At 42.8% G+C, this 72089-nt stretch overlaps 1 protein-coding gene across 1 annotated transcript; it reads right to left on the reverse strand.

The window, feature by feature from the left end:
- Positions 1–5562: 5562 nt before the first annotated feature.
- On the reverse strand, positions 5563–37672 carry LOC311233885 (deoxycytidine kinase 2). Its single transcript, XM_084320955.1, has 8 exons — positions 37462–37672; positions 36146–36261; positions 31128–31211; positions 29607–29716; positions 29027–29174; positions 9465–9580; positions 8860–8959; positions 5563–7878 (listed from the first exon to the last, which is right to left on the reverse strand). Exons 1-8 carry the CDS (start codon positions 37553–37555, stop codon positions 7852–7854), a joined length of 795 nt encoding a protein of 264 aa, XP_084177081.1. The 5' UTR covers positions 37556–37672; the 3' UTR covers positions 5563–7851.
- Positions 37673–72089: the final 34417 nt, after the last annotated feature.

The following is a 72089-nucleotide window of genomic DNA, read 5'->3' on the forward strand; positions in this document are numbered from 1 at the left end:
CAATACAACGAAAATACGTTTGGCATCTAACCTAAAGGCTTACATGTGTAAAGGCCTTATTCAGTATTACAAACATGACAGACCAGTAGGAAAATGATATATTATACAGTATTTGTTTGCCTAATTGGCAGATCGCTGCCATCTCAAATGAATCTTCTGACATCCCTGCAAGAAAGCCATTGAGAATATTTCATAGTGTTATTTAATTTCTTTAATCCATATGTGTTGTTGTCTGGAAACACTTTGCTCTCGTGCCGCAAATCACAGCGTGGCAATTATTAATCACATCGCACGGCTCCCTCGTGTATTATTGCTTAAGTGTATTCTATTATTATAATATTTTTTTGTTTGTTTGCGTTGTATGTTACATGTATGTCTGGTGGCAATCAATTTCCCCCTTTGGGGATTAATAAAGTATATTCTCTCAAATCATTTTCAATTCTCTGAATGTTTTCTATCGACAAATCTCGCATATCCTTGTCAGACAGATTGCCATATATCTCCTAATACGTTCTAACATAACTTCAGCCATTTCTCTACTCTACTAATCTTGAGACGAAAATATGCTTCGATATTTGAACGGAACTGCAAACATGAACCACGGCCCCAAACCCTGTCCGCCCCGCCCCCAGACTTCAGAATGACCCAATAAAATGTGCCCTATCATTGACATGCAAATACCAGCAGCTGCGTCATGTACCACGCCCCTAGACGTCCGCCCCCAGACACCTGCAGGTGTCAGCTACTCGTAAGTGTCTCAGCTAGCTCAGACACTTGCAAGTAGAACTAGCTGGTTAACAAACTAGCTCATTCACAAAATGTGTCCTTGCGAATGAGCTAGCTCGTTAACGAACTAGCTCATTCACAAATGTGTCCTTGCAAATGAGCTAGCTAGCTACCCAGCTAGCTGATTCGCAAAAACAAGCTAGCTAGTTGGGTACCCAGCTAGCTAATGTGTCTTTGCGAATTAACTAGCTGGGTACCTAGCTAGCTCATTCACAAGGAGTATTTTGTGAATGAGCTAGCTAGGTACCCAGCTAGCTAATGTGTCTTTGCGAATGAACTAGCTGGGTACCTAGCTAGCTCATTCACAAGGACTATTTTGTGAATGAGCTAGCTGGGTACCCAGCTAGCTAATGTGTTTTTGCAAATGAACTAGCTGGTTAACCCAACTAGCTCATTCCCAAAATGGTCCTTGCGAATGAGCTAGCTAGGTACCCAGCTAGTTCATTTGCAAAAACACATTAGCTAGCTGGGTACCCAACTAGCTCATTCGCAAAATGGTCCTTGCGAATGAGCTACCCAGCCAGCTAATGTGTCAGCTAGCTGGGTACCTTGCTCATTCACAAGGACCATTTTGCGAATGAGCTAGCTACTAGCTGAGGCAAAATTTGGTGTAAAGCCTATGGGACAAAGCCGGCTAGTTAACTAGCTAAGACACGTGCTACCTAGCTAGCTGGGTACCCAGCTAGCTGACACATTTGCAAACTAGGTAGTGAGCTAGCTCATTCGCAAATGTGTCTTTGTGAATGAACTAGCTGGGTACCCAGCTAGCTAGGTCATCTTTGCGAATGAGCTAGTTGGGTACCCAGCTAGTTCATTCACAAAATTGTCCTTGTGAATGAGCTAGCTAGGTCCCCAGCTAGCTAGAAAATGGGAATAAATGTTAAAACGGCTTGCCATAGAATAAATGTTAAAAAGGCTTGCCATAGTAGTAGTAGTAGTAGTAGTAGTAGTAGTAGTAGTAGCAGTAGCAGTAGCAGTAGCAGCAGTAGTAGTAGTAGTAGTAGTAGTAGTAGTAGTAGTAGCAGTAGCAGTAGTAGTAGTAGTAGTAGTAATAGTAGTTATGACCACTAGGAGGCGCTAACACTCCTGCTACTTCATGTACTTTGTTAGGTTAGTTGCCCCTGAGGTAAGTGTTCATGTTTAAATGAACAAACAGAACTTTTTAAATACAAAATACAAAACTATATGTATGTCTAGAGGAAGGCATACATATAGCTAGCTATAGCTCAGAGGGAGGGAGAATTACTGCACTTATAATTGTTTAAGGGCTAAGAGCCATACAAAATAGTCGGAAAATCACAACAAACAAGTCAGTTCAAATGGGCTAAGAGCCACACACTCTGTATTAAGAAAAGCACATCAACCACCGACAATCAAACAATGGACCAAGAGACTGAGACAGATGTATACAATGGAAGAAATGACTGCACAATTGCAACTGAAAAAAAATATGTTTATGCAGAGATGGTCACTTGTAACCTTGTACCTGGAGATACACTAGCATGAGTCTGACCCTCCTGACTCCCTCTCTTTTTTTTTCGTTAAATTTTTTTTCTTCCTTTTGCTAAATAAATTTTTTCGTTTCTTATCCTACTGTATGTCCTTAAAAAATGACCCCCCCCCCCCCCCCCCCCTGGGTTGTTTATGAGGCATACTCGGATTATACAGCTTATTTTGATTATGCTGAATACTTTGAAAACAAATTGAATAAGATGGAAGAGCCTGAGTAACAAATGTCATTGACTATGTGAATCAAGTATATTATACTGTATGATTAATGCAATGTGATGTTCATTATGACACAAAATAAAAGAAAGTTAAAAAAAAAGAAAAGCACAGCACACTAAGAGCCACACACTCCATATTAAGAAAAGCACAGCACACTAAGAGCCACACACTCCATATTAAGAAAAGCACAGAACACTAAGAGCCACACACTCCATATTAAGAACAACACAGCACACTAAGAGCCACACACTCCGTATTAAGAAAAGCACAGTACACTAGCCACTTCAAATGGCTAAGAGCCACACTCTGTATACACACAATAAGGCACAGCAAGTCAATCTGTGAATCTATCCAGTATATTACTGCCTTAAGTCAAGGGACCTAACCTGGTGTCAAGTGGGGGTAAAACACTTGGCATAACCAGCTCACATGAAGGTGGGCCACAGGGGAAGGTTCAGTTCAGTTGACAGCCCCCCCCCCCCCCCACCATATAAACTCTCTGAACTCTGACTCCATTGCCAACAGCCTAGGCTCTGCTACCCATACTGTACAACTCTGAACTGTTGCCTATATAAAATGTATCTATCTACTGCTTTCACTGTCTACAACTGCCATACACTCTAATCATAGCAATCATAATAATCATAACTACCCACCTCATACTATAGGTATAGTCTACCCATATACTCTGTATGCTAGCATGTACAACAGTGCTGTATACCACATATTTGCATTTATATTCTTATATTTAGTGCATATATATATATGTGTTGTCTGAATACACCTGCATATAACCCCTCTATATACTTACTTATGTATACACCTGCATACAACACATGGTTCTGTATGATAGCTTGTACAAATGCTGTATATACCATATATATTTCATCTCACCGCATATATATCTATCCACACCTGTCTGTATTTACCTGCACATAGTCGCAGTAGTACATATTGCAGTAGTACATATTGTAGTAGTAGTAATAGTAGTATTAGTAGCAGTAGTACATATTGTAGTAGTAGTAGTAGTAGCAGACAGTAGTACATATTGTAGTAGCAGTACAGTAGTAGTATCAGGAGGAGTTGTACTATATATTTGTTTATGACTGAAAACACCACAAAAACAAACAACAGTGAAATACAGAAGTAGATGACTATTAAAGAACAATAAAATACATACATAGCTTGTACATGTAGGTGATTTTTACCTCAAGGGCCAATTGTGACTCTGTGCGCATCATATCATCAACCAACTGCTGACTGCCAGTGCCTGATAGACTCTGGCCTGAATCATATAGCAGCCTGATAGTGTGTGTGTGTGTGTGTGTGTGTGTGTGCTGCTGAGTGTGTGCACTACTCATAGTTTCCTTGTGTGTGTGTGTGCTCAAGGACACACTGTGTTTTTTAATCTTGAACTCATATTAATCTCTTCCACGTGGCCACAGCAGCACTGATTTACAGACAGATGAAAATGACTGCATACATAGATGTTATCTCTATCATGAGGAATATTAGTTATTTTCTTCATTGTGTATACAGCTGGCTGATGTATGTTTTTATCACATTGTAGTAGATGATATTTCGTTTTCCCAGGACATCTTACAGTGTGGCATCTTGTATCTGCTGTTTTAAAGGAACTCACCAATATTATGGGAAATGTGCTTTTCTCCAGTCAGACAAGAAGACAGATAACACTTTACTCTGTGTGCGTTCAGTAGAAAGCTATCCGGCTGCAAGCTAGCACAAATTAAGCTGAATACATACATAAATGTGATGAGATGCACTGATGCAGTCATATGTGATGTTATGAGATCATTAAGGAGGAAGATCAGGTTAATGATCTGCACACCTAACCACAAACCAGACCTTTACCCTCAGAGAGCGAGACAGAGAAATAGAGAGATCATGGTAGACTAGGGTGTAGAGAGAAAGAGATAAAGAAAGAGGGAGGGAGAGAGACAGATACCAGGGTAGAGAAAAAGAAGAGGAAGAGAAGTTGTAAGCAGTTAGACACAGCCGTAACCTGATAAAACACTGATTTAGGTTCAATTAAATTAAAGTCACGTATCAGCATAAAAAAGGCATTCATCCAGTCGACTTCATGCTCATCATGGGTGTTGCTGAGGAGCCAGGGGAGGATACTAACAGATTTAGTGCCATATGGTGGCGTTAGAACAACTACGTTTTGGGGCTAAAAAGTCTCAGAACAGGCACTGCACTAGTGGATTTTATTTAGTCTTTCCTGCTAACAAAGCAAAGACCAACCTTGTGCGAACCCTGTGTTCTGTACTGTGCTCCATCAGAATGTTGTTCAGTCCCAGAGGGTTCAACTTTTTTGTTTATAATTCAAGAGATTTATTCATCATACATACGCAAGACATGTAGTGAAATGAAGGTGACCATGCCCGCCTTGATTGTGCAAACAAATATACAAATAATAATAGAATAAAATAGAATAGATAATATACATGATAAAAGGTACTAAGATAATACTATACAACGCTAAGCTTACGAATTTAAGGTAATGAGTCCTATATACACTACTATACAATACCTAAAGTGACCTGTGTGAGTGCAGGATGTGCGTTCATGTGTGGTTGTGTGGGGGGTCATTGTTCAGTGATCAGATAATTATTGCCTATATTTATTGTAACATATACTCTGAACGATAGGGGATACAGGAACCTCATCTGCACCTTTGATTATACCGTTTAATTTTCTCGTACCCCCCCCCCCCTGCAGCTATGATGCCTGGATTTCCTGGGATCAATAAAGGAATATCTTAAACCGTATTAACACTGCTGCTATAATAGGACCATCTCAAATGTTTTTGCAAGGACTTAATGTTCTAAACAAGGACTTAATGTTTTAAAACAAGGACAAATGGTCTAAAACAAGGACAAATGGTCTACTCTAAAACAAGGACAAATGGTCTAAAACAAGGACAGGTGGTCTAAAACAAGGACAAATGGTCTCTAAAACAAGGACAAAAGATTTAACATTTTCTGCATGAAGCAAATCAAGTCAGTCAAAAAGTAGTTTTGACCATTTTATTTGAGGTGTCAAAAAATGCAGTTGTCTGTATTTCACATGATCTGAAATGATTTCACCATTAACATTTACAAGTACCACTCGGGTATCTCCTAACAAATATCTGCAAGCAAGTGATTAGCTTGGTGAAACAATATGTACACTGTCTATAATATGATTTTGGGAAGGTAAGGAATAGAAAACAAGCTAGGGATGACAGACAGAAGACTGTCCAATAGAAAACATGCAAGGGATGAAAGACAGGAGGCTGTCCAATAGAAAACAAGCTAGGGTTGAAAGACAGAAAGGAGGCTGTCCAATAGAAAACAAGCTAGGGATGACAGACACGAAGCTACTGATATAGAAACACCTTCAGATAGGAATGAAAAACGTTTTGTAGGTGGCAAAGACAAAAGTCACTGTATCTAAAAAATATAATCTCAAATTAGTTTTCCAGTATTTTAAATAAGTAAAAAAAACTTTCAGATCCCAATGAGGCAGTAATCAACCTGTAGCCACAGAAGCATCCATGTCTCAGTTACTGAATACATTAAAATAATATTTACACATTGAGTAGTATTCAGCTGTGGTAGAAATACAAGCAGAAACACATTGAGTAGTATTCAGCTGTGGTAGAAACACAAGCAGAAACACATCGAGTAGTATTCAGCTGTGGTAGAAACACATTGAGTAGTATTCAGCTGTGGTAGAAACACATTGAGTAGTATTCAGCTGTGGTAGAAACACATTGAGTAGTATTCCGCTGTGGTAGAAACACATCGAGTAGTATTCAGCTGTGGTAGAAACACATTGAGTAATATTCAGCTGTGGTAGAAACACAAGCAGAAACACATTGGGTAGTATTCAGCTGTGGTAGAAACACATTGAGTAGTATTCAGCTGTGGTAGAAACACAAGCAGAAACACATTGGGTAGTATTCAGCTGTGGTAGAAACAAGGAGAAACAAACAATTCTAAACCTCTCTTTTCAGACACACAGCTAATTCTCACTTAAAAACAAGTATCCCATCATATTATTGAACCACATGGGCTACTAGACTACTAAAGTAAAAATACACAGTAACAAAAATGTACAGAAAGATTAAATGGAAACGCATGATCTGAAAACATGCAACAACCACGTCAGTGGAAACACATCACAACTTTACAAAAAAATAATTCTCCAATAAAATATAAATAATGTACAGAACCTCAAATTCCACAAGGCAGGACCCTCTGAAAACTAAGATACATAAAGATGAGTCTAGTACCGCGGTTCCCAAACTTTTTTGGCCGTGCACCCCCTGTCACCTCCCGACCTAGCTGACGCACCCCCCCAATGGGTTTCTGTTAGAAAAATGTTTTGCTGGTCTCCGTGCACAGATTTTATTTTATCTCTTCCCATGGCGACTATGGATAGGGAATTTCTTTATTTAATTAAAATGTTCACGACAACATGGATGCATGTACTCTGCCAGCATGTTTAATATCCATAATACTAAAGGGTTGACTAAGATTTTTATGACATTTTATTGTAATTTTTTTATTTATTTTTTTGTAATTGACCACCATTAGCCTTTTCATGTCACACACCACCTAGAGGGCGCTCGCGCACCACAGGGGGTGCGCGCACCACAGTTTGGGAACCACTGGTCTAGTACTACTGGAATAACCAGAGTCTACTCTTCACACCTAGACAGTTGTCTCTAGTATAAACAAGTTGCCTGTAGTAGAAATAACCACAAACCAACAACATATTGAGCTCAGTCCACAAGATTTGCTATATTTAGGAGGCTTTTCAGGTTGTTACCTTCATTACCTATAGATAACTATAATATATTATGAACATATATATAACATTAGTGTTAAAAGGGCACTTCAACAAAAAACAATGCCGATTTATTTTGAACATAATCTCACACATCCAAAAAAAAAACTCACATTAATTTAGTTTGACATTTACAGCTCCATGAAATGATGTAGATGAAAACATGTCAATACCTTGTCTCATAGAGACTGCTAACCTTATAATTTTATTGAGCTGTAATTAATACAACGCAAGGATTTCAATGTCCCAGATGACATCACTGGTGGCCATATTCAAACTAATTTACTCTCAATAACTAAATGTATGTAAACATTGAGTTTTTGAATGTGTGTGAGATTATGTGCAAAGTAAATCAACATTGTTTTTTGGTGAAGTCCCCCTTTAACCAACATTAACCTGCAGAAATGACCTGAGCTGGTAACCTCAACTCAAGAAGGGTGCCGGGCCTGTTGGACACCACCAGGGAGCAGCAGAGCTGTTCTACAATGTGCTGAGGAACTCCTTTACCTGACAGACAAGAGAATACACATTAAAGACTTGTTTTAAAAAATCTTGTTCAAATGTTCAAATTGCAAAGACAAATCCCTGCACTCCTAACCAGGTGTTCGTGTTCGATACTTAACCCCCAGAACTCATTCATCTCATAGAAAATACACACAAGATATTGACTTACTTGACAGCACAAAATTTTATTAAAAATTGTTATGACAAAATGGGAATACCGGTAACTGACTGATCCCAAGCTCTGCAGACCTTAGCAACACCTTGACAACCAAGTGCTTCTTGTCTGTCAAACTGTCTGATCTTGTCTAGAAGTGCTTCTTGTCTGTCAAACTAACTGTCTGATCTTGTCTAGAAGTGCTTCTTGTCTGTCAAACTAACTGTCTGATCTTGTCTAGAAGTGCTTCTTGTCTGTCAAACAAACTGTCTGATCTTGTCTAGAAGTGCTTCTTGTCTGTCAAACTAACTGTCTGATCTTGTCTAGAAGGGCTTCTTGTCTGTCAAACTAACTGTCTGATCTTGTCTAGAAGTGCTTCTTGTCTGTCAAACTAACTGTCTGATCTTGTCTAGAAGTGCTTCTTGTCTGTCAAACTAACTGTCTGATCTTGTCTAGAAGTGCTTCTTGTCTGTCAAACTAACTGTCTGACCGTGTCTAGAAGTGCTTCTTGTCTGTCAAACAAACTGTCTGATCTTGTCTAGAAGTGCTTCTTGTCTGTCAAACTAACTGTCTGATCTTGTCTAGAAGTGCTTCTTGTCTGTCAAACTAACTGTCTGATCTTGTCTAGAAGTGCTTCTTGTCTGTCAAACTAACTGTCTGATCTTGTCTAGAAGTGCTTCTTGTCTGTCAAACTAACTGTCTGATCTTGTCTAGAAGTGCTTCTTGTCTGTCAAACTAACTGCCTGACCGTGTCTAGAAGTGCTTCTTGTCTGTCAAACTAACTGTCTGACCTTGTCTAGAAGTGCTTCTTGTCTGTCAAACTGTCTGACCTTGTCTAGAAGTGCTTCTTGTCTGATGCGGTCATTCTTAAAGTCATCGTTCACATCCAGTACCAGGATAGGCAGGTCCTTCAAGTACTCAAAGTCCAGCCTATAGATACACAGGAAACAGCACATTTTCATATCAATATACATACAACAATAGGGGTGTAACGATGCGACCTCACAACAATTAATTTCTATTATGATTATTCAGGCAACGATTCAATGCATCATGAAATCTCTTCATTTGACCACGATTCAATTCGATGAGTTTTCTATCAGTTAATTCCCCAAACGTTTTTGAATACACAAATATGGCTGGGGGAACTGATTCACTCAGCATGAAAGGACTATAGGTCAATAAAAACAATACAAAAAAAAGAAAAAAAAATTATTTCGATGCATTTCTATTATAATCGATTCTAACATTTTCAAATCGATGCAGTTGAATCGTCACATTAGAATCGATGCATTTCGATTACCGTAATCAATGCATCGTTACACCCCTATACAACATACATAGAAACATATATACATTATGTAACAATTTAGTCACATGTTGAGATAGTGGTCCTAAAGATTACAACTAGATAAATAAATTATATTATTCTTACTTGGTGGTTCTGTTGTAGAGCCAGCACTCGTGTTTGTGGTGGAGCTGCTCCAGATACTCCAGAGGGATCCCTTGCTCTTCCTCTCGTCCTCGAAGGCGCAACCTCTGCATACAGCACTGGAAAAACAATCAAACATTTAAAAACGATTTCCCCCTTACTCAGAGTGCTATTTGTCCATCCAGATCATTTCGGTGTGATTTGCCTAGTTTCTGAGATATTGATGAGAAGTGATTGCGGTCACTTAACCTCTTAAGTAGGGATGCCCCGATCACGTTTTTTGCCACCGATACCGATCACCGATCGTCGTGAGCCATATCGACCGATACCGATCGTTTTTGATTAAAATAAATTAAATTTTATTTTATATAAAACCCCCCCCCCTTTTTTTTTTATTATAAAATATATATATTATATAATTAGACTTGTACTTGTATTATCTGCGAGACATCGCCACCACGCAACAAGCTCCACTGTCTGTGTGTACTCTAGTAGCCTCCAGCTACAGCCAGGATTCTCCGGAGCTGCAGCTGGACCTATACTCGAGTAGCCTCAAGCTACGGCCAGGATTCTCCGGCGCTGCACCTGGACCCTATTGGTATAACGTTACTTAACTGTGCTCAGCAAGCCCTCAGCTCGAATACGCATCGAATCAGTGTTATAAGACATTGATATCAGGAGCTATCTGTAGCTACTGCTAGCCGGATATATAACGTTAATACAACGCCTCAGTGAATTATTTAGTTCAATGGGACATTTCGTTTTTAACAGTGAACTAACTTGCGCTAACAGCTAACAGGTATCATACCTACCTACTATACTTGCTAGAGCCGGCGTTTGTTGATGTCAGGAGCTATCGGTAGCTGGCCGGCTAGATACCGTTCGGTTAGACAATGCCTCATCATGTATTAAACTAAAAGTGAATAGTTGACTGGGTCATTTTGTAACGGTAGCTAAGCTAACGTTAGCTCAGGGAGACGACGACACGACACGCCGTCCTCCCGTGTCTCACTAGACTAGACCCGTGTTTACATGCGTGCGGGAGGGGCTGGACTCGAGAGCAGACGCCGCACCACCGGTGTCTGAGACAGAACTCAGCGACAGCGAGTGATCGGGTTTGACGATCGGTGAAAATAAAACATTATCACCGTTCACCGATGGCATATTTATACTGAATATCGGCCGATAACGATCGGTGGCCGATCGATCGGGGCATCCCTACTCTTAAGCCCTAGAGAATTTGGCAAAAAATTTAACCCCAAATAAATGGAAGATTGCTCCACTTCTACAAGGGCCATTTGCATGTTCTTGGTATCTAGGGACATCTATGGATCTCAGGGCATGTATTCCCAGTGTCAGAAATATTGCATCTGTTACTAGGCTTGAGTAAATTGTAATGAACCAAAGGAGAATATAAATTATTATTTAAAATATTTCTTTCCATCTTTGACGGTGAATACCATCAACTAACATTGACCAGATGTATAAAAAAAAAAAAAAAAAAAAAAAAATTATGAATGAAGGGCACATGATTTACAGGGGGTTTTGTAGATAGTTACAGTACTGAATTCTGCCATCCGGACATATGAAATATGATTATAGAATATCAGGCCTATAAATGATCTTATTATGGTCATGTCACACATCTATGGATCGGTCCAAATCTCCTCTTTTCAATGGCAGAGTTCAATCTGGATTTAGTTCCCACCAGGCGCCCCTGACAGGGCAGCAAAAACCGTGAATGAAATCTACTGTAAGTACAGTTAATTTTTTATAATGTAAATTGCTCCGCCATTTTTCGTCAGATTGCAACGCAGTTTTTTGGTAGATGTTCACAGAAAGGTAGAGAAACTAACTGCATTATATTTTATGGCAATAACGTTCAGGTTTGTTCCACCCGTGAGATATGATCCCGGGGGGAAAAAAAGAGAAAAAATGCTTGATTTTGATTGACAGGGGCTGGCGTGAGCTGGGAAGTGTATTTTCTTTATTTTCTTTTGAAAGCCCCGGGTCTCTTCTCTCAAAAGACTACTCAAGTTAGGTTGCGCCAAAACCTCTCGTCAAATGGTAAATGGACTGCATTTATATAGCGCTTTTATCCAAAGTGCTTTACAATTTGTTCCTCACAATTTACCCATTCACACACCGACAGCGGAGGCAACCATGCAAGGTGCCAACCTGCTCATCGGGAGTAATTAAGTGTCTTGCTCAAGGACACTTCAACATGCTGCCTGGGAGGAGCGGGAATCGAACCGGGAACCTCTGGATTACAAGACTGCTCTACCTACAGATCCACTGTCGCCCCTCAATAAGCATCAATAAGCACATTTTTCTCAATACGCTGAGATTTCTATAAACCCATATTTCACTAATAGCATTAAACTCTTAACTGGCACCGACCCGGCCCGTTTTTCCCACTGGCGCGACACGCCACTTTGGCAACCTCTAGCAGCTTGGGTGTGGATATTTTTTAATACAATATATAATATATATAGAATTACAGCCCTACTTGTTGCCTGTTGATTGCCATTTCAGGCTACAAAATCCGTTCAGCAGTTACATATGCGCCAAAGTACACGGCAGACTTTTCTTTTTTTCTAATACCACCCACGACTCCCGAGGCTCTAGCTCCGTCAAATCATTTGGCGATCTCGAAAACTATTGGACAGGGTTGTAACCAATGAGTGTGGCTTTCCAATAGGGCTGACCTTCGAAGCTTTTTTGGCTTTGGATTTTATTTCGAAGCTTCGGAGAAAAAAAATATATATATACTTTTTTTTTTTTTTTTTTTATCTTATGTTGTGGGACTTGTACAGCACTTTGGTAAACTTTGTTGTTTTTAAATGTGCTCTATAAATAAAGTGGATTGGATTAATGAATTAAGTAGCCCCTTTCGTGACTGTGACGCAGCCAACAAGGTTTCACTCGGCTGTGTGATTTAATTCAAGGTGGATCGCTGTTGTCGTTTGAACAACTTCAGATTTCATGGGAACTACCAATCCCCCAAATCAAGAATGTTTAAGATGAATGAAGTAAGATTTTGATTATTTGAAATATGGCCTGTGTAGACTAAACTATGCACAGAATTATGTCAGTCTACAAGGTCCGGATTCTACATGGTCCGGCAATGTAGACCTTGTAGACTCCACTACAGACCAATTATCAGTGAATGTTCATGCATTTTTAAGAAGGGCTACTACAAAAAAAACTCACCAAAACATCTCAGTAGCACCTTATCTAAATGTTCTATTTCATATATGGAGATTCATATTTATTTATGTATTGCATGCATTTCTAAATTTTATTTCCTATTTTTTTTATTCATCCCAGTATCTTTCTTTCTTATGTGTGGAATTCTACAAGGCATGTAGGTGTATATGTGTTTGAGGATGATATCCTTCAAACAGGCAATAGTGATGATATAATTTGGGCAGTGCTGAGCTGGGTTACTTTCCTCCAGTGTATTTGTCCCCCGGCCCCACCCAATGGCCCCACGCGCACGCGTGCACACACACACAAATCGAAATAAAAAAATTTTACGATTCCTTTTTGAAAAAAAATGTATTTGTGCCATCGAACGAAGCTTCGAAGTATTTAAGACAGCCCTACTTTCCAATGATACCCCACGTGGGGATGAGCAAATCAGGGATCTAGGTGAAAAGTCACGAGTGAAAAAAGGAAGAGAAAAAACCACGGAATGCATTGGAGTCTATGAGAAAACTAAAACCGGCAGAGCTTTTTTTCTTCTCCCAGTTTACCAAAATCGCTCCTAATCACTCATTTCTGAACACATTTTTATGAAAGTTGGACATGTACTATACAAGACTTCATGGCTATGGACCCAGGGTATTTTATCAGCCGTACCAATTTCTTTTGGATATTGCAACTACTACAGAAAAACATGAGTACACAAGTTCAAGTTCAATTCAGTTCAGACCTATGCAGGGATTAAAGCAAAAAAGAAATCTCCTGAGTGAACTTTTTTCCGGCCAAGTCATATTCTTATTTGAACCTCCACTGTATATATATTTTTTAATAGCGTTAGCGTTTTAAGGGAACTAGATTATTTTGAACATCTTTTCTATTGCCAGTTTGCTTTTACGTAATATCAATGCTGACCCAGTAGGGTCCACCGTGACACAGGTGTCACATGTACTTTACATGTTCTGGAAATGTCCATATAAAGCGTTTTCCTTGATTTTACCTCATGAAGTCCCAAAGGGACACCAGTGGAACATCCTGGTGGGGTCATGTGACAGATCATGTGATGTTGTGCTCCCATAAACCACCTTTCCACAATGATGACTGATGGTGGTGACTAAATGACAGAAGTAGCTAGCATTCAAAAGCTAGATTCTTGTTGCTAAAAGGTAAGATTAGCCCATTTAAGAATTATAATGCTTACATAACATGGTCTTTATGATATATAACCTGTTGTGAACACATTTCTTGAATAAAATGATAAAGAAACCAATTGATAAAAATTTGCTGTGACATATATGTCACAATACGAACAATTATTATGATCTGCTCAGTTAATTTGTCTGATTCAATGATATTTAGTTAATATATTTTATATTGTTCAATTGTTCAAAGCATATTAAAACAAATATCAGTCATATTTCAATGTAGTACCGTGTAGTGCCATGTAGTAGTACCCTGTAGTGCCATGTAGTACCATGTAATACCCTGTAATGCAGGGAGGGGCAACTGGCGGCCCGCGGGCCGCATGCGGCCCTCACCGACGCTCCATACGGCCCCAGGCCAATATATATATATTATAATAAAAAATAATAATATTTTTTAATTTTTTGCATTCGACTAAGAGGTTGGCAGTCGACTATGGGTCCTTTCGATCGATTAGTCGACTATTCAACTAATAGGGGTCAGCCCTAGTGTGGACATATTCAACGCTGTTGAAAGTGCCGTGCAGCAATATGGGTGGTTTGATAAACTGTCCGCTGTTGTTACCGATGGAGCACCCGCAATGAAAGGAAAACACAGGATTCACCGGGCTTCTAAGGCAGAGTGGCGTTGAGTGTCCAATGCTGCACTGCATTATACATCAGGTAAGTTCGCTAACATAATTTCCATCTATTGTGGGTCACTAATAATCAGGGGTGCAGTGGTCATGCCACGTGGTACCACACCGTCCCAGCACTTTTCTGAGCAGAAGTACATGCATGGATGTGCACGCGCGTGCACGCAACAATTAAACGTTATTTCATCTGATGCAGATCGCATGCACAAACATTGAAGCTGACATTCCTTCTATTGTGCGCCAACAGGAGAAACCACAAGTGTCTCATTAAAGACAGAACCATTATTGACCCACTGTGGGGGAGGGTGAATGTCATGCCAGTTTGATAAAGGGTCAATGGGAGGCATGTAGAATTGCACAAAAAGGAATTAATTATTCTGATGAGTATTGCACTTGGCTACTTGTTTACTTTTGTAGTGTTCAGATAACACTGAAATGCATGTTATGGATATGAAGCACTCAGGAATATTTTGTTTAGTAGCAGGATACAAGTTTATACATTTAACAAAATCATTTATTATTGCACTTTTGATTTAATGTTGTAGTGAAATGCAGCAGGAATGCTGCTTTGTGTTTGTTGAGCAGTGGGCTTTAAGTTCATACATTTATTTTAATAGAAGCCTTAATTATAATTTGTCATTTTTGTATATATTTGGGTTACACAGCAATACTTTCAAATTCAGCTGTATTTATAAATTCATAAAGTTGAAATTAAGCATTACTAAATGCGTTTGAAATGGAATAAAAACAAAGTTACAACAAATTATAATAGTTTATATGCCTTATTTATCACATCTGTGACTATTATGGGCTATTTGAGTGATGGGGTACTACTGGCGGGACCGCCAATAAACAATGCGGCCCCCCAGATTGAGTGTGGAAATTTAGTGGCTCTCACCATATACAAAGTTGCCCACCCCTGCTGTAGTACCCTGTAGTACCATGTAGTACCCTGTAGTGCCATGTAGTACCCCCCCCCATGTAGGACCCCCCCCTCCGGTCAACCGCGCATGATGAGTCATAACGTCTGGGATCATGTACAGTTGAAATTTTTAATCTGGCGACAATCGGTATCAAACTGCATTTGATGATCTAATATATGCATTTATGGCTATAACTCACGTTCTATGAAATACTGCAGAAAACGATAAAAAACATATACTCTAGACCGTATTTTTGTATGAATGTGTGAATGAAAAAGTAAAACGTTCCTACATCCTGAACGATAGATAATTGATGTTGAATGGGCCATAGTAATGTCAATTTAGCAATACAATTTAAAAAGTTATAGCCCTGCAAATAAGGTGAACATCTCCATAGACAAATAGTGCTGGCAGAGAGGCTACAAGGATGAGAATAAGCTCCGGCAGATAAAGGGTTAATAATACATAATGCAATTTTACAACAACAAAAAAGTGCAGCTTACATACAGAAAACTCCTAATTCTGGGTTTTATGCATGCATAACATAAAATATAGATTTCAAATGTATGTGTCTTGTACAAGTCTTCTGCATCCAGAGGTTCCTCTAGTCTTTGGACTATAGACCACTGTGGTGTAGAGCCTACTGTCCTGACTGTGACTACAGACCAGTGTTGTAGCCTACTGTCCTGACTGTGACTAGTATAGACCACTGTGTTGTAGAGCCTACTGTCCTGACTGTGACTATAGACCACTGTGTTGTAGAGCCTACTGTCCTGACTGTGACTATAGACCACTGTGTTGTAGCGCCTACTGTCCTGACTGTGACTATAGACCCTACTGTTGTGGTTGTCACGCCAGGCAGGGAGGCTGTGTGCTGGAGATCGCAAATGAGAGTATTGTGGCTAGCTTCTGATTGATGGCGAGCTAGCACCCTTTTCCTATTACTGCCATACTGTAATATCCTGTGGGATACATTGCAAAAACACACACCTGGGCACTCATTTATCAATGGTGCGTACACACAGATATGTGCGTAACCCGTGCGTACGATCATTTCTAAGCTAAGTGTGGGACTTATCAATTTGAACGTGTGCTTGACATTGTGCGTATATATACGCACAGCTCAGACTGTGCGTTAGGGATGGGTACCTTTCACATTTGAACCGGTACCGGTACCTGTGAATCGATACCGGTACCCAACGGTACCTTTTTTCGGTACTTTAGTCTCAAGAAATTAAATTTACCTACCTCAGTCGTAAAAAAAAAATCCAAACTTCAAATAACTACAATTTCGACAGTTTTAGGCTTGTCATTGCTCCGACTGCTTTGTTGTTGAATCAAGTCAAATCCTAGGTAAGCATATATTGTGCGTGTGAACGTTGACACGAAAAGAAAAAAGTAAAAAATAAAAATAAAAAATGTTTTGGTATCTCACTTGATTCGATACTCGGTAGTACCGACGTGTTTCGGTTCGGTACCTCAAAAGTACCGAATTCGGTACCCATCCCTACTGTGCGTACCTGGCGCCCAGCGGTAGAATATGAAGACTGCAGACGGACGGCATTATGCTTTCATCAGTTTCATGCATTAGTTTCAACAATGACGTGTTCTGTATGACCCATAATTCACTATAGTTCATTGTAAAATAGTGACATTAGTGTAATTATTGTCAAACCCTAAATAGCATTTGGAATAGGTATTTCTGAATGAATTCAGCCTGGTTCATAGCGTTATTATAGGAATACTTCTCGCGGTGTGCCCTCAGATGTTTTCAGAGATATAGGGCAGGGCGGCTAAGTGGTGCAGTGGGCAAGGTGCTCGCCACTAACACAGGAGATGCTGGGTTCGAGGCCAGCTCTCTGCGTTGCTTCCGGCTTGGCTGGTCATTCATACTAATACAATTGGCAGTATTAGGGGGTGGGAAAGTCGGTGGGTGGGGATCGGACGTTGTGGACAGTGACTCCTACAGGTCGGTTGGTATCTGTAGCTACTGCTAGCCGGATATATAACGTTAATACAACGCCTCAGTGAATTATTTAGTTCAATGGGACATTTCGTTTTGAACGGTGAACTAACTTGCGCTAACGTGAGCTAACAGGTAGCATACACGTCTCTAACCCTAACCCTCTACTAGACTTTGTGGAGCGTTTGTTGATGTCAGGAGCTATCGGTAGCTGGCCGACTAGATACCGTTCGGTTAGACAATGCCTCATCATGTATTAAACTAAAAGTGAATAGTTGACTGGGTCATTTTGTAACGGTAGCTAAGCTAACGTTAGCTCAGGGAGACGCCACCGTCCTCCCACTAGACTACTAGACCCGTGTTTACATGCGTGCGGTAGGGGCTGGCACGCCCACTGCGCGAAGCCTCCTAAATAACTTTTTCCAGTTCGCACATATCTATTATCTATGACTAATTCTATCTATTTTTAGGGGCAAATGCGAGTGAAATAGTCGCGCTGTGGTTACATGACGTCGTGGGGCGGCGTGGCTCAGGGGTAGAGCGGGTCGTCCAATGATCGAAGGGTTGGTGGTTCGAATCCCGCTCAAGCCCATGTCCATCCCACTGCCGTTGTGTCCTTGGGCAAGACACTTAACCTACTTGCCTCGTATGAATGTGTATGCATGTGAATGAATGTTGGTGGTGGTCGGAGGGGCCGTAGGCGTTGATTATTCGCCACGCTTCCGTGAGTCTGCCTCAGGGCAGCTCTGGCTGCAATTGTAGCTTACCACCACCGGTATGACTGTGTATGAACGAATAATGGACTCTGTAAGCGCTCTGGGGTCTCTGGGGTGTCACGAAGAGCGCTATATAAATCCAATCCATTATTATTATTATTATTGCTATTTTAGAGCTGCCCTACCGGTTACACGGTATAGTCAAAATCCATACCGTAGAGCAAATTCATACCGTTTATACCGTATACCGTTTATACCGTCCACCCCACTAGCTAAACGGAAATCAAGATTCCATGCTCATATGGGCAGAGGTAGATCAACGCGTGAGAAATAAGTTGTTTGTTTGTGTAAAAAAAAAAATGCCCTTTTTCATCATATTTGACGCCTCTGATTGGCTCAATTTAGTTTCAATCTGTATGCATCTACAAATCATATTATACCAGGTAGCAAATTGACAGAAATCCATCTCAAGACGGAGCGCTTTAATGCCTGAGCCTATGTTACTCTATTTCATTAGCACTAAAGTGAATTTTCTTTATTGTATCGGAAACTTCAGAATGTTGTCTTTCAAAAGAGACCAGGGCCCTCATGCATCAACGTGTTCTACGCACAGATCTGTGCGTAACCCGTGCGTACGATCATTTCTAAGCAAAGAGTGGGATTCATCAACTTCAACTTGAACTTGACTTCGTGCTTACATCTACGCACATTTCGGACCTGGCGTACCTCGCGCCCAGTGGTAGAATATATTATTACAACAAGGAAATGAGCTTCTGTGCATAATAACACTGGATGTTCTATGAACCGTAGTTCATTATAGTTCATTGTAAATAGCAACAGTAGTGTAATTATGGTCAAAACCCTATAAATAGCATTTGGAATAATAGATCTTTCTCTCAGAATGAATGCAGCATGTCATATATGTTACGATTAATTGAAAATGGGGGACCCTGATGTAAACAAGACGAAAGTCTTTCTCTGGTCTGCATCCCCTTAACAATTGTATGTATTGAGCTGTACTGTACTGTACCCATTCTGCAATCTGTTAATAAAGTTCTCATTCATTCATTCATTCATGGTTTATATAGCGTTATCGGAATATACGGGGTGTAGGCTACTGACTGACTGCGCTCCGCGTAGCTTGATTGATTGATTGATTGAAAAGTTTATTAACAGATTGCAGAATGGGTACAGTACAGTACAGCTCAGTACATACAATTGTTAATTGGGGATGCAGACCAACTTTCGTCCTGTTTACATCAGGGTCCCCCATTTTCAATTCATCATAAATCATAAAGCTCAACTCGTTATTATTTTGCGCACAGACCGCCGAAACACGGGAACGTTTTGATTATATTTAAAAGGCTTTACGTTAAACGAAACAAGTGGAATTTCGAAGCTGTAAGCAGAATAAGTCATATGAATATAGTGTTCTTCCCCCTTTTTACTGTACAAGAAAGAATAGAAAACGCATTGCAATGACACCATGCAGATAGTGGACAGACTATATGATGGAATTCAAGTTCATGTATTGAAAGGCAGGATACATCATACATGCAGTGAGATTCATTGTTCTTGTATATGCTCTCGTATTATATTGTTTATATAGGCTACCCAATACTGACATCAAAATAGATTGTAGTAGTATGCCTCTAGAAATCATGCAGCAGGTAGAAAATTGACGGGAGATCCATCGCGATTTGGAATAGAATTGAGGAGAACTTTAATCCGTGGGTATTAATCAAACAACACGGGAAAAGGCAGTCATATTCCAGCGCGGTCTTTATTAGCCGACAACAAAATAGATGCCTCTAAAAATCATATAGCCAATCGAACACAACTAATAAAGGCATTCATATTGTACAGCACGGTTATAATGACACACTGACACAACACAACCAACGCCAAACAGTGGTCAACGAACGGTCTTTATTAGTATTTTGAGCTGTCCAGGCAGAATTGCAGCAATGGTCTTAGGGAGCCGTTGATATCTGACATCACCGTTTACAAATCCGCCTTTTATTTATCCACCTCCGTTACGAGGACCTCCACCTCGGTGTCTGTGTAGTTTCTCTTTTTCGTTCGCTTTGCCATCCTCCAACATTCCACGCACAGGGATTCCCTCATGGTATTTGAAGGGGAGGGCCTGACCATATTTGGTTGGTCGGGGCGGTTTTGGTATGCAAATACGTGAAAGCGTGCACGAGCTGCGGCGCAGGGCCATGGTGGGATTCATCATGACAGGTGTGCGTAGAGCCTGCTTACGCACGTGTGATGAATGCCGACTTCCCTGTGCGTGCGCTAGTTCTAAATTCCGTGCTTACGTGTGGAAGTAGGTCAAGGTCAAAGTCCACGTTGATGAATGAGGGCCCAGGCCCATGCATGTGCTATAAGTATAAAGTATAGTATTTTGGTCTGCAAAAGAAGTATGCAGTCCTCAAGTTCAAGTTTAAAAATGGCCACTTCTCTGGGCGCCAGTTAAGAGGTTAGAATTATTGGTAAACCAACCTAGTGCTGAAAATATACATTTGTTTTGACAGGGTCTTTACTCTTGGCTACATTTGAAGAAAAAAAAAACACAACATTAATTAATACATTCTGTAGAGATGGATTTATGGCGTGATGTCAATCTCCTAAACAGGGATTAAAGCAAAAAGCAATCTCCTGACTGAACTTTTTTTCAGGCCAAGTCATATTCCTATTTTAACCTCCACTGTATTAGTGTTAGCATTTTAAGGGAACTAGATTATTTTGAACATCTTTTTTATTGCCATTTATTTGCTTTTACGTAATATCAATGCAATTTTCTATTCATTAAATAAAACTGATACTTTTTGCAAGGGTTGACTCTGGCTTTGTCATACAAATAAATAAATCTACATACTGTAACTTTTCAGTGCACGTTTTTATTTACAGTACATTGTGACAAGCTTATGACTTGAACAAGGAACTAAACAAGGGAAACAGTATTTTAATAATACCAGTGTTTCCCCTGAAAACACCAGATGATTAAAAATAATATATATATATATATATATATTTTTTTTTAATGCAGTCAGGCCACTGAACTTAGAAGCAGGCCAGGCCAATAGTTAGATAACCTAGGTGGGGAACAACCAGGAGATCACTGCAACCCAGACAAGTTGGAGAACTGTCTCTCTCTATCTCTCTCTTGCTCACACTCTTGCTCACACACACACACACACTTACAAAAAACGTATACTTTTTTTTCCATTTGGGCTGTGGGGGGTGCTTAATGTAAAAGACTGACCTGAGGAAAAGGCTGCAGGGAGAAAGCACTGCAGTCTAGTCGATTTTGTGTTTTGAGCACAAAGTTCATCATAGATCTAGCCTCTTTATTTTGCTCTCAAAATGCACCAGATTGATGCATTTAACTTTAAAATGTAAAAAAATTATAAAGTTCCGGGGGGGCATGCCCCCGGACCCCCCTATAGGCGAGTCAATCTATGAAAAAAAAGCACTTAACCCAAAAAGAATTTATACAAAAGGTTTTTCGATGGATTCCGATAGTATTGGGCGTGCTAAATAACATACTAAAAGTCGACCAAAATCGCCCCCCCCCCCCCCCGAAAGCCGCCATTTCCAAGATGGCGTCCCAGATGGCGGTGGAGATATTAAAATGGCTATATCTCAAATTGAGAATATGGTGCAAAGGATTTCTCAACTGATTCTGGTACCTCTGGGCATGTTCACTAACATACTAAAATCTAGGAAAATACACCTTCCAGAAAGGCTTAATTTTCAAGATGGCGTCCAAAATGGCGGCAGACCAAGCTTAAAATGGCTATATATCGCAATAGAAAAAAATATATAACTATGATTTTTCACTTGATTCTGGTACCTCTAGACATGCTTGTGAACATACTAAAAATCTAGGAAAATACACCTTCCGGAAAGGCATCATTTTCAAGATGGTGTCCAAACTGGTCCTGTGTTTGGGCATGTCTGACCTGGCAGTGTTATTTAAGCCCCAGTTTCATTCTAGTCTTTGACAGAGGTGTTTGCACTCTCAGCTCTCAAGCTAGCATAGTTGAAGCCTTCTTTTTGACCATTATAGTTGTTATAGTTAGAGGTGTTTGCACTCTCCAGCTCCCAAACTACCATAGTTGAAGCCTTCTTTTTCTGAATCAGTTTCTTTCTTTCTTTTCTGACCAAGTTCTGTGTTTGGGCATGTCTGGGCGTGTCTGACCTGGCAGTGTTATTTAAGCCCCAGTTTCATTCTAGTCTTTGACAGAGGTGTTTGCACTCTCAGCTCTCAAGCTAGCATAGTTGATGAATGAAGGACGTGCCGACTACAGTTATGTGAAAACAGACAACTTTGCAAAGTCTATATTGCAAGCTGTGATAAACTAAATGATGAGTGGTCATTCAAAGTCAAAGGTAGAATATAGTACATGCTGCAGACTGTGTGTATCATAATGCTTGTAGCACACATTTCCGGTGTGACCGTGATGTTCCCATGGAATTTCAGCCTGATTGTAATCCAAAGCGGAGAAAGTCTGGAAGGCCAAAGAATGAGGACCAAGAACAAGCCTTTTCAAAAATGTGTGCTTACTTTGAAACGAATGATGATGGACAGCTGACAGTTTCTGCACTTAGGTGTAAAATGCAAGAGTATTTGTCTAAGGCCGATTCCATCCCATATAGTAATCAATACCTAAGAACATTGCTGATGCAACGATATGCAAATAGCATATTTATTGCAGAAGGAGATGGCTTGGATTGTATTGTTACAATAAGAGAGAAAACATCAGACACTCAGATCCTACTATAACAACACAAAGCAAAACAGTGATGAAGAGTCTGAGAAGAGACACTTACTTGAAACAGCTGCAAAACTCATAAAAAGTGACATAATGACTAATGTTCCACCTGTTAATGAGTACCCGACTACAGAGACACTAAAACTACAGAATGCCCTTGATTATATTCCACAATCACTCCACATTGTGTTAAAAGCTTTGTTTGTCGGTAAAGAGACAGAGCAGAAAATTGCTAGTATTGGCCACGCAATCATACAGGCAGTCCGACCACGAGCTGTCCTTGCCCCTTTGCAAATTGGGCATGATAGCTGCCTTGACACCAGGACAGAAGACAGACCAAAGGATTCCGAGGTTCAGAATTAATGAACTGAATCTTGTGCAGAGGTCAAAAGTTGTGATAATAGATTATCACTTTGCCAAACACTTTTGCAGAGACACCACATTTAAAGAACTTCCAAGACTCGCAGAATGTAACAAGATGGTTGATCTGCTTTGGGAGTTATCGTTCAATTTCAAACAGCCTGCACCTGGTTGGCAGGGGATGATGCACATTATTCATAAGGGAGATGAACATCCAGGGCAGTCTTCAGTGAGATACTTACCAATGATAGACATGTACTCCGGAGACAAAACATGCATTCTGTCAACACTGGAGTTCATTTGTGGTCTGGCATCCAAACACCACCTTGCCCCAGTAGTTACATTTGACCAACCCCTATATTGGAAAGCAGCAGAGATAATCCTATATTTACCACAGTGCAGTCACCTCAAGTCCTTTGTCCTGCTCCTAGGAGGATTTCACACATTTATGAATTTGCTAGGAGCAATTGGTACACTGATGGACGGTACAGGACTTAAGGACATTCTAGGGGTAGTCTATGGGGAGAACTCAGTAGCCCATATGATGACAGGCAAATCAGTTCAGAGAGCATTCCGTGGCCATCTTCTGGTTGACAAATGTCTTAACCGCATGATAATATCAGAAATGGTAGATGATAGTCATGAATTTGCAGCAATGATTGAACAGTCTGAAGCAATGTATACCTCAATAGTTAAGGGTGAAATGCCATTGGAAACAGTGTTCACATCAGAGACCCTCATTACAATAAATGAAGAGCTGGGAAAAAGGAAGATGGAACTGTGTGCTAGATCCAAAACTAGTCAGTTGTGGCTAAATTACCAACACATGTTAGAAGTTGCTAGGTCACTGATAACAGCAGATCGCACAGGTTCCTGGCTTTTGCACCTACGCGCTGTTTCTGAATGCATGCCGATATTCGCTGCGGCTGGGCATTACAATTACTTGAAATCGGCACACTTTTATGTCCAAGAGATGAGTCAGCTTCACATCAACCACCCAGATGTCTTCAGACAATTTGAAAAGGGTTTTCATGTTATCCGTCGCAGCAGCCAATCATGGGCAGGCCTCAGCTCAGATCTTGTAATCGAAACAACATTGATGAGGTCATTGAAGACTACAGGAGGGATGACACATGGAAGTGGAATGACCGACAATCAGAGATCCCTTTGGACAATGTCAAAGGGCATAACATCAGAGTATAACACCGCAATGCTGGAGTTCTCAAACCAGACATACACAACATCAGAACAGCACAAGGATTCAACAGAGGCAAGGATGAAAAGGGATGCTGCTGACCTGGAGAAGATCACTTCAAAACTTGCTATATGTTCACCTTTCTCTCCAGACTCTTCTTTAAGGAATGTTGTTACAGGTGTTGTCGCTGAGGATGGAGTGAACGTGCATGATTATGACTCTGTTGGACGCAACATCATGCACAAAATGATCGGACAGCCGGCATTCACATTTTCATTTAGTAGAAAGGATAAAGCCATAACCCTTGGACAAAAATCGTCTATCAAGGTTGCTCCTGATCGAATCATTGATTCTGCACTTCTTTTTCAACATTTCCTTATTGTCTCCCAAACTGGAGAGCTGTCATTGGAGGAGGTTATGCGTTACGAACTCAGTCCTTTCCCTCCTGCCCTCTTTGAAGCCGGAAACGTCTTCCGCAAAGCTGATAAACCACAACTAGCGCACGCGATCTGTGATCATGCAAGTGATGCAATCCTAGATTCTGTACCAGAAACGGAGCATTATGTTCTTGATGGTGGTTCACTCCTTCACCGAATACAATGGAAGCACGGACAAAGCTATGGTAAAATTGCACAGTCATATGCAGACTTCACCATCCAACATTATGGCTCAGCTACAACCATTGTGTTTGATGGCTATGAGGATGGGCCATCCATTAAAGACAACACACATCAAAGAAGAGGAAACAATATTCATCCCATTGTCAACTTCACTGCTGAGACAGAGTTCTCAGGTAAGAAGGAGGAGTTCCTGTCAAGAGATCTGAATAAACAGAAACTGATCCACATGATAAGTGATGAACTGAAAGAACGGGATTGCACTGTGGTCAATTCACTTGGAGATGCTGATGTAGACATAGTAAGGGCCGCAGTGGGATCATCTCTTCTTCACACCACGACGCTGATTGGAGAAGATACTGATCTCCTCGTCTTACTTCTTTACTATGCACAGAGAGATAGCAAGGGCCTTTATTTCAGATCAGACAAGTCGAAAGCTGATGGCAGTTTTAAAGTGTACGCCATAAACCATTTGAAAGAAGTACTCGGACAGGATGTGTGTTCTCAGTTGCTGTTCATCCATGCTGTGACTGGCTGTGACACAACTTCCCGGATCTTCGGAGTTGGCAAAAAGACAGCATTCCAAAAACTTGTAAAAGGGGATCCTGTCCTTCAGGCTTGTGCCAATGCATTCACTGTACCAAACCAGACAACAGATGTGATCGATGACCTTGGGTGCCAAGCAATGGCTGTCTTTTTTGGTGGAAAGTGCACAGATTCGCTTGCAAAAATGAGATATAACATTTTCAGCAAGAAGGTTGTCTCAGCTTCATCAACGGTAACGCCTGAACGTCTACCACCAACTGAATCTGCTACCAAATTCCACTGTCGTAGAGCATACTACCAGGTCATGGTCTGGATGGGAACAGATGATGGTATAGATGCTCTAGACTGGGGCTGGAAACTGCAGGACAATAGATTTGTCCCACTCATGTCAACAATGAATGCTGCTCCAGACAGTCTCTTGAAGGTCATTCATTGTAACTGTACCACTGCCTGCAAGACACTTCGCTGCTCATGCAGAAAATATGGACTACCTTGTACTACTGTCTGTGGACCATGTCAACTTCATGAATGTGACAATCCACATAACAAGTTTCTCCCAGAGGATCCTGAAGATGATGATGAGTAGGCCTAAAGACCACAATAAGTGGGTCATTTATTTTGTGTTCAACACCAAAGCCAGCTTTCTAGGTTGAATATAATAACCAATTTTAATTTAGGCGGCTAGGTGGTGTAGTGGGCAAGGCACTCGCCACCAGTGTGGAGACGCTAGGATTCGCGTGTTCGAATCCAGCTCTCCACATTGTTTTTCAGTTTGGCTGGTCGTCCGCAGTAATACACATTGTCCGTATTACGGGGAGGGAAAACTGAAGGGTGGGGATCGAACGTTGTGAACAAGCGACTCCTACAAGTCGGTTGGTGCGCCTGCGCAGTAGAATCAGGAAGTGTCGGGGGCAGCGTGAGCCTCCCACGCGTTACTCCTCGACACTGAGAGATCGAGCTGCGCAGGTGAAAAGATGCGACTGCTGTTACCTCAAGTACCGGAGGGGACTTGTGCTATGTATGACTTAGTCCACATTGCAGCCGGCTTGTGGGAGGCAAGAAACAGCGTTCGTGACAGGGGAGGGTTGAATTGGATGATACGAAATTGGGATGGGAGAAAATATGGAAAAATGGGAGAAAAAGTGGATAAAAAAAAAATAACCAATTTAAATTTTAGCCAAAATAAGCTACAGGCAGCCATTTTGATGATGCAAATGATGCATTCCTAGCAGATATATTTAGCTAGATATTTTGCTCGTTATTAATGTATAGAGGTGCCAGAATCAGTTTATAAATCCTTTAGAAATGTTTTCCCATTTGAGATACAGGCATTCTAAGCTCCCAGTCGTCATTTTGGAGACCATTTTGAAAATTAAGCCTCTTCGGGAGGTGTATTTCCCTAAAACTTTAGTATGTTCCTAAGTATGTCTAGGGGTACTTGGGGTACCAGAATCAAATGACAAAATCATTTATATAATTTTTATATTGACATATATATAGCCATTTTAAGCTTGGCCAGCCGCAATTTTGGACGCCATCTTGAAAATGAAGCCTTTCTGGAAGGTGTATTTTCCTAGATTTTTAGTATGTTAGTGAGCATGCCCAGAGGTACCAGAATCAGTTGAGAAATCCTTTGCACCATTTACTTAATTTGAGATATAGCCATTTTAATCGCCCCGGCGCCATCTGGGACGCCATCTTGGAAATGACGCTTTCGAAGGGGTCGATTTTGGTCGACTTTTAGTATGTTATTTAGCACGCCCAATACTACCAGAATCCATTGAAAAACCTTTTGTATCAATTTTTTTGGGGTTAAACCATATATTGACTCGCCTACTAGAGGCACAGCACCGCTGCTGAATTTTTTGTCAGGGGAAACACTGCACCGCATGTATATATTTTTTACCACACACCCACCCCCTCCTTTGTACAGTCTCCTCCTCATCATATGTATATATTTACCGTTAGGATATCTGGGTAACAGTACTGTATATTTGCATATTGTGACTAATGTAACAGTACTATATACCTGTATCTGTATGTTGTGTATGTCATAAATGTCACTATGAATTGAATCAGGGACCCTGATGTAAACAAGACAAACGTCTTTCTCTGGTCTGCATCCCCTTAACAATTGTGTGTATTGAGCCGTACTGTATTGTACCCATTCTGCAATCTGTTAAATAAAGTTTTCATTCATTCAAGTTTCCATGCTCATATGGGCTCCGATGAGTATCAGGGGTAGATCAACGTGTGAGAAATAAGTTTTGTTTGGGTTTTGTCCGCTAAAGTAGGCCTAATGCAGGATTTGTGTTTTTTGTGTGTTTTCTGACATAGCCTAATGATGTGAATGCGAATTCTGCTACTGGATCTACCAGATCCAGAGAGATACACCTGTGTGATGTTGCTACGGAGTTAAGCTAATAAAGGATACTCACAACCACAACAGAGGACTCGCGTATTTGTACTGTGAAGTAACACGACAATGACAAATGTGTTGTTTCTGTTTTTCTTTTTGACATACTTGCGGCACACGGACCAAGTTAACAACTCACCACTACAGCCCCCAGTAGCTTAGCCAGTCTCTTGAAACACCGCTATCTTCAAACTTCCACTCCTCTCAATTTTCTTTTGTTAGGTGGTCCCGCTCATCCTTTTCGTCTGAGAAAAACCGCGGTGGGTTTTCTTTTTAGCGGCCGGCTTACTCCTTCAATTTAACGTTATTAAGCTAACGTTAGCTAATCAGTATAGCAGGCGGGCGTAACGTTACAGTGCAAGCAGGTGGTGGATGTGACGTCGGTAAACAAGGAGAGATTGACGCACAAGGAGAGATTGGGGCTGCAAAAAAGGCGACTGTCGTAAGATCAAAACACACCGCAGTTTTAATTATTTTACATGACTATTTTGTTAGCCGCCATGTGGCGGACAGACCTCTCATTGTCACTCGCCAAACCTAAAATATGCCCGCCATTGGCGCTTGGCGGGTGCTTATGTTGTTCCCAGTCTACAAATCATATTATACCAGGTAGCCAATTGACGGAAAATCCATCACGACTCCGAATCAAATTGACGGAAATCCGTCTCAAGACGGAGCGCTTTAATCCCTGCCTACCGGTACCGGACCACTCAGGCTTAAGAGGTTATGTATTGGTTGTATACATTTAGGTAATAGACATTTTATTATTAAGTATTAGTTATCCAAGTTTAATTGTTAGGTATTTTATTCAGTAGTAGTTGTATACATTTAGGTAAAAGATATTTATTATTACGTATTAGTTATCCAAGTTTAATTGTTAGGTATTTTATTCAGTAGTAGTTGTATACATTTAGGTAAAAAGATATTTTATTATTACGTATTAGTTATCCAAGTTTAATTGCTAGGTATTTTATTCAGTAGTAGTTATTAAGTGTAGTTAATACCTGAGGGTCAGCGCGGAGGTAGATCATGGCGTCCAGCTCGAGGTCCCTCTCAAACTGGTTGAGCAGCCAGCTGTGCCAGTCCTGGTAGATGGACCACTCCGTCTCATTCAGGTCCCCTGACTCAAAGAGAGTGGACGCAAACACATACCTAGAGAGAGATAGAAAGAGAGAGAGGCAGAGAGAGAGAGAGTATGTTTGAAATTCAATAAAACTGAAGAGTAGAGTAGAGTAGTAGTATTGTCAAAAAATAGTCATAAAAATTATAATAGTAATAATAATGAGCTGTTCTTAGTGTTTTTTTATCAGTGACATCTGAGCCGTACTGGCTGTGCACAGCCCTGTCCTGTTGTACCTGTCCTACTGTACCTGTCACAGCCCTGTCCTACTGTACCTGTCACGCCCTGTCCTACTGTACCGGTCCCTGTCCTACCGTACCTGTACTACTGTACCTGCTACAGCCCTGTCCTACTGTACCTGCACTACTGTACCTGTCACAGCCCTGCCCTACTGTACCTGCACTACTGTACCTGCACTACGGTACCTGTCCTAATGTACCTGTCACAGCCCTGTCCTACTGTACCTGTCGCTGTAGACGGAGCGCTCAAAGAACTGGACCGGGTGCTCGGCTTGCTGGAGCTTGATTGAGGGAGGCTGGAGCTGAGAGCGAACACGGCTCAGACAGGCATAACTCTGATGAGCAAGAAGAGAGCAATCAGTTAACTGTGACGAGCAACAACACAGAGGGAACAGCTAACCGACGAGCAACAACACAGAGGGAACAGCTAACTGACGAGCAACAACACAGAGGGAACAGCTAACTGATGAGCAACAACACAGAGGGAACAGCTAACTGACGAGCAACAACACAGAGGGAACAGCTAACTGACGAGCAACAACACAGAGGGAACAGCTAACTGACGAGCAACAACACAGAGGGAACAGCTAACTGACGAGCAACAACACAGAGGGAACAGCTAACTGACGAACAACACAGAGGGAACAGCTAACTGACGAGCAACAACACAGAGGGAACAGCTAACTGACGAGCAACAACACAGAGGGAACAGCTAACTGACGAGCAACAACACAGAGGGAACAGCTAACTGACGAGCAACAACACAGAGGGAACAGCTAACTGCCGAGGACCAACACAGAGGGAACAGCTAACTGACGAGCACCAACACAGAGGGAACAGCTAACTGACGAGCAACAACACAGAGGGAACAGCTAACTGACGAGCACCAACACAGAGGGAACAGCTAACTGACGAGCAACAACACAGAGGGAACAGCTAACTGACGAGCAACAACACAGAGGGAACAGCTAACTGACGAGCACCAACACAGAGGGAACAGCTAACTGACGAGCACCAACACAGAGGGAACAGCTAACTGACGAGCAACAACACAGAGGGAACAGCTAACTGACGAGCAACAACACAGAGGGAACAGCTAACTGACGAGCAACAACATAGAGGGAACAGATAACTGTGACGAGTCAGAACACACTTTTCTTTTTATCAAAGTGCAATTTTGGCACATAAATAAGACTTAAGACCCCAAATTAATGATCTCGTAAGTCTATACTGTTCAGTTAAAAGGAATTAATATAATAATATGTAGGGATGCTCGATATTGGCTTTTTTACCGATACCGATATTCCGATATTGTCCAACTCTTAATTTCCGATACCGATATCAACCGATACCTGCAGGGTTTCCCCCCCCAAAAAACTGAATAATTTCAGGTACCTAATAATTTCACTGGATATATATATATAACAATTTTTTTTTTTACCGATACCGATATTTTCCGATATCACATTTTACTGCAGATATCGGCCGATAATATCGGACATCCCTAATAATATGTAGTTCATATTTATAATATGTAGTTATTATTTATCATATTTAGTGTGGTGCAGGCTTGGGGAGTAATGGAATAAAAGAGGAAGTCCCGACAATATACAAATATAATTTCATATTTATTATTGTGGGGGTGGCTGGAAGGTGTAGTATAATAGTTAGTTCATATTTATTATTATGGGGGTACCTGGAAGGTGTAGTATAATAGTTTGTTCATATTTATTATTATGGGGGTACCTGGAAGGTGTAGGACCAGCGGCTGGGTTTGTCGTACAGCATCTGCAGAAGGTTTCCTCCACTCTTCTGAGAGGAGCTCAGCTCCTAGAGGTCACAGGGTGTTATTAGTAAATGTGAGAAGAGCTCAGCTGCTAGAGGTCACAGGGTGTTATTATGTGTTAACTTATTAGTAAATTTGAGAGGTGCTCAGCTGCTAGAGGTCACATGGTGTTATTATGTCTTATTAGTAAATGTGAGAGGTGCTCAGCTGCTAGAGGTCACAGGGTGTTATTATGTGTTATTAGTAAATGTGAGAGGTGCTCAGCTGCTAGGTCACATGGTGTTATTATGTGTTATTAGTAAATGTGAGAAGAGCTCAGCTCCTAGGCCACCGGGTGTTATTATGGGTTATTAGTAAATGTGAGAGGTGCTCAGCTGCTAGAGGTCACAGGGTGTTATGTGTTATTAGTAAATGTGAGAGGTGCTCAGCTGCTAGAGGTCACAGGGTGTTATTATGTGTTATTAGTAAATGTGAGAAGAGCTCAGCTGCTAGAGGTCACAGGGTGTTATGTGAGAGGTGCTCAGCTGCTAGAGGTCACAGGGTGTTATTATGTGTTATTAGTAAATGTGAGAAGAGCTCAGCTGCTAGAGGTCACAGGGTGTTATGTGAGAGGTGCTCAGCTGCTAGAGGTCACAGGGTGTTATTATGTGTTAACTTATTAGTAAATGTGAGAGGTGCTCAGCTCCTAGAGGTCACAGGGTGTTATTATGTGTTAACTTATTAGTAAATGTGAGAGGTGCTCAGCTCCTAGAGGCCACAGGGTGTTATTATGTGTTATTAGTAAATGTGAGAGGTGCTCAGCTCCTAGAGGTCACAGGGTGTTATGTGTTATTAGTAAATGTGAGAGGTGCTCAGCTCCTAGAGGTCAAAGGGTGTTATATATTATGTAGTATAAATATTGTTGACATTCAGGCAACATTCATTAGCTGGCGATCTACTGTAGCTAACGTTAGCTAGCTGTACTTTCCACATAGTGGAAATAACCCAATCATCAGTAACGTTAATGTAATTGATCAAATCTGTAGCTGTAACATTATCTAGCTATATCCAACAGCTAGCTAGTACCGCTGATATGTTGCCAATTGATTTAATCAACTAGCTCTTCGGTCATTCATTACCAAATCTAGCCAAATTGGCTGTACTTTCCACCCTTTGCATCGGTTAAGTTAAATAATTTTTACTACAGAGGTAGCTAACTCTAGCTAGCTTGCTATGGCAGTGAACTATAATAGATTGAACATCTTCCATAGCGTGCACAGAGTCTTTTATTTTTTTTAATTGATAATTATGCTAACTAGACACATGGCAAACCATTGACCATTTAACAAAACGTAGGCCTATTGCCCTTTTTTTTTTTTTTTATGTTTATCTTTTTTTATTGGAAGAATTAGTACATTTATACATTTCAGTTATCCAAATTATACAACTTACATTTCCTTCCCCATTCCTATCCCCTAATCCCACCCATCCCACCCAGTGAGGGCGACGACAAACATACATGTAAAAAAAATATATATATATATAGAAATTTAAATAATTAAAGGGGAACTATCTTATAAATGGCCTTTTTGAGTGTTTAGCATTGTTTCCTAGCTATGTGAACTTATATTAATATGATCTATGTCTCTAATTCTCATATTGGCGCATTCTTCCAATTCTCCTCTCACAATATTCACCCTCACTGAACTGAGTCATCTGAAAATGTGATGATTTGTGATGTCAGAAAGACACCGCTGCATGATAATGGAGAGGTGCAGGATGAGCTGCACACAGTGTCTGGACCTGGAGCCCAGGCTCAAAACAGCTTAAGATCTTAAGGGGAGACACTGCAGGTGAATAGGGTAAAAAAATTAACTAATAGATATCACAATGAAACTTCCCCAGTTGATTACTTATATTAAGACAAGACTTTTTTGTATTACAAGTTTTCTGAAATTGTATGTTTAAATATGCAAATGAGGCATGATCTCCTTAAATATGCACTAATTTGCATATAATTCCAGGACAGAAATCTGAACATTGGATAAAGCCATTTTCAATATTATAGTTTCATTTTGTGGACATATTAGAGCCAAAGGTTATTACAGAGGGGATTTTGGATATCTCTTTTTATCACTCCATAAATCAGAAAATACTTTTTATGGTAAAATTCCATATTTTGCCATGTTTTTAGGAATAAAATGTGATATAAATCAGGGTATGAATGCGATATCAACAAACCCTTCTGTAAATACCTTCAGAACATAGATATGAATAGAACTGGAAGGTTTGGTGTATATGAGTGCTACTGAAGTGGAGATTTCTGGCTCAGAGTATGAGGAAAAACTCTTAAAACTCATTTTTGGGAAAACGCCTTCAAAGTTCTGTATTGTAAAATGCCATACTTTTTTTTTTAAACAGATATTTACAAACACAATACCTAATCAAACCATTAGTAATAGACAACCTAAACACATGCCTGATTACTGAATAATAATAATAATGATGTTATTGAACTGAACAGAACTACACACAGGCTACAAACAGTGTAGTACAGTATAGTACCCCCTAATAGGCAAAACATATTTGAATAGATATCACTATGAAACTTTCCCAATTTGTTATGTACATATAAACTAAGAAAAAATATATTGCAAGTTTTCTGAAATTTATGTTTATATATGCAAATGAGGCACTTCTCCATTAAATATGTGCATATTTATGGGCGCAATAAGGCTAAATGAAGTAAAATAAACAACTAAATGTGTGTTATTGATGTTTTATTGTCACTAGTTTCATAGAAGACATGTTTAGGAAGCAAAATATAACAAAATCTCAAAATCAACAAAAAAAGTATATTTGACTATTCACCTGGGGTGTCTCGCCTTAAGGTAGAAAAATGCTGTTTTTGAGGACTTGATTAGAAATACAAAACAATGAAAAAAATAAAATTACAGAGGTGTTCCATAGACTCACAGGAATTGTGTAAAAGTGCCCAAAATAGTGAAAGAAATAGTAAAATAGTTCCCCTTTAAACAAAAGTACAGATGTGGCAGACAAAGCTACGCAAAAAAAAAATTAAAAGCAAAAGGGGAAAAAAAAAATATATATATAATAATAATATATAATATAAATGATACTCTCCATTTTGGTAGCGTGATTTCCAGTTGGTGAAACAAATAAAATGGAAAGTAAATTTAACACCCTTAGCAGACCACCACAATGCCATCTCCCCAGCCATGCGTGGGCTGCCTATTGCCCTTTTGACATGTAGCCTACATATTAGGGGTGATGGGCATTTAAAAAAGTTACTCAAGTTACTAAACGTTACACAGGTCGAGCTATGCACGCTTAGCTTGCTAACGTTAGATAGCAGTGTTTATAAGGAGTCATCTGCAAACAAATATGTTGTTTCAACAAATGTATTCACAAAATTGATTACCATCCAAATGTTATTGAAGACTCCTGTGACCAGTAAGTAGGTACTACATGTCTTAACTTTTATAAAATATTTTTGACTGCAGAAATATGCGCAAATGTTCTATGTTATATGCGTAAATGTCCGCTATGTGCCTAAAGTCTGGACTCGACAGTGTGTCTCCCGACCCCACTTCTCCATGTCCACACGGAGACGAGTTTGGGTGTATCCGCCAAAGTATTTTATCGTATGCACGTTTCGTCCACATGGAACCTCAACATTTGTATCCTAGACATTTTCAACAAGTCAAAGGAAGACAAATATTAGCTAGCTTAACTAGCATTAGCTCAAAGCACAGAACCGGACAACACAAGTTGTCAACAATAATACTTCCGGTCGGGGGGTTTCAAAATAAAAGAGCAAAGTCTAAAACACAAATTTAAGATCGAGTTTTCTCATAGCCCACCCCTACTACATATTCATAATCATGAAAGATTAATTGTTTAAATGTATGTTTAATCCAGTAAGAATAGTACTAGGCTATATAACATACATCTGTGCAAGTAATTACATTAACAAGACGTATTGCCCTTTTGACATGTAGCCTACATGAAATCATCATCAAGTTGATATCAAGTATTGTTTATTCTGTATAGTTTGAAAGTGGTCAGACAGATCACTGTGTGTAATACAGACAATCTTCACACATTCATAAATAACACTTACAGAAAAGCTGGTTGTGCGTGTTTGTGCATTGTAATAAAATACGTTTTGTTCAATGGAAAAATAAATTGTCCTTTTTCCTTTTTTTACAGAATACCGTGAAACCGTGGTATTTTTTCCCAAGGTTATCATACCATCAAAATGTCAATACCGGCACATGCCTATGGGCGCGGCGCACCAGCGCATGTGTGTGAATCTGATGACAAATAAAGACTTCTACCTCGTCTACTTCTAATAATAAAAGCCCCATTAGAAATACGATTGTTGCTTCGTTAAGTTGTTTTTCTGCGCCAATCAGCCGCCCTTCTGCCTCTCTTTGTTAACTACAACAAGCAATGCCGTTTGTTATTTAAGATCAGGTCGGACTCTGCACTGACAGATTTGTGTTCATTGCGCTGCTTTTATAAAGCCTCAAATGACGGCTTACAATATTTCATGAAAGCAAAGTGTTTCGTTTGTCTAAGATTTAAAAAGGTTTAAACTTTACAGCACTGACAATTCCCTAGTATTTTTTATAGTGTCCCGACCCATATAAAAACATGTCTTAATAAAAAATTACGTCGAATTCTGCCTTTGTCTCTATTAACTACATATAAATATTTATATAATTGTTTGCTTTATAGACGAAGGTTGCATAATAATTATGTAATGTTGTTGGCTGTGTAACGGAGAGCAGCCGCCCAGGCAGCGCAGCTCCCGACTCATTATTAATTTAATTAAATAATCCAATCCACTTTATTTAAAGAGCACATTTATTAAAAAAAAATTATCTCGAAGCTTCGAATTTAAACCGAATCTCGGCCCTGAAGCTTCGAATGCCAAAAAACTAATTCGAAGGTCAGCCCTAGTAATCAGTACCTCACACTCGTTCTCTGTGTTGTGGACGTTGCACCACTTCCCGATGGGTTCTGGGATCACCTCCCACTCTTCCGACGCTCGCTCTAGCAGACGCACGATGGTCGACTTACCAGCCGCTGAAATACACACATTATAAGTCACACTAGTTTCCTAGAAGAGAGGTGAATGTCAGTGTATACCACATGGGATTGTTTATAATATACTACTTTGGATTGTTTGTATACTTAGTTAGGATAGGTTGTAAACTACCTAGGACATAACACAGGTAGTGAAATGTTAAAACTGTTTAGGTCGGGGCTTCAAAATAAGCCCTTTGGGCTTTCTGCCTCTCCCTGCAGTGTAGTTTTATTTAAAAAATGTACTGTGCAAAATAAAAAACAAAACTGGACTGAACCGTTCCTAGTTGACACCGAAAATGACTCAGTAGTTAAATTCCACCAATATTCACTTCAAGTTAGCATAATGTATAAGCATGACTATTTATGATCATAGGTTTCACTCTCCATGCTAAAGAGAGAGCTGGGGGCAGATAGGGGCCAATAACACCAGGGCGGTGTGGGCGGGTGTCAGGAGGATTACAAGGTTCAAACAGCAGGGCATGGAGGGCCCCCATAGCGGGCAACCAAGTTAGGGGTCCAGTGTCTTGCTCAAGGATGCGGAATCCATACGACCGCCGCTCTACCTCCTGAGCCACTGTTATATATATCACATTTAATAATTTGTACATTGTATATTACTATTGCACTTTACTGTACATTTGCACTCTGGTTGGATGTACTGTACTTGTGCTGTATGACAATTGATACATTAAAATCTAATCTAACAAATATCTTCTCAGATATGGTCCTGGGACAAAAATAAGAGCTACATGGCTTGAGAACCAATGGTTTACAGTTACACAGTGATAGAGCTGGTCTCTCCATGTACAATTTGGCGCCATCTAAACGACTGTGTTATGGCGGGACTAAGTGACGTCATACGTTACAGTTACATGAGTTACAACATTACAACTCTTAACTAACGTTGTGTTGTTGGTAACTGCATTAACATAACTTAAAGTCATAACATAAAGTTAAGCTAGTTGAACCAAAGTGAGTCTCTGGTTAAAAGTGTCCCTCGTTTCCAGTTAACGTTAGTTAGTTTAACAGGATATATTTGACTGTCGGTAGATTTTAATACCAGTAAACAAACAACCGTTGGTCTAACTCTCTTTGTTATTGCAACAGCTGATACCGTCCATGCTAGTTATAACGTTAAACGTTATTTTAGGCCGCGGTTATAAGTTAACTTTTAAGTCAAAAACAGTCTAAACTCACCGATGTTTCCTTCTACGGAGATCTTCTTAGATATTTTCTCGAAGCTGTTGTCAAAAGCTGGACTGGGACACATTATCTTCGGCGGCGTCGCCATTCTAGTTTAGATATTAATTGTTTAACAGTTTAGATATTAATAACAACAACATAAACTCGGCATAAGCTGCTGTTAATAGCTGACTTAACACTCAACATGTACTGGTCACAGCGCGCGCACCGGGTTATAACTCGAAATCCGCGGCTAAAAGGACTTCCACTTCCGGAGGCGGAGCTAGATCAGTGCAGAGATCAGTGGACAAAGATCCTACCGGAGTGATTACGAAACCAAGCCGCATTTCTCGGAGACGCTCTCTGATTGGCCGACGCCTGTTTCCACACTGGTTGAGCTTAGGCACTCTTCGAAGTTGGTTGATTGATTGATTGAAAACTTTATTAACAGATTGCAGAATGGGTACAATACAGTACAGCTCAATACACACAATTGTTAAGGGGATGCAGACCAGAGAAAGACTTTCTCTTGTTTACATCAGGGTCCCCCATTTTCAATTCATCAGGACATATATGACATACATGATATACAGATAGACAGTACTGCTACATCTATACATTTATGACATACCAGATTTGCAAATACAGTACTGTTTGTGATACAAAAAGAGTCCAGAAAAGGGAGTATATACATTTGACGCAAAAACTGTACATTGGAGGAGGTTGGGTGGGGTTGGGTGGGGGGGGGGGTTGGGTAGGAGGGATTGGGGGGGGAAACACTGTACAACTGTACAAGCAAGACTGTACATTGGAATATTAACAACCATACTAGGTAATTTACTGTACATTGGAGGGGGTTGGGGGGGGGAACACTGTACAAACAAGCAAAACTGTACATTGGAATATTGACAAAACCATATTAGGTAAATGACTGTACATTAGAGGGGGGTGGGTTAGGACATTTACAGGGGCCAGTTTCGAATTGCAGTTTCCCGTAGGTGTTCTTTGAGAGTGGTTTTGAAAGTGGGTAGTGATTCACATTCCTTTACAGCTTTAGGTAGGGCGTTCCACATTGATGTGGCATAATTGCTAAACGTGTTTAGTCCCTTGTTTGAGCCGAATCTGGGTTTAACATGATTTGTGGAGCTCCCTCTGGTGTTGTGATCGTGGTATTCACTGACCTTTGGGAAGTATTTTGACATGTACATGGGTACCTTGGTCGTGTAGTGTATCTTGTAGACCAGGCCCATTGCAAGTTGCTGTACTCTGTCTACTCTAAGCCATCCTAGGTTGTCAAAGTGGGCAGGGGTGAGACGTGGGTTCTAGGAGTAAGGTCAAGCAGTAGTCTGACCAGTTTGTTTTGAGTTGTTTGTCATTTTGTTTTTAGTGCCTTTGAGGTGCTTTGGTACCATGAGGTGCAAGCATAGTCGTAGTACCCTTGAATGAGTGCTCCTGCCAGAGTCTTCAGGGTATTCTTGTTTACCAGAGAGGAGATCCGGTACAAGAATCGAGTTCATGGTTAAGGTTAGAGTTTGTCTTAGAGCGTGACGGCAAGTTCTTTCGACGGTTAAGCTTAGGCACTCTTTCGAAGTTGGTTACGGTTAGAGTTTGTCTTAGAGCATGGCAATAGAACGCCAGGTAGTTTGCAGGCTGTTTGACGTGGAAATGGGCAAAGACACAGCTCGTCACGGATTGGGCAAACGCGTCATTTGCTAATCAGAGAGCGTCAGTCAGTGCCAATCAGAGAGCGTCTCCGAGAAATGCGGCTAGGTTTCGTAATCACGCATCCTACCGGAGCAATGATGAATGAATGAAAACTTTAATTAACAGATTGCAGAATGGGTACAATACAGTACAGCTCAATACACACAATTGTTAAGGGGATACAGACCAGAGACAGACGTTTGTCTTGTTTACATCAGGGTCCCCCATTTTCAATTCATAGTGAATTGAAGCAAGATAACTAAACCTACTCAAGTTCAAGTTTACTTTATTTGCTATGTTCAGTAGACTGAATTGGAATTATAATGTACAAAGCTTGAGGAGGAACACAAACAAACAATACAGATGTATTACAAGGATACATACACGTAAGCATAAGCAGACATTGTCCCCCCCCGCCCCACCCACTCAACCACATCCAATGTACAGCCCCCCCCCCCCACCTACCCAACCCCCCCCACCCCACCCCACCTCCTACAATGTACAGTTTCCTCGTAAAAAATATACTCTCTTCTTTCTTTCTTTTTCTACTCTTTTTTGTATCACAAACAGTACTGTATTTGTAAATCTGGTATGTCATAAATGTATAGATGTAGCAGTACTGTCTATCTGTATGTCATGTATGTCATATATGTTATGATGAATTGAAAATGGGGGACCCTGATGTAAACAAGACGAAAGTATTTCTCTGGTCTGCATCCCCTTAACAATTGTGTGTATTGAGCTGTACTGTATTGTACCCATTCTGTAATCTGTTAATAACATTTTCAATCAATCAATTGTATATCTACGTATTACAAGGATATCCAGTATGTAAGCAGACAGCAGCAGCAGCAACAACATATCAGCAGAGCAACCTTTGTGAGTAAAGTAAAGAATAAAATCAAATACAAATAGTGAAAAAAAAGAGCATGGGTAAAGTGCATTCATATTGGTTAAATACTAGGTACTATCTACACTGTGGTGGGAACAGAGCCTCAGCCTTGATGGAACGGTACCGTCTGCCAGAAGGAAGCAGGACAAACAGTTTGGCTCGGTGGCTGGGGTCGTCGTTATACCTCAGACTCCTCCATTATAGAGGACACATTGTGTGCAAATGCAGTGATGTCATGGATAATGATGACATATAGGATTAATTAAGTAGTCATTTAGGAGTGTTTTCCTGTGATTTAATGGATCAATAGGCTGCCACCGATTTTTGGCAACATTTAAAATATTATATCTTGATAATAATCAATAGTTGTTCCGGTAAGGGGCAGGAGCTAAAACAACATCCAATCAAATGAACAACCATGTAAAATCATTGGAAAGAGCAAGCTGTCTATCAAACCCTCTAGTGATGCGTGGCCTGTTGCTAACACGTAGTTTCCTGCTAGTTACCTTGCTCGAATTCAGTTTAAAGGTGCTATACATCAGCATCAGGTGGCTTCTTCGTTCCGAAGGTTGCCTATCACTCTCCAACCCATTCTGTCCCCATTTCTTCTCTCCAACTCCGTGACTCCGCCTCTCACTCCACTCCAATCACAGACGTCGTCTACCCAGCCTCTTCTTGGTCTTCCACTTCCTCTCTTTCCATCCACCTTCCCCATCACCACCTTCTTGAACATCTCCCCGCTGGATCCTCTCAGAAGATGCCCGCACAACTCCATCTTTCTCTTTTTCAACCTCTCCAGCAGCTGTCCTCCTTGCATACCCGCTCTTCTCAGTACCTCCTCATTCTTGATCTTATCCTTCCATGTTATCTTCAGCATCTTCCTCAGCGTCCACATTTCAAAAGAGTCTATCATCCTCTTTGCCTCTTCATTCAGCGTCCATGCTTCTGCTCCATATGAAAAGACTGCCATAACATACGTTTCCAAAATCCGTTTTCCAACTTATGTTTCGTCTCAATAATTCTTCATGGTTCCAGAATGCGCCCTTTGCAATTCCGGTTCTTCTCTTAATGTCCATGTTAGCTCTTCCACCTTCACTGATCCAGCTTCCAAGGTACATGTACTCCTGCACTTGTTCAAGTTTTTCTCCATCCACCTGTATTTTACAAACAGTTCCTGGTGTTTTTTCAATGATCATTACTTTAGTTTTCTTTGTGTTTAGCGACATTCCATAGTTTTTGCATTCGACATTCAGCTTATTCATCATGTCCTGTAGATCTTCTTGACAGGTACAGACTATAGCGGTGTCATCAGCGTATCTTATATTGGTGATGTTCTCTTCGCCAAGTTTTACTCCTTTGGTTTCTCCTTTCCTATTCTAACATTAGCCTTCTGCCTCCAGTATAAGTTGGCAATTATTCTTCAGTCAGAAACTGGTATTTTGAAATCTTCCATTGTTCTCATCAATGTTGTATGTTCAACTCTGTCGAAGGCCTTTGTGAAATCGATGAAGCAAATATACAGCTTCTTCTGTTGGTCTATCGATTTTTCACCAATGATTCTGAGTTGGCAGATTGCATCTCTTGTTCCTTTGCCTTTGCGAAAACCCAAGATACGGCCACTAAATGTCATACTAGAGCACCAGCATGTCATTTATCCAATTAAGTGCATTCCATGTGGGGAAATGGGAAGTAGGGAGGGGATACAACAACAACATAAATTATGGACCCACAAATTATTTTGTAATGATAAATTCATTAATCAATCATTTGTTTTGGGAAAAAGCAATACTTTTATTCTGCACCTTTCTAAAAGCTATGTGGATTCATTATAAAAAAAAAAAAAAAAAAAAAAAATTACTCTACATACAAATGTATACAAATGTTATGTGCCATCAGCCAGTAATGATCTCAGCCTCCTGTGTAATCTGTTGCTTGTAAAGGTACATACTGCCATCTAGTGAGAGGGAGGAGTATTGACTAGTTTGATTCCCTGATTCAGCTAGTCTGGATATTACAACATGTTACTCCAGTTTATGATTAATTTAAGATTATTTAGGAGTTTAATCTCCATATCATGTGCCATTTATTCTCTCTTCTTGTCAGTCTGTCTGTCTGTCTGAGCTGTGGTGTGCTAGGAAAGTTTAGCCCAGCAGGGGGTTATGAATCAAATAGTACCCCCAAATCTGCTGGAACAGGAAAAAACGAATGCCCTGTCCCTCATATAATGACTGTGGTCTGGTGACTTAATTCAGCCATCTTGCTATCACTATCTCACTCTGTACTGCAAACGCACACTCACATGCATGCACACTCACACACACACACATGCATGCACACTCACACACACATGCATGCACACTCACATGCATGCACACTCACACACAGGCACACTCACATGCATGCACACTCACATGCATGCACACTCACACACACTCACATGCATGCACACTCACTCACATGCATGCACACTCACACACACGCACACTCACATGCATTCACACTCACACACACTCACATGCACACTCATACACACGCAGACCCACACACACATGCATGCACACTCACATGCATGCACACTTACACACAGGCACACTAACATGCATGCACACTCACACACACACACACACTCACATGCATCCACACTCACTCACATGCATTGCATGCACACTCACACACACTCACATGCATGCACACTCACACACACTCACATGCATGCACACTCACACACACGCACACTCACATCCATGCACACTCACATGCATGTACATTCACACACACTCACATGCACACGCACACTCACATGCATGCACACGCACACTCACATGCATGCACACACACACTCACATGCATGCCCACTCACACGCACATGCATGCACACATGCATGCACACGCACACTCACATGCATGCACACACACACTCACATGCATGCACACTCACACACACCTTTATAGTCTACGTTCCATCTCTCTACCTGACAGCACAGCGCTCTTCAGTCACAGGTGCTTCAAGTTACCAAACACTTATTATTCATTATTATTATTTATTATACAATGCTGACCAGTAACAAAACGGTATTGAATAATGAATAATAAATGATCTAATGTTTAGGTGAAAGGTGTTCTATGTATGTTGTCTGCTCCCACAGTCAGTAGGGTTGTCTGCTCCCTGTGGTCCCACAGTCAGTAGGTTGTCTGCTCCCTGTGGTCCCACAGTCAGTAGGTTGTCTGCTGTGGTCCCAGTCAGTAGGTTGTCTGCTCCCTGTGGTCCCACAGTCAGTAGGTTGTCTGCTCCCTGTGATCCCACAGTCAGTAGGTTGTCTGCTCCCTGTGGTCCCACAGTCAGTAGGTTGTCTGCTCCCTGTCGTCCCACAGTCAGTAGGTTGTCTGCTCCCTGTGGTCCCACAGTCAGTAGGTTGTCTGCTCCCTGTGGTCCCACAGTCAGTAGGTTGTCTGCTCCCTGTGGTCCCACAGTCAGTAGGTTGTCTGCTCCCTGTGGTCCCACAGTCAGTAGGTTGTCTGCTCCCTGTGGTCCCACAGTCAGTAGGTTGTCTGCTCCCTGTGGTCCCACAGTCTTGACTGCAGCAGGCTCGGCCAAGTGCAGAATCCTCAGCTGATTCAGTTTAAAAGATTCCACTCTGCCAATGCATGAAACTTTTATCTGACTGACGGTCTGTGTGTGTGTGTGTGTGTGTGTGTGTGTGTGTGTGTGTGTGTGTGTGTGTGTGTGTGTGTGTGTGTGTGTGTGTGTGTGTGTGTGTGTATGTGCATGCGTGAAGGCAACACCTAAATGTATGTATCTGTGTGTGTCTTATCTATTTAGAGTATCAGCATTATAAAAGACACATAGAGCTCAGACTGTCAGCGATGTAAAATACATTAAAAGCTTTGAGTATCAGCATTATAGACACATAGAGCTCAGATTGTCAGCGATGTAAAATACATTTAGAGCTCAGACTGTCAGTATTATAAAAGACACTTATAGCTCAAACCATCAGCAATATAAAAGACACTTAGACCTCAGATTGTCAGCGGTATAAAATGCACTTAGAGCTCAAACCATCAGTGATATAACAGACACGAGCTCAGATTTTTAGCGATGTAAAATACATTTAGAGCTCAGACTGTCAGTATTATAAAACTTACTTAGAGGTCAGACTGACAGCGATATAAAAGACCCTTAGATCTCGGACTGAAAGTGATGTAAAAGACACTTAGAGCTCTGGTTGGCAGTGGTATAAAAGACAGTTAGAGCTCAGAATGTCAGTGATATAAAAGAGACTTAGACCTCAGACTGTCAGTATTATAAAAGAAACTTAGAGCTCAGACCATCAGTGGTATAAAGGAAACTTAGAGCTGAGATGTCCAGGGATGTAAAAGACAGTTAGAGCTCTGAAATCTGCATATGGCTCGCCGACAACAAACTATCATTACACATGGGCAAAACAGAGTCCATTCTCTTCGGTTCAAATAACAAACTCAGCAAGACCGACGGCTTCTCGGTTACAGTGGGTGACAATATTATCACAAGGAAAGATGAAATTACCTACCTGGGTTCCATCCTAGAGGCTAATCTTTCCTGTGACAAAATGGCATCCAATGTAATAAAAAAAGTCAACCAACGAACGCGATTCTTGTACCGGATCTCCTCTCTGGTAAACAAGAATACCCTGAAGACTCTAGCAGGAGCACTCATTCAAGGGTACTACGACTATGCTTGCACCTCATGGTACCAAAGCACCTCAAAGGCACTAAAAAACAAATTACAAACATCTCAAAACAAGCTAGTCAGACTACTACTTGACCTGACTCCTAGAACCCACCTCACCCCTGCCCACTTTGACAACCTAGGATGGCTTAGAGTAGACGACAGAGTACAGCAACTTGCAATGGGCCTGGTCTACAAGATACACTACGCGACCAAGGTACCCATGTACATGTCAAAATACTTCCCAAAGGTCAGTGAATACCACGATCACAACACCAGAGGGAGCTCCACAAATCATGTAAAACCCAGATTCGGCTCAAACAAGGGACTAAACACGTTTCGCAATTATGCCACATCAATGTGGAACGCCCTACCTAAAGCTGTAAAGGAATGTGAATCACTACCCACTTTCAAAAACACTCTCAAAAACACCTACGTGAGACTGCAATTCGAAACTGGCCCCTACAAATGTCCTAACCTAGTTGTACAGTAAATGACCAAGTAAGGCTTTGTCAATATTCCAATGTACAGTGTAAAATGTGTGTGTGTCCCCTACCCAACCCCCCCCCCCCCCCCCCCCCCAACCTCCAATGTACAGCCCTCACCCAACCCACCCAACCCCACCCAACCAACCTCCTCCAATGTACAGTTTCTACGCCAAATGTATATACACTCCTTTTCTGGACACTTTTGTATCACAAACAGTACTGTATTTGCAAATCTGATATGTCATAAATGTATAGATGTAGCAGTACTGTCTATCTGTATGTCATGTATGTCATATATGTTATGATGAATTGAAAATGGGGGACCCTGATGTAAACAAGATGAAAGTCTTTCTCTGGTCTGCATCCCCTTAACAATTGTGTGTATTGAGCTGTACTGTACTGTACCCATTCTGCAATCTGTTAATAAACTTTTCAATCAATCAATCAATCAATCTGATTGTCAGTGTTATAAAATGCACTTAGAGCTCAAACCATCAGCGATATAAAAGACCCTTAGAGCTCGGACTGAAAGTGATGTAAAAGACACCTAGAGCTCTGGTTGTCAGTGGTATAAAAGACACTTAGAGCTCAGATTATAAGCACTATGAAAGATACTTAGAGGTCAGACTGTCAGCAATGTAAAAGACACTTAAAGCTCAGACTGTCAGTATTATAAAATAAACTTAGAACTCAGACCATCAGCAATATAAATGACACTTAAAGCTCAGATTGTCAGCAGAATAAAAGATTTGTAATGCTCAGACCATCAGCGATGTAAAAGACACTTACAGCTTATCATGCTGTAGGGGAGGAGCTAAAAGAGAAGGGAGGGGAAAGCCGGTGTGCCACCTGGTCAGCCACACCCCCTGTCATGCTGTAGGGGAGGAGCTAACAGAGAAGGGAGGGGGAAGCTGGTGTGCCACCTGGTCAGCCACGCCCCCTGTCATGCTGTAGGGGAGGAGCTAACAGAGAAGGGAGGGGGAAGCCGGGGACATTATATAATATACAATAAAACACAAAGGAACACAACTACAATCATCACACAAAGCCTCAGTTTGGCAAAAATATTTAATACTGTTGGCTCCACCTTCGCTATTCCTGCCCGGTCACATGACCAGGTCACATGACCAGGCACTTCCTGGTTTGGGACAAGGAGGGTAAAATTAAGGAGCTGTCACCAAAGATGTTGCTCGTCACATGGCGTCAAACATGTTTTCAGTTACAACGTGGCCACCTTTCCATCCACTGTGTCCCTGAAAACTTCACCAGCACAATCTGAGCATGCAGCATACCATCATCTCCCATTGGACGTCTGACTGGTGATTTAGCCTACATTTATTAGACTCGTTTGGGATTAAAGAATGTATCCGATGTTTCTGATTATTGATGAGGTCGTTGGAAGGGCCACCGATACTAGCTGTTTCTGTACAGGTTCCCATACAGAATTACAGACATGAATCTAAACTGTAAACAAAGTGCATGTGTTTACATGTCCTTCCTGGAGTTTGTTTACTACATTTGACAGCTGTACACGTGTGTGTGTGTGTGTGTGTGTGTGTGTGTGTGTGTGTGTGTGTGTGTGTGTGTGTGTGTGTGTGTGTGTGTGTGTGTGTGTGTGTATGCGTGCATATGTGTGTGTGTGTGTGTGTGTGTGTGTGTGTGTGTGTGTGTGTGTGTGTGTGTGTGTGTGTGTGTGTGTGTGTGTGTGTGTGTGTGTGTGTGTGTGTGTGTGTGTGTGTGTGTGTGTGTGCGTGCATCTGTGTCTGTGTGTGTGATTATGGCTTCCTAAGTGGCTTCAGCTGTACAAAACTGGATGAGAGAGAGAAGAGAGAGGGAGGTAGAGAGTGAAGGAATTAGGTTTAGAGGGAGGGAAGGAGGGAGAGAGGGAGGGAGGGAGGGAGCGAGGGAGGGAAGGAGCAATAGGGAGGTTTGGTTTCCAAGAGATGGAAAGTTTGGAGCAGAGAGCAGAAGGTGTAGATGGGGGGGGGGGGGGGGGGGGGGCAGTGAGCCCTCAATTCTTTAACAGGCTCATTCATTGTTCACTGTCTACTCTATAATCACAGTCAGATAGATAGTAGGTACAATGTCTACACTCTATAATCACAGTCAGACAGTAGATGTACTGTCTACACACTATAATCACAGTCAGATGGTAGGTACACTGTCTACACTCTATAATCACAGTCAGATAGTGGGTACACTGTCTACACTCTATAATCACAGTCAGACAGTAGATACACTGTCTACACTATAATCACAGTCAGACAGTAGCTAGCGACACTGTAGTGTCTACACTCTTGTGGTATTATGAATGCTTCATATTACCAATTTTTACCAATCAAACATCCACGTAAGATTAGATAAGATAAGCTCCTATCGGTTCGATATGATGTAATTAACGTTAGCTTAGCATGTAGCTACTATTTGTCTGGTATAACGTAGCTAACGTTAGCCGCCAGCCAATTTTTCCTCCGTGATGCCTCGGCTGGTATTATATAAAACTTGCGATTTGGATTTCTGTTTTTGTTATTAGTACAAAACATAACACAGCAGCTCTTTGGCATTGTGATGCACTGAAGAAAATGACCCTTGATTGTGTTTAATTTTCTGATCAGTTTCTGCACTAAATGAAGCGTTCACAATGTACCCGGGGGTGCATGTTTCCCCCACGCCGTAGTTGCATAGCAACAACAGACAGGAAGTTGACTTTGAGAATGCCCCTTGTTGCTCTTCCAATGGTCTAAACTTGACCATGTGTGCCCACAGTTGAAAAATGTCACGCTAAAGTGCCCTTTTGAGTGGCGAAAATATTTCATACTTATATACTTTTCTGGATTGCTCAGACTAGGCCTACATAATGTTAATCTTAATCAAGGATGAAGACTATTTCACCATACAAGATGCATCATAGAGTTTTGCTCGCTGATGGGGTCCCATGTTGTGCAGTACGTGCCCCTTTTCTTTCTTTTTGCCCCTGCCCTTCAAACAGCCTGAGTCCGCCCGTGCGCAGCGACCAGCTCGCGTGTATGCTTTCCGCAACACAGTTGTGTTTCCGCGTTCCCGTTTTGCGCTCTGATTGGCCGAGCGAGCGCATGCGCATGAGCCGAGGTAAGCCTCTCAGCCAGGCAGGAATACTAAGCTCCGCTTAACGCAATTTATACAAATGGAAGTATTGATTTCGCCGTAACGAATCATTAAAAAAATATACCGTTAACTGGAATATGTTGTTTCTTTACACATATGTTGGATTATGTAATTGGTCATGACAAACAAACCAATAAAAAATCACGAATTAACCGGTGGCTACAACAACACACAGTAACGTTAGGTTATGACTATAACCAAGTTCTGTTAGTATAGCGAAGCTCGGCATCGCTCTCTGCACTATCTCGCATATGTGCACGCGCACTGAATAAAGACCACAATGTACCTTTAATCCCAATATTCGTCTGACCACACCCCTATCAGCTTACCCATATAAGCAGGGGTGGGGCCACCCACTCGCCTCCTTCCCAAGCTTTCGCCCCAAGGCGAGGTCAAAGGCTGCAGCGGCGTCGGATGCCGAGCTTCGCTATACTAACAGAACTTGGTTATAGTCATAACCTAACGTTCTGTATCGTATCGTTCTCGCTCGGCATCGCTCTCTGCACAAGGGAGGCCGAGCGAGAGCCAACGGCCGACAAATACACCCCGCTGACAGCCCCCCACAAACCATCAGAACAGGGAGGGCCGAGCCCCCCTGACCCACCCTAATGGCGGGCACCCCCCCTATTAGGGGCTTCACGGGAGGGCGACGGACCCGACCGTGCGAAGAGGCACTCAAGCAACTCAACGCACAGGGTGAGCAGACCGTGGCTTGACCCCACGACTACACACACGCACAACCCGCATGCCACCCGGGAACGAACGGAGGACCAACCTCTTTACTGCCCCCAGAATCACGGGGTCAAGGGCAAACCCAACCCCGTGGCAAGGCCGTAGCAGCGGAGCACGAAGGAAGACCCAGACCCACCAAAAGGACTGGACTCCCTAGAATGGGGGCCCGGAGAAGTCCATGATGCCAGCATCAAGACCCCACCAGGTGGGCACGTAGTGCCCCGCCCCCCACATCGCCAGCGTATTCGGACAAAGGCCCCTCAGTTACTGCACCTGGTATTCCCAGGCGGAATCCCATCCAAGTACTAACCAGGCCAGAACCTGCTTAGCTTCCGAGATCGGACGAGATCGGGCGTGTTCAGGTTGGTATGGCCGTAAGCCGAGCGGGCCCTGTCCCCCCAATAGTACACCGCCTGGCACACTGACCCTGCAGAACAGGCAGTCAGCATGGCCGTAAGCACACAAAAAAGGTTAACCAACGGAAGCAGGCAGCGCACCGGGGAAAAACCAGGCAACAGGCTGTTAACCCCAGCCTGGAGACTGCGGACGAGACAGGCGCCAGAGGGGACAGCTGAACACAGCCGCCCCGGCGGAAGGGGCGTATGCTGGCGTTGTTGCATGACCAAGCCTCCATTTAAAAACCCCCACCCAGAGGGGTTGAGGCAGAGAAGGCTGACACGATTGGCAGACGTCATGAACGTGCAGGGGCACCCTCAACCGGGTAACCCGGGAGTTGACACTGCTCCAACACACCAGGGAATCAACCACCTTGGTGTTACCCAATGCGGTGGTTGTTCCTATAACCCCTCAAGAAAAAACTCCAAAACACACCTGCGGGTATACACCGGCTATACCGCAGTACAAGTGTCTCAGTTTTCAAAAAAGGGTTAACCCAGGCCTACGGGTCGACGAACATTACCTCGGACCGGGCCTGGCGATACGGGAAGCACAGGGTCACCAGAGGAGGTCAAAGACCACCCCCACAGGCCCCTCTTCGCCATGCGTGAGAGAGGAGCGAAAAAGAATGGAGAACCAGCCCCTAAGCACACCGCACTTGGTATTCCCAGGCGGTCTCCCAACCAAGTACTAACCAGGACCAACCTGTGTAGCGGCCGAGATCCGACGAGATCGAGCGTGTACAGAATGGCATGGCTGTAAGCCATTACAACAGTGCTGAGTAAAAACGTACCCAACCAGGGTCTCCATAGCGCTTAACCCTGTGACACCCAGACCGACCTGGCATTTTTCCCCCTGAAAAAAGCCCAAGTCCCTCAGGGTACCAGAACAGCAGATCTGCATCCCCGGCGGACAACGGGTTCAACTGATCTGGACCAGCGTGACCAGAACCAGTCCCGTGCCCTAACCACGCCGACATGCCTACTCCAGGAGAAGGGCAGATATGCGTGTCGATCTTAACATGAAAAGAAGGCGCCACCCAGACGTTCGGGCGAACCGCGCCTGGTGGCCCACCCCAAGGGCGTGAGACCCCTCTACATATGTTCAGATCCATCCCGTCATCATCCCCCAGACATGAACGAGAATCCGTCGAAAAACCAACCCAGGTCGTGGGATTTGGTCGTCGGAAGAGGAAAAACCCCCATCTCAGTTGCTTTATAAAAACGCTGTTTCAACCACAAGCAACCAAGGCGTGCCAGTCAATCGCCTGTTTACAGCGAGCTAGCACTATACGTGCGTCGGGACACACCCCCATCAATGAACAGGCTATTTAGACCTGTCATTGAATCCCCAAGGCGCCCAGGGGAACGACAAGAGGGGTGTGACACTCCCTAACTCCAACACTTAGAATAGAAAAGAAGGAAGCATCAACAGTATGTATCCCAGTCTACACAGCCGGGGTAAAAAAATTTCACATTTTTACATCCCACCACCCTCCCATAGGAAGGAGACGGGGATCCCCAGAGAGACTTCCCACGCAAGCTGTACAGGTTGAAAAGAATATATTGCACCTTGAGCCATGTAAAAAATTGGTTTTAGGGCTCTCCGGGGAAGAGGCACTGAACCCATACACACTCAATAATCGAATTGAATCGAACACATATACAATAGAACAGGACCCTTCTAGAGGGTCCACTCACTTTGACAATCTGAGGAGGAAGGCTCTGTACTCTGATGGAGGCTCCCTCACATGGAAGAAGGAGTCCGAACTCACAGAAGGCCCGAATAGGCGCTTGGTGAGGAGGAGCCCTGACCACCCCCCTGAAACAGATCCATCACATGGACCTGAACAGCACACGGAAGTCCTACCAACAGAGACGCGCACGGTGACGTACTCTATGGCGGGGGAATTCCTGCGGTGCACACGCCCAATATACCAGGCCGTGGGACCAGGAAACTCCCTCCCCCCCCCCCGTAACGTGCCGAACCGCCACGTGACGGGAACCTTGAAGGACAGGGGGTGTACCCCTGACCGACAGAAGCAAGGGGGAGAGGAAAGGTTACCAGTTCACCCCTTTACGACCCCACACCCATGATACGATGTAATGACAAAAAGAGAATATGACACAGTCATAGTCAGCTCTATGAAGCGTTTGACAGCTCCACACAGCGCATGAGCTAACCTGCTATCTGATTTTTACTAAGGAAAAACACAGAATAGAGAGGGCTCTACGAGCCCCGGTCCAACATACACATGTGCTTCTGTGGCCAGTCCAACCCAGTTGTAGGTCACATGACACACACAACCCATCATCACTTACAAAAAATGGCAAAAACACTCAACAGAGGAACGCCGTTTTTCACAATGAGAGAATACATCATTCTCGATTAGTATCGGCCACAGGCCTTGCTAAGCACACACGACAGCGACCAAACCATTTTTTTCTTTTAGGAAAATAAAGTTTCTCCAGCAGTTTTAGCACAACCTCAGCAATCAAGCTAAGAGTTACATCGCATCCCTACCACACAAAAGACACAATTAGTGCACAAACATGTCTGATAGGAGGATGAAAAAGTCCCCAGGGAACCGGGGGGAAACACAATCCTCTTATTTTACCCTCAATACGGCCAGTTAAAACAGGAAAACCTGTTAATATGTGAACACACTGTTCATTGTCATCACAGGCTGAGAAAAGAACATTCTTTTACTCACTTGTCACCAAGCATAGCTTCATAGGTTAGTTACCTTAGTTGTGAGTACACGGTACATATAAACACCATGATGTTTCTCACACAACAACCAGACCATTACATCCCGATTTGCACGGAGAAGCTAACTGCCAGTGACAAAAACAGCTCACACATAACCCGCGCCGTATCCCAAATGTATTGCAGCAACACACGTTTTGGGAAAAACATCGTTATTCACAATACATTTAGAAAAGTAAAAACCAGAAAACGTGTTATAAGGTCTGGTCAAACCTGTTCCTACCCGGAACGTAGATCAGCGAAGTGCAGTCACAGACACCGTAGGAACACAGCCGCTCCTGTGTTGTTCGAACTGGGCAGCATCGCTGCCCCAACCCGCACTACAGTCCTCTTTGTTGATGCAACCTTGCCGTCCTGGCTCAGGGCAGGGTCGACGAAACATCCCCTGTCAAGGATGACGTCGTAGTCAAGAGTGTAAAACATGTTAAAATCAAAGCACGTTCAACAAAATAGCATCAAGCTAACGGCCGCTCCAACCGTTCGGGCGCTACTGCCCCTGCTCGCGAGACGCGACCAGAAGCGAGCTCACGGCGGCGCGCGAGAAGCTAAAGCTACCCCGCGCCAGGCCATGGCCTATAGCAGCAAGCTAACGTTACCTAGCGATCACAACATGCTAGCACCGCAGCTAACAGCTGACTGGCTAACAGTAGGCCCAACCTAAGCAGGCCATGCAGCGATCCAGCAGGCTAACGCAGCAGTTAACAGCTGACTGGATAACCGTAAGCTAAGCAGCCATCAACTGAACATGTATACAATGACATAACACTCACCCAGACAGGCCGCCGTTCTGAACCTCTCCTCACTGTTTAAGAGAACAGAGAAACAAGATGTCAACACTGCTTTACAACGGTGATTTTACCAACACCCGACGGAATCAGCACAATACCAAACTGGCCTGTGTAGCTGATTTGAACATGGATCTGCCGCTATCGCACATCCATGCACATATCCCCTCGTGAAGGAATACTCTCATTTGGATATGAAAGATGGGGCCTTAACACGGTGACAGAGAGAATCCACTCGTCCAGAACACACAGGGATCACCAGTGTTAATGGTCGCGGCCCACTAGTTAAAACTATAATGGTCTTCAGACCAAGGCCTTCTGTCGCCTAGGTGGCTGAACAAAGGACCCTAGCCTGGGGCCGGTTTCCATAAACATTGTCAAGTAGCCCCCATAGCACTAACAGACAAGTGGAGCCTGCCAGCAAAACACTACTCACCCAACCTGGAACGCACCGCTTCTCACAACAGCGGCATGTCCGACAGTTCAGCTGTGGCCTGACAGGTTTCACCCCAACAAACACAGCAAGGAACTGCAGTTGAGAAGCATGCAGCGGCGTGCTCCCAATACGAAAAACCGGTGGAGGATTTTTAGAATGATCAACATCTTCCAGACACTCCAGTACGAAGACAATATCGCCGTATTTTCTCGAAAATAGTGAGAGAGAAAATAAAGATATGATGTCAACGTATCCTTGTTTCCCAAAGCTGCTCCTAATCCTTTCCAACATGGTGTCAAGTGTGGGGATCTACCGAGGCACTTCTTCCTTGTGGTGAAAGCGAGAAGGAGGCGAGTGGGTGGCCCCACCCCTGCTTATATGGGTAAACTGATAGGGGTGTGGTCAGACGAATATTGGGATTAAAGGTACATTGTGGTCTTTATTCAGTGCGCGTGCACATATGCGAGATAGTGCAGAGAGCGATGCCGAGCGAGAGCGATACGATACAGAACTACATGCATCATTGTTTACAATGAACGGTGGTGCTAATAGAAAGGACTGGACACGGACGCGTTAAACAGCAATCAATTAATTTAATATAACAGTCTGGTTCTGTGTTTGTTTGTGTCTGTAGATTGTTGGTGAACAACTAACTTTAGGTTAGTTTAACTTGTCCGTGTCCAGTCCTTTCGATTAGCCCCACCGTTCATTGTAAACAATGATGCATGTAGTTACTGTGTGTTGTTGTAGCCACAGGTTAATTCGCGATTTTTTATTGGTTTGTCATGACAAACCAATTACATAATCCAACATATGTGTAAAGAAACAACATATTCCAGTTAACGGTATATTTTTTTAATGATTCGTTACGGCGAAATCAATACTTCCATTTGTATAAATTGCGTTAAGCGGAGTTTAGTATTCCTGCCTGGCTGAGAGGCTTACCGCGGCTCATGCGCATGCGCGCGCTCGGCCAATCAGAGCGCAAAACGGGAACGCGGAAACACAACTGCGTTGCGGAAAGCATTCTATTCCTACAAAAAGCCATCAAGCAGAGTCAATTATACCCCCAAATCTCTGCTGATTATCCTGGAGTGCCACTAATGAGTTTCTTATTCCAGCTCCCTATTTTAGCTGAGTCCAAACAGGTCTGTGTCCCTTGTAGTCTCAGATTCAACGCATTGAGACGGTCAAGATGAGAGGTCGGCTAGATATGCCAGCTGATAATGAATGACACATTCATTATCAGCACATTTCTCTGCCAATAGGTTGTTTTTGTCTGCAAGGAAAATCCGCTCTTAAATCGTTCAAAAAGGCGATTTAATACTTTGCCTCGAGATAGCCACCTCACTTCAGTGTGTTATAAATATAAAAAAAAAATTTAATTTGCCAATGCGTGGCTGTCACCTACCCATGACCCCACTTTGGGTCGTGACTCGTGACCCGTAGTTTGAGAACCGCTGCATTACACAGTCCAGGGAGTGAGCGCGTACAGGGTAGTCAGACGAGCGTAGGGGCCATAGCCAGGAGCGGGTAAGATAAGATAAGATATTCCTTTATTGATCCCCTTGGGGAAATTCAGGCATCATAGCTGCATGGGGAGGGGGGAGGGGAAGTACAGGTAGTAGAAGACATACAGGTCACAGAATTATAGTACAGTGGAGAAGTAAAAAAATAAAAATAATAAAATAAAATAAAATAGAAATCTAACCCTAACTAACTTTACTGTCATGCACTTGTCCTAATAAACTAACCTACACTGTAGCACTCAACACTTTGATGAACATTGTTACTCAGCTGATAGAGTTGTGCCCTTCCTGATGACTTGTCGTACAGAACTTGTAAGTCACTTTGGATAAAAGCGTCAGCTAAATGACTAAATGTAAATGTACCCATTCTGCAATCTGTTAAATCCATTCATTCATTCATTCATTCATTCATTCATTCATTCATTCATTCATTCATTCATTCATTCATTCATTCATTCATTCATTCATCCCCGGACCTCCAGTTCATGCTCCCCGGACCTGGAACATCTGGCCATTCAATGTCGCCCGTTTCATCTCCCTCGAGAATTCACCACCATCATCATGACTGCGGTGTAGGGCTGTCCCCGACTAAGGATTTGGATGGTCGACTATGATTGGCCAAAATTTGCCGTTAGTCGACTATTGGTCGTCAAAAAAAAAGTATAATATTTAAAAAGAAATCTTTTTTAATAAAAAAATTATAAAAATTATCATTCCATTTGGGCTGTGGGGGGTGCTTAATGTCTGAAGGAGTCGACTGAAGGCTTCTTGTCCTCTGCAAAAGTATGCAATTGGTCCACTGATGGATACATCTTGATATTTGTCTAGTCTAGTGCAGGGGTTCCCAAAGTCGGGGGGGGGGTCTTCGCCAGATGATTTTACCAACCGGTTTGTGTTTCTGGGTTCCCGTTTTGCGCTCTGATTGGCCACTGACCTATGCTAGTACGCCCCCCTCGCTATGAGCGTAGCAGGACACTGAAATGCGTATCACAGTACTGCCTCCAGGAACAGCTGTTTCCGCGTGACTTTATGTGCGCTAAAGTTCTGGTAAGTTTAAAGGGGAACTATCTTATAAATGGCCTTTTTGAGTGTTTAGCATTGTTTCCTAGCTATGTGAACTTATATTAATATGATCTATGTCTCAAAATTCTCATATTGGCGCATTCTTCCAATTCTCCTCTCACAATATTCACCCTCACTGAACTGAGTCATTTGAAAATGTGCCCTATATGTGATGTCATAAAGACACTGCTGCATGTTAATGTTCAGGCGGGGCCGACGCTGCACAGTGGTTTAGGAGCCCAGGCTCAAAACAGCTCGAGATCTTGAGGTAGAAAAATGCTGTTTTTGAGGACTTGATTAGAAATACAAAACAATGAATAAAAAAATATATATATATTACAGAGGTGTTCCATAGACTCACAGGAATTGTGTAAAAGTGCCCAAATAGTGAAAGAAATAGTCAAATAGTTCCCCTTTAAAGTTCTTAGAAATGCCGGTAAATGCCGGTTCATGCATGCTTTGAGGCACGCTTCCTGACAGGATTTTATAATATTGTATTGACAGGATTTTATAATATACAATTTTAAGAAACGACACTCTCAGCTCAGCTGCGTCGGTCAGTAGTGTGAAGCACCTCTGTATTCATGGGACTATGAATGCCAACTGCTGAGAGCGTCGTTTCTTAACTCTCAGCTGACAGCTGCTAATTGTAAATATGTTTAAGTCCACTCCACATTACAGTTCTACTTTTGTTTTGATGTGAAAAATTATGCTGCATAAGATGACTGCTGAGAGCGTCGTTTCTTGACTCTCAGCTGAGAGCGTAGTGACTGCTGAGAGCGTTGTTTCTTGACTCTCAGCTGAGAGCGTAGTTTCTTAAAATTGTCAAGCTACAATATTATAAAATACAATATTATAAAATCCTGTCAGGATGGAAGCGTGCCTCAAAGCATGAATGAACCGGCATTTACCGGCATTTCTAAGCACTTTAAACTTGAACTTTAGCGCACATAAAGTCACGCGGAAACAGCTGTTCCTGGAGGCAGTAGGGCGTACCCATTTGTCCACGCATTATTTCTCTCTCTACGCTCATAGCGAGGGGGGCGTACTAGCGTAGGTCAGTGGCCAATCAGAGCGCAAAACGGGAACCCGGAAACCGGTTGGTAAAAGCATAGACGCGGCCAGGCCAGTGTTTCTAGTTGCACCAGCGCAATAGTTAGATAACCTAGGTGGGGAACAACCAGGAGATCACTCCAACTCACACAAGTTGGATAACTATCTCTCTCTCTCTCTCTTGCTCTCACACACACACAAGGGAGCCGCATGTGATTGGTGGAGGCGGGATTCTTACAAAAAACTGCTAATCATTGACACATGCTAGCCTGTAATAATCCCCCCCAGAAAAATCTACTTTGCATTTGATATATTGCAAATATATGCCATCACACACACTGGCATTTAAAGGGTTAGAATTATAAAATGAATATGTGGTGTTATGATCAGGGCTGAAGTTGAATAAGATTGTATTTTCTATCAATTACAAAAAAACTGAAAATACATAAAAATCTGTGTTGTTGCTAATCATACATATGCTAGCCTGTTTTTTTAACAATAACTTGTGATGCCATCACAAACACTGGCATTTAAAGGGTACAAATAAAATAATTCCTGCACCAGAATGCAGGAAATTAAGACTTTGTAACAAGAAATTTCCTGGTGGGCTATATTTTTCACTATATTTCCTTGCCTGAATGATTTCCCCAATCCGGCCCTGGTTAAAAGCCTCCAATGCTTATTAGTGTGTGTGCGTTTGAACGTTTGCATGTTTCAACCATACATTTCCATTTATTAAAAGAAAATATATATATATATTACTATTATTTTTTATTATTATAATTTTTTTACCTCCTATAATAGTGGGGGTCGCGGCTCTCTGACACCATTATTTGGGGGTCGCGGCCTGAAAAGTTTGGGAACTCCTGGTCTAGGGCTGGGCGATATGGAAAAAAATCATATCGCGATAACGATATGATAATGTTATCATATTTCTCAATATCGATAATTATCGAAATTGTTATAAGTATATATATATATATATTTTTTTTAAACAACAGATGTATGTTTATTTTGCAGCAATTCTTTGTCATTGCCGCCATCTTTAGTGTTACATCCCCTCACACTCCAGTTCTCAGGCTGCAGCTGGTTTAAAAGCTAAAGTAAACCGGCTTCTCTGCTGGCTGTGGCTCCAGGGGAGTTGAACAGTTCTGGCTCTGCTAGTTAATTTCGATCTTTTGGCGCTTTTTTGGTGGACAAACCACCGCACATGTGCACCGTGACTCGTGACTGGAGTCTAGTTCTGCTAGCACACATAGCCTACTGTGTACAGACGGTTTCAAACTGTATTTTAAATTAGAAAGCAAACAAAATAAATGGACAAGAGAAAAATAAATCTCAATTTGGTCAGTATTGTCATTTGGACAAGCAAAGCCATTACTTTAAGTTGCAGGCAAGAAAGACAAGTCTGTCCACTGTCAAAAAAAAATATATATAAAAAAAAAAAGAAAAAAAAAAGATTTTTCGATTTTTTTTTATTTCGATATTCGATATCGATTATTAAAATATATCGCGATATTTTTTTTTTTTATCCACTTTTTCTCCCATTTTCTATATTTTCTCCCATCCCAATTTCGTATCATCCAATTCAACCCTCCCCTGTCACGAACGCTGTTTCTTGCCTCCCACAAGCCGGCTGCAATGTGGACTAAGTCATACATAGCACAAGTCCCCTCCGGTACTTGAGGTAACAGCAGTCGCATCTTTTCACCTGCGCAGCTCGATCTCTCAGTGGCGAGGAGTAACGCGTGGGAGGCTCACGCTGCCCCCGACACTTCCTGATTCTACTGCGCAGGCGCACCAACAGACCTGTAGGAGTCACTGTCCACAACGCCCGATCCCCACCCATCAGTTTCCCACCCCCTAATACGGCCAATGTGTATTAGTATGAACGACCAGCTAAACTGAAAGCAATGTGGAGCGCTGGGCTCGAACAGGCGAGCCCAGCGTCTCCGCATTCGTGGCGAGCGCCTTGCCCACTACGCCACGTAGCCGCCCCGTATATCGCGATATTTATCGTTATCGTTATATCGCCCAGCCCTACCCTGGTCTAGTGTGTTCATTAGATGGGTGAAATCCTCTTTCAGTGCCTCTGTGCCTGTTTTCGTAGGCAGTTAGCCTCTGGTATGCGTGCCATTAGCGTTAGCCACGCTTCTAGGCCTTTTTTCTTTTTATATTTTTTCTTTTTTTTTACTAAGAGGTTGGCTAGTCGACTATGGCTCCTTTTGACCGATTAGTCGACTAATCGACTAATAGGGGTCAGCCCTACTGCGGTATACATCCCTCCCCAAGCGAACACCGTCAGGGCCCTGGCGGAGCTACAGGGGCAACTCAACATCCACCAGATCAAGCACCCGGACGCAGCCATGATCGTAGCCGGCGATTTCAACCAGGCGAATCTGAAGAAAGTGATGCCATCCTTTTTTCAGCACATCGCCTGCTCCACCAGGGGAGGAAACACGCTGGATCATTGCTACACCCCGTTCAGAGCCGGCTATAAAGCAGTACCGGCTCCGCCATTAGCGGGGGCTACAAGCACGTCTGATCATGACTCCATTTTCCTATTTCCGGGCTACAGGCAGAGATCACGTGATGCCGTCGTGTCACATGAGGTAAAGAAATGGTCCGACCAATCAGAGGCCACGCTTCAGGACGCTCTAGAGGACGTAGACTGGGGAATGTTCCAGGGAAGCGCCAGTGACGTCAGCGAGTTCGCAGATACTGTTGTTAGCTTCATAGCAACCTTAGCTGATAGTATCGTCCCCTCGCGGACAAACTCAACTCCTTCTACGCACGGTTTGGTGCAAACAGTGGCGACGCTAGCTCACCGGCTAGTGACGTCACCGACGTGCCGGCTGTGGTGGAGGGGGGGGCATCCGCGGGGGGCGGGGACGCTCTCTCATTGACAGAACACAGTGTGAGAAGAGCATTTATGCACGTGAACACCAGGAAGGCTGCTGGCCCAGGTGGAATAACAGGACGCATACTTAAGTCCTGTGCTAACCAGCTAGCCCCTGTGTTCACCACCATATTTAATCTATCCCTGGCGGAATCCGTGGTACCTGCCTGCTTCAAGGTGTCTACTATTATCCCGGTACCAAATAAATCCTCCCCAACAGGTCTCAATGACTACAGACCGGTGGCACTCACCTCTGTGGCCATGAAATGTTTTGAGAGGCTGGTTAAGGATCACATTTGTGCCTCCCTCCCCAGTGATATGGACCCTATGCAATTTGCATACAGGCCAAACAGGTCCACTGATGATGCGGTCTCCCAAGTACTGCACAGCCCCCTCTCTCACCTAGACCGCCAGAAGGGGGGCTATGTGAGACTGTTGTTCATTGACTACAGCTCAGCGTTCAACACCATAGTCCCCACCAGACTGGTGGACAAGCTGATCGAGCTGGGTCTGAGCTCCGCTCTGAGCGCCTGGATACTGGACTTTCTGAGTGAAAGGCCCCAGGCGGTCAGGGTGGGGTGTCAGACCTCCAACACCATCACCTTGAGCATCGGGTCCCCCCAGGGCTGTGTTCTGAGCCCCCTGCTGTACTCACTATACACACATGACTGTGTGGCCATGTTCAGCTCCAACTCCATAGTGAAGTTTGCGGACGACACAGTGGTGGTGGGGCTGATCTCGGACAACGACGAGAAGGCCTACCCGGAGGAGGTTGAGGTACTGGAACGCTGGTGCCAGGACAACAGCCTGCTCCTGAACATTGGTAAAACCAAGGAGCTGATCGTGGATTTGAGGAGAAAACAGCAGGGGACACACACACCACTGAGGATAAACGGGGCTACCGTGGACAGGGTGAGCAGCTTCAAGTACCTGGGGGTCCACATCTCAGAGGATCTGACATGGACAACACACATAGACTCAGGGTGCTTTCTCACTCACCATTCGGGTCCGTTCCAGTCCGTTCCGTCCTCGTTCCGTCTTTGGGTGCGAACTTCCCCCCTCCCTCTCCCCCCTCTAGTTTGCGTACACACTCAGTCTTGGTGCGCTCTGGGTTTTGTTTACGGTTTGCGTTTTGAGCGTGTAAGCTTGCCGTAGGCGATGATGTCACGCTCGAAAATGTAAACACAGGAAGAGTGTTAACACGGCGCTGGAGACTGGATGCTGATATAAAAGAAACAAATAACCAATAAATATGAAGTTATATTTGAACCTCTGTTGTCAAGCCATGTCAATATAACCCACCCCCCTTTTCTCACAAATGGAACTGGTGTCGTGCAGTCGGCTTGAGCGTTTTCCAAGGGTTAAGCGTTAGCTTACGCTAACGCTAGTTAGCTTAGCCTATTACTAGTCTATCTAGTCTACTAGACCTATCTTAGCAGCTAACATTAGCCCATCACTCGCCACAATTATATTGCATGTCAGTTAATGGAACTGGTGTCGTGGATTCCGCTTTGAGCGTTTCCCAGGGTTAACGCTAGTTAGCTTATGTTAACGCTAGTTAGCTTAGCCTGTTCAGCAGCTAACATTAGCCCATCGCTCGCATGTCATTGATCTACCGGTCGACCACGGCCGACTGGTTGGGCACCACTGGTCTAATAGAAATAAATGCATTCGAACAAGAAACCAATGTATAGACATAGCAATGGCAAACAAAATTGCCATGCCTAAAGCGAGCCAGGGAAGTGTTGTGTTTTGTAACGTGGCTTCATGTTTTCATCCACTGAGCTGTGAGGCTCCACATGCTTGTTTGGTTGAGGTCTGAACTCGCAAATTGCCCATAAATATAGTTTTTGTGGGTATTGTCCAGTTGTTGCTGTGTGTTTTTATCTGCCCAAAATTCAAGCAAGCATGAAAGCATTACAGTAACGACGTTGTGTGTGTCACGCCCCCCGCTCCCACTAGCGCGCACCCGAGACCACCTATTTCAGCTGTCCAGGTTTGGAGCGAGTCCGCGTCCCGGGGGACGGGGGGAGCGTTCTCAGTAGAATAAATGAATGAATGACACACCCTTTTCTGGTGCGATCCGGCGCTGATTTGACCCCGAATGGTGAGTGAGAAAGGGCCCTCAGTCGTAAAAAAGGCGAAGCAGCGCCTCTACCACCTGAGACAGTTAAGGAAGTTCCGAGTATCTGGGAAGATACTCCAGTCCTTCTACTCCGGAGCTGTAGAGAGCATCTTGACTGGAAACATCACTGCCTGGTATGGAAACAGCACAGCACAGGACAAGAAGGCCCTACAGAGAGTGGTACGCTCAGCCGAGCATACTACGGGTATTGCACTACCACCCCTGCAGGTCCTATATAACAAGAGGTGCAAATCCAGAGCCTGCAGAATAATGAAAGACCCTCACCACCCCAACAACAGCCTGTTCAAGCTGCTGCGGTCAGGCAAACGCCTGCGAACACTAGCAACTAGGACAGAGAGACTTTGGCTCAGCTTCTTCCCCCAGGCCATCAGAGCCTTGAACACGAGGCTCTCCACACACAAGCACACGCGAGCACACACACATGCTCACACACTAGCAGCCACTTTAACATGAGCACACACACACTCACTCATGCTGCACACGCTCACACTTATGGTCACTTTACAAAAGGAAAGGTCACTTTAAAAATAGTATAGCATAACTTGAGATTGTATAATATAGCATTGTATAGCAGTGTACATAAAGACCCAGTGCCTCATCCGTAGCTAACAGTGTATTGCACTATCACAGGACCTAGCATGTCTTACCATGCTCTGTAAAAACTCATGTACATATACCGATATGCCCTACTTTGATTACTTGTATTATTGCACAATGTCGTTCTATTGGATTCTTATTATATTATTATTATTGTATTATGCACAATCGTTGCGGGCAAGACCCCCCGCATTTCACTGTATACTTGTATGCCGTGACAAATAAAACTCTTGACTTGACTTGACTCATTCAAAGACTTTCGTCTTGTTTACATCAGGGTCCCCCATTTTCAATTCATCATGACATTTATGACTGTTACATCCAGACATTTATGACATACAAGATATACAAATATACAGTACTGTTTAAGAGACAGAGATTATAAAATAAAATATATACATTAGAGGGGGAAGAAACTACATCGGAGGCGGTTGGGTGGGTGGTTGGGGGCAGGGTTTGGACATTTACCGGGCCAGTTTCGAATTGCAGCCTCCCGTAGGTGCTCTTTGAGATGGCTTTGAAGGAGGGTAGGGATTCACATTATTTTACGGCTGTGGGTAGAGCGTTCCACATTGTTGTGGCATAATTGCGAAACGTGTTTAGTCCCTTGTTTGAGCCGAATCTGGGTTGAACATGATTAGTGGAACTCCCTCCGGTGTTGTGGTCATGGAATTCACTGACCTTTGGGAAGTATTTTGACATGTACATGTGTATCTTAGTGGTGTAGTGTATCTTGTAGACCAGGCCCATTGCAAGTTGCTGTACTCTGTTGTCTACTCTAAGCTATCCTAGGCAGGGGTGCGTTGGTGATTTCAAAGCTGGTTGCATGGTGTTTAATCTGTAGACCGTTTTCGCCTAAAAGGTACATGCCTAAGTAAATGGAAGATTGCTCCACTTCTGCAAGGTCAATTTGCATGTTCTTGGTATCTAGGAACATCTAGGGACCTGGGGGTATGTATTTCCAGTGTCAGAAATATTGTGTCTGTTACTAGGCTGAGTAAATTGTAATGAATAAATTAATTATGATTAATTATGATTTATGATTTTGATGATGATGACCAAAAATTTATACGGGGCACGAGAAAATGCTCACTGAGCTCATTCACCACCTTATTGAGATCATGTGTAAAAAAGATCTAAGCAAATGAACCACGGGAAGATGATTAAATAGAAGGGTTTGTAGATACAGTAATTAATGATAATCGACTTTAATTATAAATTCATATTTGACCTTGAACTTGACCTTGACCTTATTATGGTCAAATCATACATCTATGGATAGGGAAAATGCTCCTCTTTCCAATGGCAGGGTTGAATCTGGATTTAGTCATTTCTTGCGGTTTTTCCGATAATTAGCATTTTCCGATAAATTTGTATTTCCGATAAAACATATAAAACATCGGTAAAAATGAAAATATACAATTTGACTACTGTTTTTGATAGGGTTATGGTCTTTACTCTTGGCTACAAAAATATCTTAAAACATTGACCTCTTAACATCCAAGGGCCCACATGTGGAAGATTCTTTGCCGACCTCTAGTGGCTCGGGTGTGCATTTCTTTTAATACTATATATAGATAGAATTAAAGCCCTATTTGTTGCCTGTCGATTGCCCTTTCAGGTGACAAAATCCATTCAGCGGTTCTCGAGTTACATGCCGATATGTGAGGCGTGCCCCAAAGTACGCAAAAGTACACATTACCACCCCCGACTCCTGGCTCTAGCTCCATCAATCATTTGGCGATCTCGAAAATCTTTGCACAGGGTTGTAGCCAATGAGTGTGGCTTTCCAATGATACCCCATGATATGATAATCGGGGATCTAATATGGTCTCTATTGATCGATTTATGATAGGGGGACGGACCTTAAGGCTTAACAGGTTAATGATGCCACGTGCATACGCGCTCCCGGGCGTGTGCGCGCGCTCCCGCGCATGCGCATAAATGTTCCCTTGCGTACGCACAGACTAAAGACAATGCCTAATTGCCTCTACGAATGGAATGTAAGTTTTGTGTGAATGTATCTGAGAACGTATTTGAACACCTGCGCTATTGTTATGCAAAGTAGCCAGGTGGGTACTTAGCGAGTTGGCTCATCAGTCGAGTGCAGTGCATTCCTGTGTGCACGTGTGTGCTTCTGCTCACAGAGCTGGTTGCACAGCGTGCAACCCCGTCCCATGAGCAATGCACCCCTGATCCTAGGTTGTCTAAATGGGCAGGGGTGAGGTGGGTTTTAGGAGTAAGATCAAGCAGTAGCCTGACCAGTTTGTTTTGTGATCTTTGTAGTCTTGTTTTTCGGGCCTTTGAGGTGCTTTGATACCATGAGGTGCAAGCATAGTCGTAGTACCCTTGAATGAGTGAATTAATGACCTTTATTTATATAGCACCCTTCACAGCATGAATGCACAGGGTGCTTTACACTACAGCATAACAAATACAAAAATATAAATATAAAATAAATAAAAATAAAAATAATTTAAATAAAATCATCAGTCAATAACTAAAAACTATAGGAACAGTGCGGACAAAGGATGCCTATGACCAAAAGCCTGTCTGAACATGTGTGTTTTTAGCTGTTTTTTAAAGGAGTTTTCTGAGGGGGCAGTTTGCAGGTCCAGGGGGAGGGCATTCCAGAGCCTTGGTGCCGTCACCTCGAAGGCTTGATCACCCCTTGTTATCAGCCTGGACCTGAGGACCACCAGGAGGTGCTGATCGGCAGATCTGAGTGAGCGGGTGTTGGTGTAGGGATGGATGAGTTCAGTGATGTAGATAGGGGCCTGCCCGTGGAGTGCTCTGAAAGTAAAAGTGAGGACTTTGAAGTGAATTCTCTTGTGTACCGGGAGCCAGTGCAGGGATGCCAGAATGGGAGTGATGATTTTTTTTAACCATTTGCAGTTTGTCTATGGATGATTTAGTGAGACAAGTGAGCAGTAGTCAAGCCTAGAGGAAATAAAAGCATGCACGGACAGTTCTAGTTCAGAGTGAGATATGATGGAGCGGAGTTTTGCAATATTTCTAAGATGAAAAAAGCAAGTGCGTGTAAGTGTTTTGACAAGTGCTCCTGTTAGAGTCTTCAAGGTATTCTTGTTTACCAGAGAGGAGATCCGGTACAAGAATCTTGTTATTGGTTGACTTTTTTTTTATTACATTGGTTGCCATTTTGTCACAGGAAAGATTTGCCTCTAGGATGGAACCCATAGTAATTGCATCTTTCCTTGTGACAATATTGTCACTCACTGTAACAGAGAAGCCGTTGGCCTTGCTGAGTTCGTTATTTGATCCAAAGAGAATGGACTCTGTTTTGCCCAGGTGTAATGATAGTTTGTTATCAGCGAGCCAGGGGCAGATTCTGCCAAGTTCAAAACTGAGGGCTTTTTCAACCTGCAACTTGTCCCTGTCAGAGACCAGCAGGGCTGAGTCGTCCGTGAACAGGAACAAGTTGCAGTCACAAGCTGATGACATGTAATTTGCATAAATTAGGAAGGTCTAGGTCTAAATCGGTCAGGCCAGATCTAAATAGGAGATCAGCCTGTAGACGCCAATCAGCTGCTCCTCTGGTCCTCACACACCTTCACCCCATCCTATAGAGAGAGAGAGAGAGAGAGAGAGAGAGAGAGAGAGAGAGAGAGAGAGAGAGAGAGAGAGAGAGAGAGAGAGAGAGAGAGAGAGAGAGAGAGAGAGAGAGAGAGAGAGAGAGAGAGCGAGAGAGGGAGAGTAGCTGGGTAGGGAATAACGAGAGTTAAGGTGGACGTGAACCGGGGCCATGACATCTTCTGGCCGCCTCAGACCCACCCTTATCCGAGCTCCGGTAGGGTCGCCTATTCTCGGTCCTTGCTCGACAATGGTGGAACGAACTTCCCACCACAGTTAGCCAGAACCCGATCAATCTTTCGCCGTCGACTAAAAACACACTTCTTCAATCAATATATGAAATATTGTTTTTTAATCAAATAAATAAATAAAAACACCCACGTTTCAGCACTGTTTGATGAACATTGTTACTCAGTTGTAAGAGCTGTACCCTTCCTGCTGACTTGTCGTACAGAACTTGTAAGTCGCTTTTGATAAAAGCATCAGCTAAATGAAAATGTAAAACAATAAAAAATGTACCGACTAAACTACAGGCCTATTTACAACCTTGCATTCATCAGAATGCATGCAGGATGGCGCTGCTCAGACCGGCTGCCTTTCTGATCGCTCCGTCGAGACTGTGCTTACTTTTGTTAATTTTTATAGTTTTAAGAGTCTTATTTGCACCAACTGTTGGTGCATTATATGTGTATGACCGTCAGTCAATCATTGACATTGGATTAAGGAAAACTTACCGATTGGATTGCTCTCTGGATCGGATTGCTGAACAGCAGCAGTGGCCCGCCGAAATCCTTTGTTGTGGCCAAGGCAAGGAGAAGGCGTGACGACGTGGAAGAAGAGCCGGGGTCCGAAATAGACTGAGGTCCAAACGACACAGAACCACATTGCCCAGCATATTGTTGGCCAATGTGCAATCGATAGGAAATAAACTGGACGACATCAGAGCACGAATCCAATTCCAGAGGGACATTCGGGACTACAACGTCCTCTGTTTCACAGAAACTTGGCTGTCTCCAGACGTCCCGAATCATGCAATAGAACCGGCAGACCACTTCTTCGTTCTCCGCAAGGACCGGACGGCAGAAGAGTCACAAAAGACGAAAGGAGGCGGCATTGCCTTCATGATAAACAAGGAGTGGTGCGATTTAGGCAACGCAAAGGAATTGTCTAACCACTGCTCCCCAGACCTGGAGTTTATCACGATCAAATGTCGACCCTTCTTTCTCCCGAGGGAGTTAACGTCCATCATCATGATCGGAGTATACATCCCACCACACGCGAACACTGGGGCCGCACTTTCAAAGTTACACGACGAGGTAAACAAACTACAGATAGCTAGCGTTGACGTTGCCATTTTGGTTCTGGGCGATTTCAACAGCGCGCGTGTTACGACCCCTGTGAGTCTAAGGGTAAAGGGCTGTAACATAACAGTTGGTTGACAGAAAAGATGGACCACGTTTGTAAACAACAATGATATTTATTGAAAGATGCAAAGGAAGCACATGTAGCTCAAGGGTGAGCCCAGGCCAAAACAACAAACAAACACCACTATACTCCAAATAAACCCAAATCTAATCTATGGTAAAAGAGATTACATTACCTAAACTACTCTTACCTAACCAAAACAGGAGAAAACAATATCCAAAGGAAATGGCAGCTCACCCCATCTGTGCTTCCTGAGAAAGAGAGAAAAACACATTAATGATACAGAAAACAAAGGCAATATATATACAAAAACAAACTATAACTAACAATGCTCTCTCTGTGGCCATACACACACAAGGAAATTTCCACTAAGCACCAAAGGCCAATAAACGAAATGCAATATTGTCAAAGTTACAGGTTACAAAATCACACTAGGCCTAGCCTCATGCCAGAGAGAGAGAAAGACTGAAGTGAGAAGCCATGTTTTAACAGGTGTGGGGTGATCCATGATTGGGTGGTGTTGATTGAGTGTTGGAGTCTGGAAAACCATCCACCAATCGGTGCTGTGTTGCTATAATGGAAGGGCAGGCCTGGCAGGGACCAATGGTGAAGGGAACAATGGCTGGAGGGAGGAAACAAAATGGAGAACACACACACATGGAGACACACACTGGGGAATATATACATTGGGATGTAACAGCGCGTCTTAAAAAGGTGTTGCCGAATTTCTATCAGCATGTGACCTGTCCCACCTGAGGCGAGAACATATTAGACCATGTATACTCGCAATTTAAGAATGGGTACAAGTCACAGGCTCTTAGTCCATTCGGTAAGTCCGATCACGCCGCAATCTTTCTTTTGCCAAAGTACAAACAAAGTCTCAAGCGAACGCCGGTAGTATCACGAGAGGTTAAGCGTTGGACCGTGACGTCAGAGGAGACACTCCAAGCTGCGCTTGAATGCACAGACTGGAGTGTATTCCGTGATAACACAGCCAATATTAACGAATACACTGAAACGGTGCTTGACTTTGTCTGTACTCTGGTAGAAGAAATAATCCCCTCTACCACAATTAGAATATAACCAAATCAAAAGCCCTGGGTAGATAAATCCGTCCGTGAGGCTAGTGCGCACCTCAGCCTACAACACCGGGCTGGCGACAGGCAACATGGAAGAACACAAGACGGCAAGATACAACGTCAGGAGAGCAGTAATAGAGGCAAAACGGCGTTACAGGGATAAAGTTGAACTTCAGTTTGAACAGGCTGACTCTAGAGGTATGTGGCAGGGCCTCAGAACAATGACAGACTACAAAGGCACCTCCCTCAAACTGAACAGTGACATCTCCTTAGCAAATTATCTCAATTCCTTCTATTCGAGGTTTGAGGCTGTGAATAACAACACCAGCCTACAAACCACGGCAATGGGGGGGGGGGGTCTGCTGATGGAGACTCAGTGTTCAGGGTAACAGAGCATGAGGTGAGACGGACCTTTAAAAAAGTGAATATCAGGAAGGCAGCAGGACCGGACGGCATCCCCGGCCGCGTCCTAAAAGTCTGTGCCGACCAACTGGCCCCGGTATTTACTGACATCTTTAACCTGTCATTGGAACAGGCTGTCATCCCCACCTGTCTGAAGAAGTCCACCATCATCCCTGTACCCAAAAAATCTACGCCCGCTTGCCTCAACGACTACCGCCCTGTAGCCCTCACCTCCATAGCCATGAAGTGCTTTGAGAAGCTAGTGAAGGGCTACATCTGTTCCTCCCTCCCCATCAACCTGGACCCCCTGCAATTTGCATATCGCCCCAACAGGTCCACGGAGGACGCCATAGCCCATGTGCTGCACACAGCAGCATCACACCTGGACAAGAGGCAGGGGAACTATGTGAGAATGCTGTTCATCGACTACAGCTCAGCATTCAATACCATAGTCCCCTCCAAACTGGTTGGCACAGTCTACAGGCCGCCAGATCATAGTGGCTTTTATGATACACTGGATGGGTGTTTAGCTGGAGTTGAGGATGTAGACAAAATTCTTATTGGAGACTGGAACACGGATATGCAACGAAAAGATGCACCCGTCTTCAAGTCATTCAGTAGGTTTTGTGATCTGCACGGCCTCAGTCAGCTAATCACCCAACCCACACGTGTATGTGAATCAACTCAGACTACCATTGACCTCATTCTGACCTCCGACAAGTCCAAGATCTCCAATAAAGGGGTTATAGCATGCGGGTTAAGTGATCATTATATGATATTCTGTACCCGCAAAAAACTAAAACAAAAGGCTGGCTGCCACAAAACAGTCACATCTAGAGACCTCAAAACCTACTCTAGCGAGGCCTTCAACCTTGAACTGGAGAGTCTGGACTGGTCAGATGAACTCAATGGTACACTGGCTGAAGAAACATGGCTTGGTTTCAAAACCAAATTCTCAACAATACTAAACGACATGGCCCCCCTAAGAACCACCAGGGTAAAAAATCGCGCGGAGCCGTGGATGCACTCCGAAATACTGGCCGCTATGAAAACCAGAGACAAAAAATGCTCTGAGTTTCGTAAAAGTCAGTCAAAGCTTACTAAAAGCACAAGCAGTGAACTCCAAGCCCACGTGACTCAAACTAGAAAGAAACAGACTAAGAAACGACGTAAACTCCATGATCAAAACTGCAAAAAAGAATTTCATCAATGACAAAACTGAGGAAAACAAAAACAAACCACGTGAACTTTGGAAATTACTCAATAATCAACTAGGATGCAGTAAAAAACTTAAAACCAGATTCTCAAACATAAACATAAAAACGGACAACACGCTCATCACAGACAAGCTGGATGTAGCCAATTACTTAAACATTTTCTTCACAAACATAGCCACAACACTGGTAAACAAACTACCCTCCCACTCAGGGCTTTATGGGGTAGAACACATAGTAGCTTACTACAAAAACCTAGGGGTCCGCAAGGACGACTTCAAGCTGGAAATGGTAACAACAGATGAGGTACTCAATAAACTGAGCGCCCTCCAACCTAACAAGGCCACTGGCCATGACAACATCCCCTCCAAATTCCTCAGAGACTCAGCAGCCGCCATCACCCCAATCATCACACACATAATAAACCTCTCCATAAAACAGGGACACGTCCCCAAGGACTTCAAAATTGCGAGGGTGACCCCTCTGCACAAAAAGGGCAGCAAATTAGACCCAGGCAACTACCGCCCTGTTTCTATTCTCACCTCCATCTCGAAAGTCATGGAAAAAATAGTCTACGAACAGGTCGAAAAGTACCTAGCGGAAAAAAATCTAATCTACGAATTCCAATCTGGCTTCAGAACATCCCACTCCACTGACACATGCCTTCTCTATTTGAATGACCACATCAAACAAGAGGTGGACGCAGGCAAATACTGCGGCATGGTCATGCTGGACCTACAAAAGGCCTTTGACACGGTCAATCACTCCATTCTGATTGACAAGCTAAAAGCAATTGGTTTTGATAGTCTATCAGTGAGCTGGATGCAATCCTACCTTGAGGGGAGGGAACAGATGGTGGAGGTAAACGGTACCCTATCCCCCCCCCTCACAGTGAGCTGTGGTGTTCCACAAGGAAGCATACTAGGACCGCTACTGTTCCTAATTTATGCAAATGACATGTCGTCAGCTTGTGACTGCAACTTGTTCCTGTTTGCGGACGACTCAGCCCTGCTGGTCTCTGACAAGAACAAGTTACAGGTTGAAAAAACCCTCAGCTCGGAACTAGGCAGAATCTGCATATGGCTCGCTGATGACAAACTATCATTACACCTGGGCAAAACAGAGTCCATTCTCTTCGGTTCAAATAACAAACTCAGCAAGACCGACGGCTTCTCAGTTACAGTGGGTGACAATATTGTAACAAGGAAAGATGAAATTACCTACCTGGGTTCCATCCTAGAGGCTAATCTCTCCTGTGACAAAATGGCATCCAATGTAATAAAAAAAGTCAACCAACGAACTCGATTCTTGTACCGGATCTCCTCTCTGGTAAATAAGAATACCCTGAAGACTCTGGCAGGAGCACTCATTCAGGGGTACTACGACTATGCTTGCACCTCATGTTACCAAAGCACCTCAAAGGCGCTAAAAACAAAATTACAAACATCTCAAAACAAACTGGTCAGACTACTGCTTGACCTTACTCCTAGAACCCACCTCACCCCTGCCCACTTTGACAACCTAGGATGGCTTAGAGTAGACGACAGAGTACAGCAACTTGCAATGGGCCTGGTCTACAAGATACACTACACGAC

Source organism: Notolepis coatsorum (genome assembly GCF_963971535.1).
Source record: "Notolepis coatsorum genome assembly, chromosome: 8".
NCBI classification, from domain to species: domain Eukaryota; kingdom Metazoa; phylum Chordata; class Actinopteri; order Aulopiformes; family Paralepididae; genus Notolepis; species Notolepis coatsorum.

Excerpts from the sequence above, each read along its gene's own strand:
- LOC311233885 (XM_084320955.1), bottom strand. The coding sequence starts at position 37,555 with ATGGCGACGCCGCCGAAGATAATGTGTCCCAGTCCAGCTTTTGACAAC. Across the intron at positions 36,262-37,461 it reads CTCCGTAGAAGGAAACATCG|CGGCTGGTAAGTCGACCATC; the intron begins GTGAGTTTAGAC and ends TGTGTATTTCAG. Across the intron at positions 31,212-36,145 it reads ACACAGAGAACGAGTGTGAG|GAGCTGAGCTCCTCTCAGAA; the intron begins GTACTGATTACT and ends TGTGACCTCTAG.